This window comes from Mangifera indica, chromosome 12, assembly GCF_011075055.1.
Source record: "Mangifera indica cultivar Alphonso chromosome 12, CATAS_Mindica_2.1, whole genome shotgun sequence".
Taxonomy (NCBI): Eukaryota; Viridiplantae; Streptophyta; class Magnoliopsida; order Sapindales; family Anacardiaceae; genus Mangifera; species Mangifera indica.
Genome location: NC_058148.1, coordinates 740,616 through 812,704, shown reverse-complemented (window position 1 = coordinate 812,704; position 72,089 = coordinate 740,616). Strand labels below are relative to the sequence as shown.

General features: G+C 32.2%; 3 protein-coding genes and 1 non-coding gene across 6 annotated transcripts; 2 read left to right on the top strand and 2 right to left on the bottom strand.

Moving 5' to 3' along the window:
• The first annotated feature begins 15,922 nt into the window (after positions 1-15,922).
• Positions 15,923-24,153, top strand: LOC123193279 (non-lysosomal glucosylceramidase-like). Of its 2 annotated transcripts, XM_044606155.1 has the most exons (20): positions 15,923-16,073; positions 17,391-17,470; positions 17,638-17,742; positions 17,954-18,010; positions 18,131-18,201; positions 19,138-19,237; positions 19,656-19,726; positions 19,893-19,996; positions 20,080-20,183; positions 20,267-20,320; positions 20,483-20,538; positions 20,641-20,679; positions 20,756-20,900; positions 21,060-21,241; positions 21,317-21,384; positions 21,574-21,646; positions 21,721-21,782; positions 21,856-22,783; positions 23,006-23,296; positions 23,629-24,153. In XM_044606155.1, exons 2-20 carry the CDS (start codon positions 17,396-17,398, stop codon positions 23,903-23,905), a joined length of 2,862 nt encoding a protein of 953 aa, XP_044462090.1. In that variant the 5' UTR covers positions 15,923-16,073; positions 17,391-17,395; the 3' UTR covers positions 23,906-24,153. The 2 variants fall into 2 exon arrangements, with proteins under 2 accessions (XP_044462090.1, XP_044462091.1); XM_044606156.1 differs by lacking the exons at positions 15,923-16,073; positions 17,391-17,470; positions 17,638-17,742; positions 17,954-18,010; positions 19,138-19,237 and having other exon boundaries at positions 18,160-18,201.
• Positions 24,154-25,190: 1,037 nt separating this feature from the next.
• LOC123192384 lies at positions 25,191-29,399 on the top strand. Of its 2 annotated transcripts, XM_044604918.1 has the most exons (6): positions 25,191-25,365; positions 25,817-25,860; positions 26,176-26,271; positions 26,508-26,580; positions 26,969-27,046; positions 29,078-29,399. In XM_044604918.1, exons 3-6 carry the CDS (start codon positions 26,187-26,189, stop codon positions 29,088-29,090), a joined length of 249 nt encoding a protein of 82 aa, XP_044460853.1. In that variant the 5' UTR covers positions 25,191-25,365; positions 25,817-25,860; positions 26,176-26,186; the 3' UTR covers positions 29,091-29,399. The 2 variants fall into 2 exon arrangements, with proteins under 2 accessions (XP_044460853.1, XP_044460852.1); XM_044604917.1 differs by lacking the exon at positions 25,817-25,860 and having other exon boundaries at positions 25,193-25,365.
• An 8,382-nt stretch (positions 29,400-37,781) lies between these two features.
• Positions 37,782-38,681, bottom strand: LOC123193092 (pentatricopeptide repeat-containing protein At1g62914, mitochondrial-like). The gene has a single exon (XM_044605877.1). The coding sequence runs from the start codon at positions 38,679-38,681 to the stop codon at positions 37,782-37,784; it is 900 nt and encodes a 299-aa protein (XP_044461812.1).
• Positions 38,682-47,053: 8,372 nt separating this feature from the next.
• On the bottom strand, positions 47,054-47,160 carry LOC123193773. The gene has a single exon (XR_006497135.1). It is a non-coding gene; the product is annotated as a small nucleolar RNA R71 (small nucleolar RNA).
• Positions 47,161-72,089: the final 24,929 nt, after the last annotated feature.

Below are 72,089 nucleotides of genomic sequence, written 5' to 3'. Positions count from 1 at the left end.
TTTCATCATCACTAATGGTAAAAAATCTTATCATCACTCTTGTCACACCCTCCATTATTTGTTCATCTTCTACACCATCGTCATTAATAACATTATCTATAAAATTTATAGTTGAATATTTTATTTTCTTTTATCATAAAAATCAATTATTTATGCAATTGTATAAATATCTATGCAAGTGCCAAAAGAATGTTTTTACTTGGGAAATTATGTGACATATCATAATTTGATAGATTATTATTAATGGGAATAGATCCCTCTTCATAAAACATTTGATTAAATTCATCTGTATTAAGTTCACTAAACTCCTCTTCCTCGTCTATTATCCAAAAGTCGACTTCATCGATATTTTCATAATCATTTAGATCAAAATTTAATTTTTTGTAACACAACCTAAATAGCCAAAATGATAAGAAGTAAAAAATAAAAGATTAAAGAGCAATATACCAATAGCCATTAAGTAGGGTACAATCATATGTGAAGTTGTAAATAATCAATAAACATGATAAAATAGTCTCAATAAACATATTCATAAATGTAATTATGCATAATTGACATTTGTGTTAATAATCTTGCACCCATAAGTTATAATAAATAAAAACAAGATCATTTATACGTTGATGTTCCAATCTATTTCTTATCTTAGTATGTGTTATTCAAAAACACTTCAATTATACTCACAACCTGAAGATGTTGAAGTTTGACTAAGAATTTTAATTGCAAACTTTTGTAAATTAGGAGTATTGTATCCATACATTCTCCAATATATTTCTTATCTTAGTATGTGTTATTCAAAAACACTTCAATTACGCTCACAACCTGAAGATGTTGAAGTTTGACTAAGAATTTTAATTGCAAACTTCTGTAAATAGGGAGTATTGTATCCATACACTCTCCATAATTCATCTAATACAAAATAACACGTAAATAATGATGTAATAAACTTTCATAAATTTATACCAGGTCACGTGGTTTTGTATGCTTCAATAGCAAGCTGATGTAAGAAACTCCTCTCACAATCATGAAACATTTTACTTTCTTCCACTAACGTTGTCTTACTAATATTAAACATATATGTTTTACTCTCAACAACATCTAGGAAACCTTGCAATACCTTTGGTTTTGTATAGAAAAATTCATGATCATATTGAAAGAGAGGATTCAAGTAATACGTAGCTGTATGAATACACGACGCAATGTCTTATCCCACCTTTACTTGATTATTTGAGTATAAGGTTTATAAAATTTCTTTTTATTCTTGAACAATCTATTTATCCCCAACCTAGTTCTATACATTCCATCATAGATATATCCCAATAAAGGTCTCTCATTTGAGTCCATAATATGAAGCAAACATATCAATAATCCCACAACTTTTACAATTATAACCATTTCGTTTTAAAAACCATTATTCAGAATTATGGTCACAACATCCTTGTCCTCATTACTTTTTGCATTTCTAGAATCAATAAAAACCATCGCTTGTAAGTCATGCCTATGTTAAAAAAGGCTTTGTAATTCAATAAAAGTTGTAGCAAACTGGGTTGTACCAAGTTGTATAATTTCTCCCTTTCCTTCTCTCTTCCTCAACTAAGCTAATCAGTAATGTATGATTATAAATAAACTTTGTTACAAGAGATGACCATTTGAAAATTTTGATAATGTGATCCATTTCACCAATATCTATCAAAATCAAATTAATACAATGTGCTACACAAGGTGACCAAGTAATATTTTGATAATTTTCTAGTTGCTTTATAATTAACTTTATTATCAATCACAAAATGGACAATGCTCTTAGGCCCAACCTGTAATACTATTTTCTCAAACAATCCAAATAATGTGTCTGCCCCTTTTACAACATCAAATGCATCCACTGATTTGATAAAACAAATCCCTTTGGACAATACACTAGAAAATTTATCAATGTCATATTAGAAATGTTTGTCCAACCATTAGCCATAAGTGTACAACTAACATCTCTCCAATTTTTTTTGTAACTATCAACAAGTAATTGAACTTCATTCTTTAAATCGTTTAACAAATTCACCTGTGTTTCATAATATGTCAGCTGTTTCTATTGAGACCCAATTGCAGTTATGACATCTAACATAAGTTGAAAATAAGTAGAATTTAATGCATTAAGACAGATGTAAGCATTATATAAGAACCTCGCAACAGTCATGTCAACTCTTTATTCGACTTCTTTTTAAGCCAAAACACTCTTTATTGAAGCTTGAGACCCATTAGTAGTCCTTGGAGCAAAAAAATCACCAACACCAATTGGTCTTGTTCTTTTTTAATCATTCGTCAATTTATTTTCTTTTCTAGAAAACCTAGTATTACCTTCATTTATGTTCATTGGAGGAGACAACCCTTTAAATTCTTCACTTGCAATATCACCCTCAAATGGAGGTACACTAGCACCAAAAAGAGTTGCATGCCTACAAAAATCTTATCTTTCTTTATTTTTTGCAACAACCTAATCTAATGCATTTATCATTTGATATCTAACATTATGAGGAACTTAAGTGCATGGACCTACATTGCCTTTTTTTTTAAGCCAAATGTTGTTTCATTTTATATATACTATTTCCTCTTATTGTCTTACTACAATATATACAATTCAAGATCTTCCTTCCATTCTTATCAATATTTTCATAAACATGTGCCTAAACAAAATCACCTTTCACTCGACATGGTGTCGAAGAAGCCTCAACCCCTGATGATGACGTACTTCTATTTTATCTATCTGTTGGACACAATAACAAACCACTTGGGTCCACACATGATGGGTCAACTCGATTCAATTTGCTTAACTATCAAAGGGTAGTTGATATGGTGACAGTTGAACTCTTATTTAAATATTCAGACTACCTCCCCAACATAAGAATTTTGTGCTTTATTTTTCTACAGAAAAAAATTCTCTTCTTTTTCTCCCTAGAAACTAAAAATATAAAGAGATCATGTCTTCTAAAAAAGAATACAGAATGTGGGCAAATGGGTTGGTGGAAATGATAATGTATTTGAATTATCTAAAAACTAGAATAGAGAGGCGAGTACGCCAATTTATGTTTATAGTATTTATAAAATTGAATTTGGCATGAAATTAAATGTTTCTAACATTGGTATTAGAGTCTAGGTTGTGCATATGTAATATTTTCTATGAATTAAATCATGTATTTTGATTTTTGATTGATCAAATTTGGATTTTGGGCATGAATTAAATTCAACCATTGTTGCATGAAGTTGATGATTGGAAACGTGTTAGATAGTTGCTTGGAATTGTATTATATGTTTTGGATTAAAAAAAGGTGTCAAAAATAGTCCAAAATCAATGAAAACTAAGACCTAAGCTGCGTTGTCGTATCATCGAATTCTAATGATGTTGGAAGCTGCATGGGTCCGAGAAGAATGACCGACCAAGGAGCTTTAAAAGCCTTATGGTCTTGTCACCAGACGATGATCGAAAATGGCAAATTTGACAACGAAAAATTTAGGGTTCTTTATGTTACGATTCAAATCACAATTAGGTTAGGAAAAGACTTGTTTGGCCAATGGGTTACCCAAACCCATTGGTCAATAGGTCAACCAGGTTTAACTCGAACAAGTCAACACCTATCCGAGTTAGTTGCTTGGTCAACTTTCAACAACAATCAATCAACTATAGTCAATAGTTAAACAACGATCCTTTAGCGTGTGTAAGTGCATGAGAGATCTTTCCCGACGCATGAGAGACTTCTCACAGCTCTTGGCAGTGCTTGTGGCTCACTCTTGATGTGTGAATGCACATGCATGCACTACTTCAATGCATAGAGGAGCATGTGACTTTGACTTGACATGTGAAGGCATGTAAGACTGTATTTTGGCAAGTGAAAACACATGAATAACTCTTTTCGATGTTTGAAGCCTATTTTTTGACATGTGGTAGTTGTGTAATGCTCATATCTACATGTGGAATGTGTTCTTTGGGTCCTACGACGTGTAACAACCTGTAATACCTTATTTTGACTTTTGAAAATGCATATCAATGTTTCAAAAACATATGTTTCTAATTCATGCAAATTTGTAGACTAGGGAGCATCACATTAAGTAAGTGAAGTGATCATTTGATGATGTAATGGTGCATACTAAGATTATATATACTTTCTTAATTGGAAAAAAGATAGTACATAATCTAATTGTATCCATGCATGACTATTAGCTCTGTAATTAATGATCTTATACAAGACAAAAATTCGAAAACTTTTGGAATTGAGTTGATACATTATAGCTTGCTAAAGAGCGACGTATAGTAATGTATGTGGGAAAATCCACTACTTTGACATTATTATCAAATTAATGAAATGCGAGGTATTTGACTTAGCAAATTTCATAGAGACTTTATCATGGATAAAATGATTTTGAGAATGATATAGGTTAATGAAATGGTCCTAATCATTAGAAATGATGCATTTATTGTATCATATATTTTATATATGTTAAATATGAGAATTATGAGATTGGTAGAACTTAGTAAAATTTTCATCCAGAATTAATATTGATACAATTAGATTAAATTTTAAAATATCAAACATTTGAGTCATGAAAGATGATTGGGAACATAGTAAATTTTCGATTATGTACATTATATGAGATATTTTAAATTTTCATACATAATTGTGATAATTGATGTATATTTGACGACATTGACTGAGTTGTGTTTGATATATGTCTCTGTGATATAGTTAACCATAACATCCTTAAACATAAATGGTTGATTTGAATGAGAATGACAATGAATAAGGATATTTCAACTGGTGACATTTGAAATGCATAATATCTTAGATGAGCAAAAGACTTTGGAGGCTGTAAATTAGGTTATTGTAGAGTTGCAGTTGACTAAGGGATAGAAACTTGAATGGTGCCTTACACAAATGTGATGTGGTTGCATATCATGCTTGTAAAAAGCAAAACTTACTTCGTGTGATATCTTGACCAGTTTCGTGAATAATGATATAGTATAAGAGTGACATATACTTAGGTATATGCGTTTCTTATAAATGTAAAATTTAATAAGGTCTCTCATATTTCATTACTTGTGTTGATGATTATACTCAATTCGATTTTATCTACTTAATCTCCTATGAGTCAAAAGTAATAGAATGCTTTAAACACTACATATAATTAAGGTTGAGAATCAATTAGACAAAAATGGATAAGAGTTTTAAGAAATGATTGAAGTTTTGAGTATTTATTTGAAAAGTTTGAGGAATTGAGTAATGAAAAAGTAATAATATGATCAGTAATAATTCCAAGAACTTCGCAACAAAATAGTGTAGCAAAGAAGAGAAATTAAATTCTGTTAAAAATGGTTAAGTTAATGATGACGTAAGCAAAACATTAGCACCATTCTATGATGATATAACATTAATTGTTGCCTATGTACATAGTCGAATACCCACTAAATTAGTTGTTTTCACTCCTTATGAGTTATAGTTAAGTAGAAAACTTAAGTTAATTGATTGCAACCTTAGTGGTTAGCAGTGTTTATTTATAAATTTTCCCATGAGTTTGAAAAACTAGGACTACGAAGAAAAAAATATATCTTTATTAGATACGCTGGACATTCCAAAGGATATGTGTTCATTAGAGAGGATTCTGTTGAAAGATTAACTGAAAATGTATCAAGAGATGATGTTGATAAATGTTTCATATGTATAAGATGAGAAAAAAATGAAGATAGGTACATCTCAACGATCATTAATTGAGTCCTAAGAGATAATACCTATACTTATTCCAAACAATGAGAACAAATGCAATTAAGCTCCAACCTATTTTGGATGGAGACAACAATAATTCTCAATTGCTTGTTTTATCCATTTTAACTTGATAGAAACATTGAGATTAAACTTCAATCTATTTCAGATAGTAAAGGTAATGATTCTCAACCACGTTAGAGTGGACATTTGAAAGTACTTTTGTGATGTTTTGAATTGAAAACAAAATTTTTATATCCACTTCTCAAGATAATAAAGAACCTAAAATCATAAAAAAAAAATGTTTTGAATTAAGCTCCAACATATTTTGGATAATGGGAGCAATGATTCTCAATTGCTTGCTTCATCCATCTTAACCTAGTGAGAGTATCGAGATTAAACTTCAATCTATTTTGGATTGTGTAAGCAATGACCTTAATTGCATAGAAGCAGATTTCTAAAAGTACTCTAGTGACGTTTTGAATTGAAAATAAGATTTTCATATCCATTCCTTAAGATGATGAAAAATCTGAAATCATAAAAAACGTTGTCTGATCCCCTGATAAGGAAAATTGGTAAGATGTATTAGAATAAGAGATAAATTACATAGAAACAAACCAATTTTAGGTTTTGGTTGACTTATCGTTGGTTTGGAAATCTATTGGGAATAAATAGATTCCTTGAATTAATCATACGATGGATGACTTAATAAATAAATATAATTTCATTTTATAGCAAATAACTATACCCAATAAGTAGGTATAGAATGTGAAGAAGAACGTTTTTGCCATTTATAAGATTTACTTCAATATGTTTGATTCTAACTGAGTAACATATTTGAATTTAAAATTGCATTAGATGAATATCAAGACAACTTTTTTTAGTGGATAACTTGACAAAAAAATCTGTATGAAATGAGATATAGATCTCGTTGTTATAAGTTTGAAGCGTAAAGTGTGTAAGCTTTAATAATGTTATATGATCTAAAACTATCATCCAGACACTGGTACTTAAAATTTTATAAAAATTAATACCTTATGACTTTAAAATGAGTAATCAAGACCATTATGTTTATGTGACAAAGTCTGATGATAAATTTGCAATTATATCTATGTGTATGATAATGTTTAGATCACTACAAATGATTTGAAGTAAGTGATGATTATCAAAGGATGTGGGTAAGTAGATTATATATTGGGGATTAAAATATAGAGGGATTGTTCAAAAAAACTTTTGACTCTGTTATAACAGCATAATATTCAAAAGATTATAAAATAATCTAATATGATAAACTGTGAACTTATTGATACTCTTGTGTCAAATGATGAATTATTAAGCTAATAGATTTGTCCCAAAATTTAATATGGAAGTAAAGAAATGTCAATAGTTACCTATTCACATGTCATTAGATGTATTATGTATGTTACGGTGTGTACATGCCCAGACTTTTGTTTTTGTTGTCAGGTTAGTTAGTCAATATTAAAAAGAGCATTGAAAGACTGTTTATTGAATATTGATATACTTTTAAAAGGCTCTATGAATTATTGTTTACATGATTAAAGATCAAATTTGCATTTGATTAATTATTTAAATTCCAATTGGGAAAGTTACTTAGACTAATGCAATCAAATTTTGGTTTTCTTACTCCAAAAGGGTTATATCTTAGAGCGATAAGAAATAAATATGTGTAGCCCTATCCATAACGGAGGTCAAATATATACCCTGTTCAGTAATTATGTAAGAAACTGTTTCAATTAAAAAGATTTTTCGTATATCTGGGTAAATAGGACTATATTATCAGAGCAATAGTTGTCTGTTGAAATAAATGATCTTGAGTATTATAGGATAACCAAACATGTCAACATTGGACAAAATGTTCTAAGAGACATCATTTCCAAGAGAGAAATGAGCTATAATATAATTCTACGCATTGTATGATCATTAATCCTCTGACCAAGATTGTTCTAAGAAAAGTATATTTTACACATATTAAATTTCTTGGATTGTGTAGATTATGTTTGATAAGTTATTGAGCTTACATGACAAATCCCTAATGGCCAATTAATCCTACGAGGAGGGTGAATAGGATTAATAAAAAATTAAACACAAAATTTTCCAAACTTGATTTCTTGACTCAAGATTCCATAACAATAACAAATAAACAATCAAAACATAAAGTAAAGAGGTAAGAGTTTAGAAAATATTTAGGAATTTAGAGTGGTTCGAAGTTTTTTGTCCCAAGCCTCCTATGTCTACTTCTTCAAGCAACTAGCTTGAAGTATCCACTCAAATCACTTCTGGATTATACTAGTTTACTCGGGATTTTATCCTTTTATAGTAGTGATATGAGATTTCACCCAAGTGTAATTAGAAAGAAGATTTATAGGTAGAATGTCTCTAATAGGTTGATTTTAATAATATGTACAAATGTTTCTCTCAAAGATATGAATTTTGGTTTCTAGAGAGAGATTAAGAGCTTAGAGATTGAGATAAGAATTCTTGAATGCTTTAGATATGTTCTTTAACCTTTTTGACTTTGGTCCAACTTGCTTATATAGCCTTGAGACTTAAAAGATCCATTAGAATGATTTTACTAGTTGATGACTTGTGAAAAGAATGTTTTAACATTGAAAAAACATGATAAGATAAGCGCCTCTTATGAGAGATGAACATCTTCTTACACATCCTTACTTTGACAGCTATGAAATAGTTGTCTAATGGTCAAATTCTTAAAATATGCCACTCAAGGGACAAACGCCCCTTTTTTTGGGATAGGCACCCTACCTTGCTCCTTAAAATTCTAGAAAACATCAATCATGAGAGGATGGACAAGGGATGGGCATCCCAATGTGCTGAATTTGTTAAACATCCCAATTATGCTTGTTAATGCATTAGATAGGGAAAGAACATTCCATGGTCATCATTCAATAAAGGATAAACGTGTCTTGATTTAGGAAATACGTCATTTATATTTAGAAAACATTCCTAAGAGCTCTAGACTATTGATAACAGGCATGGGATTGGCGTCTTAATTGGGTGGGCATCCTACATATGGGGACGACCAACGTCCTTAACCTAAAAAATTATACAATTGCATTTCGCCCACCTTTTGGTCATTGGAACTTTATGCTATGGACTTTGTTAGTTCAATAATTATTAAATATCAATATTAAATTTAGTTTTGACATAATCAAAACAATTAGGAGTCCTATATTATATATTGTATTTGTGACATAACATCGAAAACCATGAATTCAAGTTTATTTTGTTTTGAACTTGTATCTCAAAATTATTGGGTTTTCACTGCACACACATCGTTTTTAGATCAACGAAATTACAATCTCACACAAGTTAGATATTGGCTCACTCACATAAGCAATCATTTTGGCGTTGAGAGAGTGAGCAAAGGTGAGACATTATTTTTAGGAAAAGTGGCATTAAAGGAACGTGTCAATATGAGACAAATTTCTCGAGAAAAGATTTATCGAAATTAACATGTCGACTTGATGATCGATGAAGATTAGATTATAGATAGATACATTTGAAAATGACCGATTTAGATTCCCCACGTCTAAGTAACTTGTGAACACTAGATGTAAGTTCTTAATATGGATAAATACTTGCAAGTATGAAGATGATTAAAAACTTAGGTTAGACATAGGGTGTAGTGATTAAACTAAGATTTGTACAGTGTTGAGAATGATATTTGAAAAAATACATACTGTAGTACATAATTCATACTATGTGTGCATAAGAAAGACTACTAGTTGAAGTAGTGAAATGATGAATCCATGTTCTTTTACCATGTGTGACTTTATAAGGATTATTTTATGTTGGTATCCTTTGACTCTTTACTATTGTTTGATTTTTACTATGAAATATGACTAAAAAAACAAATAAATTTAAATTGAGAATTTCGAATAGAAGAGGAAGACTTATATATTACATGTGTCTATTGGCTGACTGATCATGTCACCCATTTAAGAGAATGGACTTGATTATGGATACATAAAAAAATAACACAATGATAAATGAAGGATTAATAAGAGCTAGTGTTATCGAGTAAGTCTGAGGTATTGTGAGCCTAATGCTTTATTATTACATTTTTCATTTGGGTTGAAACGATTATGTTATTTCTAACAGATGTATAGTATTTAGCTTTTAAGTGCAAGTTGCTCATGAGGTCACTTGACATATTTACGAGTATAAAATGTACTATTGTATATGATTTATGTGGATAAGTTTTTGGTTTGGATCTTCCATCATATGTGAGTGGGAGATATTGGGTTCGAGTCTACCTACGATAGGTTGACTCAACCTGGTTTGTTTAACTGCCAAATGACAGTTGGTGTGGTGGCAATTGAACTTTTATTTAAATGTCCAAATTACCTTCCCAATATAAGAATTACACATTTTATTTTTCCAAAGAAAAAATTCTCTTCTTCTTCTCCTTAGGAACCAAAAATACAGAGAGATCATGTCTCCTAAAAAGGAATGTAACAGTGTGCAAACAGAGTTGTGGAAACGACACAAGTCAATGCCTTACAACGTATTTGAATTATCCAGAAAGCAAAATGCAGAGTCAGGTATGCCAATTTATGTTTACAGTATTTTACATAATTGAATTTGACATGACGTTAAATGTTTCCAACATTTACACATAACACACACACACACACACACACACATATTACTAAGCATTAGGAATAGAAAATTTTTATAATTTGTATCTGTTATGTTTGAAACACGAAATAGAATTTCTATGTATATGAACAATAAAGTAAACAATAAATACTACTTATGCAAATAAATGTGTATATCTTTATCATAATAATATAATTAGGTTTTTAAAGTATCACTTTTAATTTTTAAATTTAATAACAATAATATTCATAATGTGAAAGTTAGAGACTAAAAAACTCATTATCAAGTTTATTATTCAAACATACATAACTCCATACATTTGTAATAAACAACAATATTCGTAATTTGATTGATTACTACTCTGGCTTGCAAGAAAAAGATTGTCATATATTGGTTTGTTTTATATATATATATATATATATATATATATAAAATAAACCAAAATATATATATAAAGGGTGTCACAAAATATTGATATTCAACTTCCAAATTCTTGGAAATCAACCACATTATGAATGAAGTATATCCAAACATCTAATACAGATACATAATAAAATTACAAATTCATACCATAAAATTATAAATTAACAATAACAAATTGACCTATTATTAAGAACCAAAAGTCATAACACAAATTGACCTATTATTAAACACTAAGAGCCAAAACATATTAAGTTGCGAAAACAAATAAAGATGATGTTACTAACTTGTTGTGCACCAATTAATCAAAAGAAAATAAATATAAAAAACCTACTGTTACACTTATTGGCCAAAAGAAAACAAATATAAAAAGCCAATGTTACTGTATCAGGATTCATATTTTAGACTATCAGTAAATGTGTTCAAACAAAAAAAAATTAAATCAAGGTTAAAAAGCCTTACAAAGACCAACCTTTCATCGTTATCGTTGAAGTACAATCATCAGTCATAGCAGCAATGAGAATTCATCACTGTTAGTCGCTCTCTTAGCTTATAAATTCGTCGACAACAACAACAAATATAGTCGTTAATATCTGTTATCGTGTGAGCCTACGATTGAAACCAATACCTGTCGATTTTGTTGTTATCATCAATTGTAGTCATCATCGACATGTCTTCCAACCATTGTCATGAAGTTAGAAAAAGTTGTTAGCAACCAAAACATTTGCACAACATGGAAGAACAAAAAAAAAAAAAAAGAAAACTTTTAACTTTTATATAAAAAAACTAAATAGCGAATTGCCTAAATCGGGTTAGACCCCAAACCAGGTTTGAATCGACAATTCACTTGCGGTTTAACCTATTTTTTATTCTTAAACGGTTTTGCACTTCACACCAACTATCTACAGTATCAGTTCACGATCTAACTGATCCAATTTGATTTTTCAATTCTTGATTATTGTTATTTAGGTAGCCTTTGGTTGATTGGGAGGGAAAAAACATCTCTATTTTCCTTTGGAAGTAGTTGACACATTTTTTTGCCAATATTATTTCTTCCTATATTAATAACATTTTAGTTAGGTTTCTATCAAAGTGGTAAATAAAAACATTGATCTGCAGATTTTAGAAAAGGTGATGAATAAGTTGGACACCATAATTGCTCATTTGAATACATTGGACTAAAATAGTGCATGAAGGAATTGAAGGAGTTGTTACCATCGTCGTCGTCTATGAAAGAAATCATGGAAAGGGAGGTGATCAAGAAAGAAGACAATAAGATCGAAGTTAAGCCACCATTGTTGCTATCTAAGGAGGAAGAAAAGGAAGTCACAAAAAAACCTGTGCTTGACAACAAAGACAACAAGATCAAGGTTAGAGTAGGAGTTTTGTAGTGGATGTTATTGAATTTTGCGAGAAAAAAGTTCCAAGGTTGTGATTTGACATATATGCGATGAACAATGTCAGAATAGTGTTTTTGGCAATAACGCACATAAAGTTAACTTTTTCAACCACTGGCTATAATTGAATTGGTAAAATGGGAAAGATTTTTTTAAACTGGCTAGGAAGAGATTAAAAAAAAAAAAGACTCAAAATTATCACACCTTGAGGACAAGGTGGTTTTTTAGGGGTAGGTAATGTTAGAACTTAATTATAATAAATAATAATGATTTGATTAACATAAGATATTCAATATTACGATAAGATTAGGATAATATTCAATGAGTTATATAAAAAGAGGAGTGAGTATTGAAAGAGAGGAGGAGATTATTGTTATTTGGGTTATTTAGGCAACATTTGGCTTATTGGAAGGGTAAAAACATTTCTATTTGCCTTTGGGAGGAATTGACACCTTTTGTTACCAACTATTTCTTTCTATATTAACAATTTTGAGTTGGGTTCCTATCAATGAGAATAAAATAGAGTCGAGCTTGAAGAATTTCCCTCAAACCAGTTCGAGTTTAGTTTGACTTGAGAGAGTTAAACTCAAGTTCAACTTGGTATTGTAACTGAGCCAAAATTGACAAAAATAATAATTTTTTGATGAGTATTGGTCAAAATGATATCATTTTAGTGTATTCAAATCGAACTTTTCCAAACTCATAAGTTTGGCTAGCCGAACACTTCTTAAGCTTGAGTTTGAGTTTGAGCTAAAAAATATAAAACCTTTTGGCTCAAGTTCAGCTTAAACAAGTTCGTTTTAGGCTTGTTCGAGTTAAGTTGGCAAACAAACTCAAGCTAACTAAGTTTGAATCCAATCCTAATTTCAATTGTACAGATTTCAATTTGAAGGAATGAGATAGTGTATGTGAATCAATGAAATAAACAAACACACACAAATAGTAAAGAGAAAGAATGCAAATGATTTATTCAAATTCATCCTAGATTTAATATTATTTCAAATTCTTACCTCTTTAGTTACGATAATTGTATTTTCTAATAAATTGTTACATTATTCATACAAAATAATTATGTTTTTATGTATTAATATTTTATCCAAAGAAAAACTTTGCAAAGATTTCTATTCATAAGAGAAATAATAAATCGTTTCTAGGTCACAGTCTAACCATATGTCAAAATGATAGTAAAACAAAATTAGGCTTACAAAACCTAACTTGAAATAGTTTTAAATCCAAAAGAATCAATTTGAAATCATTGAGCTGAAACTCAAACTTGACTTAAAAATAATTTTACTTTGAATTTGATTAGAGTCGATTCAAACTCACACAAATGTTTAGATTAACTTGAATTGACTTGTTTTATGAAATGACCCAATCCTTAGTTGAAACTCATTTTGTTTTATCCAAGCTCAGAAGAAATCAAACCCCAATTAAAAACATGTGGACATATGATTCATTGTTTTAAAAATATATTTCACAATCTCTGAACAGTTACCTAATTTTATTTGAATCAAAGCCACAGAGATAATGTAACAACTGCAGGTATGTTTAGGGGTATACTTGTCTTTTGGCTTTGTATGTGTGCCTTTATGTTTGAGTTATTAATATGTAGGAAATAGGTGACACACGACTATGTGGGGCGGCTACACACCCTTGTGTGATGTAGGGAAGGGCAAAATCATCTTTTCTTGTTAATTGATTGAGATTTGGCTAAGTTTGGTTGATCTACACACCTGTGTATGATGGTTTCTGCGTCCCCAACCTTTTGAAAAATTTTAGTTTCACCCCTTTTTAGCTTCAACTTTTAGATCACTATTGACGTCCTTCTCCTTCTGTTTTCAACAACCGAGACTAAGGCATTGTAACATCTCCTTTGCCTTCTTCCTATTTATATCCCATTAAGCACAAAATTTTAGCCAAAATCAAGCAAGAGATCTCGTTCGATTTCGGCCATCAACACTTTGATTCAACAATATCTTTCTTCAATTTGACGAATTAGAGGAAGGAGATATTGCGCCATCATCGATAACTGAAGGAGTGGTTGACGATGACACAAATTTGCTAACGAAGCCAAAGCCCTAAGTATATTTCGCACTAATTCAGTCAACATTGGCTCATGTTTGGCTTTTGTTGTTTATCCGCTGATTCAAGAGTTTATGGTGCATCAATGGAACGAAGAATGACGCTAGAAAGTGAGGCCTAACCAAGGAAAAGAAAGGGAAGTGAAGGTTTAAAAGTATGGGTGGCGGTCATAAGAATAAAAAATATATTGTAAGGTTTCAAAAATATAAATATGAAACCTTAAAAATGGGGGACAAATGTGAATTTTGTAAACCTGGAAAAATAACTTTTAAAACTAAAGTAAGAGAGAATTGTTAGTTTTCAAAATTAAGGTAGAAAAAAGGAGATAATTTTTATATCTTTTAGATAAATTCTCTAAATAACAAATTTACCCTTGATAGAAACAATTGAAATTAAAAGATGAGTGGGTATTTGGATTTTTAAAAGTTAGGGGGTATGAGTTTACTAATGGGGTTTTATAGATTAGTTGCTTCTGCCAAAGTACTCATCTTCCATCTCACCACCTTCTTCAAGTTCTGCTCAAATCGTTCTTTCATGCTTTACTAATGCTTTCCCAAATATTTTAGTTCAAATTGAATTAAACCGTATTTATTTTATGTTATAAATAACTATAATTAAATTATTATTTATTAAGTATGAAATATTTAAAATTGAATGATTTTTAATATATTTAAATTGTACTCTATATCAAATAAAATTATATTTTTTTCAGTTTGGTTTAAAATCTTAAATAGTTTGGTTTGATTTGAAAATGTTCTGAACAATTTTTTTTTTTTAGTTTGGTTTGAAAACTTTTAAACTGTATCAAATCAGACTATACACACTCCTAATCAATTTCTTACATTCAAAGATCTTTGCAAACTCAAGCCAAACTAATTTAGTTCGAATTGATGTTTAATTCAATTTGAGCTAAAGTTTCAGTTCAACAACTCTATTAAATTCGACTCAAATCCTCCTCTGATGATTTTGTTTATCATGTAGTAATACTATTTATTGTACCAATAAATCTATTAATCTAATTGATGACATTTCTTATTAACTCAAATTTAATTCGAATTTATTATAAAAAACTCAAATTGAACTCAAGCAAACCATGTTCGGAGACTATTCAACTTGAATACAACCCTTGCAAGTTCTTCATCTTTGTCCTTAAGTCAGCTGGAAGATGAGGCGTACACTTCATCTTAAATTGCATTAAAGTTGATAAGCGCTTTCCAACAACACTTGATAAAAATAGATTCCAAATAATAATTTTAAAATAGAATTTTTTTTTTTTGGGTCGATTTGGTCTTGCTTTTGGATTCAGTTTTGTGCCTAACGTTATAAATAGGAAACCATATCTTCAAAGTAAGTAATAGAAAAATTAATTTTATAAAGGCAAAAAAAATATTAAAATAAAATAAAGACATGCATTATTAAAGATTATACCACTAATAAAACTTTTTCTGCAAACATTTCAACGTATAACAATCTCTCCTCACATTTTTTTGAAAACAATAAAATTGTATATATTTAAATTTAAATATTTAATTAATATATTATATAATTAAATAATTTTAAATTAAAATTTAATTATATGATAATATCTATAAATCTTCCAATCAAGCATAGAGTTGTAATATTGTTATTATCTCATTATAATTTATTTTATTTTTAAATGCTGGGTCGTTATTATAAATTTTATGAAGATCTGCAACTGAAATGTTGCAGACAGAGCGTAAGTTCTCTCTTCAGACTGTCCACCGTTTTCGCTTTCAATCATAACTGTAAATCTTCCCGTTCTTCTTCTCAGGTTTGTAGTTCTACCGTTCCTCCATTTTCTTTCTGTTTATTATGCTTTTAACAGATTTTGATTGCTTCAATTTCCTTTTTTATTAATTTTTGGTCAATGTATTGAAACCCCATGCGAATGCATTGAGTTAAGTTCCATTTTTTTTTTTTTTAAAGATTTTCTCATGAATTCCTCAAAGGGGTCGAAAATGAATCCGGGTTTGAGGCTCTTAATGGTTTTTACGTTGTTCATGTATGTTGCGTTTTTTCTATGTCTGTGTGCTTGGTGTTCATGCATGAATTGATGTGAGATTTGTTGATGAGAATTGAGTGAGATTATTGATATGAATTCGTGAATGTGGAAATTTTTAGATTTTTCTTTATGGTCCTGAAGTGGTGGTGGTAGCGTTGGGTTCAGTTTTGTTGAGAAATTGTATTGAAATTCACCCATTTCATGTATTTGTGATTAGTTGATTAGCAACGAGTGAGTTTTGTGATATCAATGCTATGAAAGTGTGGAATTTCAATATTTTTGTTTAATTTTTTTATTTGAAGTGTTGATGATTTGCATAGAGTTTTTGAGTTCATTTTTTATCAATTGCATTGGAGTTAAATCATTAGAATGTAATCAAGGATGGTTAAGTTGATTTTCATTGTATTCAGAATAGGGGGAGGTTTTGATCTTATTACTTTTCTTCCTTTTCATTTAGTAGAAAATTCGGAATTGAAAATTTGAACTTCTATAGGATTTGAGAGTTAATGTTCTTGTGATAGGAACACCCCACTACAGAAGATTAGATCTTAGAAATTCTTAAATTTTGGCGGTATTGAAGTGGTGATGATTTTTTGTTTTTGTTGAGTTCAGTATTGCAATCAACCCAATTTCATGTATGTGTGTTTGGTTGACAAGATGTGAATGAGTTTTGCAATATTAGTGCTATGAAAGTGTGGAATTTTTATTTTTGTTTAATGTTTTCTGGGTTTGCAGAGGTGATAATGTGTAATGTTTTGTTTCATTTTAGTTTTATTGAAAAATTGTGTCGGAGGTGACCCCATATAATGTAATTAGGATTTTTAAGTTTTTTTTCATGGAACTCAGGGGTTTTGAGGGAAGAGAAGGGTTTGATCTTAGTAGATTTTATTGTATGTTTTAGTGGGAGCTTTGAAATCGAAATTTTGAATGTGTTTAGGATGTAGGTGAATGTTTTTCTTATTGGACTAGTCTGCTGTGGAAGGTTAGATATTTGTCTTAAGTGTTGGCTTTTTTGTTTGCGAAGTCAGGATTCAGTTAGGTGTATTCTGTTTTTGTTACTTTGATTTATCTTTATTTCATCAACAGGAAAGATGTTTCAGGAAAAGATTGTGGAGAATGGCTTTTTTGGAGGAGAGAAAGTGCACTCAGATTCATCGTTTGATAAGGTAATGACTATAGATTAGAAAACCCATATTTCTTTTCTTTCGGTTGCTCTTGAGTAGAGATAACATCTTCTGATTCATTCCCTTTAAAGGACATTGGTGACAACATCACTTCAATTGCTTCAGAAGTATGCTTTATATCTAATTTCCTGTTCTTTGTTTGTATCTAGGTCAACCCAATGAAACCTCCATCCCTTACTTGGAAGAGAAAACTAAATGGTGATGAGATCGCCCTTTCGTTGTTTTCATTGACTTGGAAGGAGATAATTCACATGGTATGTTATATAAATAGATATCAAATGCTTTAACGATGGAGCTTATAGCATGTATTGCTTAAGTAGAACTCATGATCCACATGCTTTATTTTCGCTCTTTGCACAATGCAAAAGTGAATTAGTCAAAAGCTGAATTTTCAATTGATAATATGGGACAATTGGGAACTAAATTGTGCTGTTAAGATGTTGATAGTTACTTTTGTTTGGATAGGCTCCCATTGGTGTTCGAATGTTGCAGCATGTCCGAGAAGAGACTGCTAAAGGAAAGGTAACTATCTTGTACCTTTTTGAAGTCTACTTTTATGTGTATCACAACTTTGAACAATCTTATCTTATCATAATTTCTAATCTTTTTATGGCATTGGCTTCCTCGTGATTTCATTTGCAGCAAGTTTTTATCAATCCATTTGTGAAGCGCGCGGTAACATCTTCTCAAGGCATTCCCCTTGGTGGAATTGGGTAAATTTTTCTCCTTAAATCCCCCTCAATTTACAGTTTTCCCAAGGGCATTTCATAGCATAAGCAATCAACTATCTATGTTAGTTTATTAATTGGATGGTTATAATGAATAGCCTTTCTACATCTTTATGTCATATCTTTTACCACATCACATAACATAATATTAGAGTTCTTTCTTTCTTTCTTTCTTCTCTTTTGTTAGCTTCGTTCTTTTGTTTGAGGTAGTTACATTAGATGTGTATTTGGGAAGTTGAATAAATTCTAGCATATTTAATGTATACTTAATAATATATATTTAGAGCTATAAAATTACCAATCAAATGGTATCGATTTTTATTTGTAATACTTCAGAGCTATAACTCATTTGTTTTTGTTATGTGTTATTGGGTCTATCTTACCCTAAAAGCTAGTTCAAGGGGTGAGGTTTTCTTTCACACTTATATACTAACACTTAGCCCTTTTTTCAACTAATGTAAAACAACTCAACAACCTTCCCTCTACACACCGAGCTATTGGTTTGACACTTCTCACAACCAACCATCTTAAGAGAACAACGGGTCACATCAATGTGGGATAATCCATTAACCTCTTCCTTACACATTGCACCATCAGTTCAATACTTCTCACAATCAGTCATCCAGAGAAAGCAATAGACTATTGGTTAGACCTTCATGTCAACCTCTCACCCTAGATGATTGATTGAAGTTGTTTCAACCAGACTTTGATAGTGTTATCAGACCTCTCTCACCTCAAAGGCTAATTCAAGGGGTGACACTTTCCCTCACACTTATACACTAATACCTAGCTGCTTTCCCAACCAATGTGGGGAAAATCCAACAGTTTTGTATCAATTGTTGAACTAATCTTGTTTATTTTGTTCTTCCTCTAATATTCCTTTTCTTTCTTCTGTTTTGCAAAATGAAAATCAATTTCCAGTGGAGGAAGCATTGGAACTAGTTACAAAGGTGGATTTCAGCGCTTTCAACTATTCCCTCGAATTTGTGAAGATAAACAGATTCCAGCAAATCAATTTTCTGTAAGCCCATAGCAAGAGAAAGAAGTTGAAAACTTAGTCATTTGCATATAAAATTTGTTTTCAAAATTTTACTTTCTTTGTGAGGGCTAGGCACCAATAAAGTTCTCTCATGACTCTATGTGGCCTTAACTGGATCCTGGGAGTTTCTTTTCGCTTCCTCCTTATTGTATCTATCTTTTAATGGCCTATATTCTGACTTACAACTTTGTCACCTTATTGTTTCATTTTCTGAAAGTTACTGAATTTGAGTGGACCCTTGATTTCTAGACAAAATTCTGTTGAAATATTGTTAATGCTCTTTTGTTGATTGGTTGTTGCTGAAAGTTACTGAATTTGAGTGGACCCTTGATTTCTAGACAAAATTCTGTTGAAATATTGTTAATGCTCTTTTGTTGATTGCTTGTTGCAAAACTTGAAGGTTTTTGTTTCACGCTCAAATGGTGAAAAACATTCTACTGTACTCTGCAAAAGGACATCAGAGGTGCTTAAGTAAGCTAGCGTTTCATGGCCTAGATAATTTTTTGTTCACAAAAAATGCTTTCTTTAATAATTCAGGAGAGAATTTTATCTCCATGCACGAATCTGATAGTGAAAAGCTATATGAAAAAAATAAATAAATAAAAGAAGACTGAGCTCATAGCATGCACATGAACAGGCATACAACAATGGCTTCGGGGATTGGATCTTGGGACTGGAATCTGAAGGGCAATAATTCGACATATCATGCTTTGTATCCAAGGGCTTGGACTGTATATGAAGGTAATCTAACATTGAGAAATAGATATTTCTGAATTGTTAATGCCATCATGACATTGAAACCATTCTACTATGCATAAATGCAGGTGAACCTGATCCTGAACTTAGAATTGTATCTCGCCAAATTTCTCCTATTATACCCCACAACTACAAAGAGAGCAGCTTCCCTGTATCAGTTTTTACCTTCACGGTAGGAAGTAATCAGTTGAAATTAGTTTGTTGGACATGTGATACATATTTCCGTTGTAACCAGTTGATTTTGCATTTCTTCAGCTACATAATTCTGGAAAGACTTGTGCAGACATCACTTTGCTGTTCACATGGACGGTAAGCCTTTTTTTTTTTTTTGGTGTATTCAACCCTTGATCATTTTTTTGTTGCATGTCTATTGTTTGATCGATGCATATTTATGAGATTCGTCCATGCATGTGCAAGTGAGCTCATATTATGTGGAGTTTTGGCAAGAGTTTGACTTGTATTGGTATGCAGAATTCTGTCGGAGGAGCTTCAGAATTTACTGGTCAACACTACAACTCAAAAATAAAGTATGAATCCTTAAGTTCATTTCTCTGAGATTTTCAATATATATATGTATATGTATCATGCTTATGATTTATATGAACTAACATGATCATTGATCCTGATAGGATGGAGGATGGTGTATGTGGAGTGGTTTTACATCACATGTAAGTTCCTTTTCCTGATATAAAGAGAAAAAAAGTCTTAAATCCTATAAATAACATCTGTTATCTACAAATACAGGAGTGCAAATGGCCAATCCCCAGTGACTTTTGCAATTGCGGCACAAGAGACTGATGATGTCCATGTCTCTGAGTGTCCTTGTTTTGTGATATCTGGAAACTCTGAGGGTTTAACAGCAAAAGATATGTGGCATGAAATAAAAGAGGTGGGAGACATTCCTATAGTATACAAGTGCATCTTAGTGGAAGAAATTTCCTGAATCCTTATCTTGGATTTGATGGGGTTGTTCCTTTGGAAATTGATGTTATGGTTTATTTATTATCATTTACAACAAAAAATAATATCCATTCTTCTATTGTAATAGCATGGATCCTTTGATCGCCTTAATTCTACTGAAACATCAAAGCCTTCAGAAGGGGGATCATCTATTGGGGCAGCTATTGCAGCTTCTGTGAAAGTCCCACCAGGTGCAGTGCGCAGCGTTACATTTTCATTGGCATGGGATTGCCCAGAAGTCAAATTTTGGAGTGGAAAGACATATTATAGGTAAGTTGGTGGATAGTTCTTGAAAAATATCAGGAATTTATATTAACCATCTCCTGAAAAAGTCTTTATCTACAGGCGTTACACGAAATTCTATGGTACTCATGGAGATGCAGCTGCAAGTATAGCCCATGATGCTATTCTTGGTAACGTTTCAAGTTTTATTCTCCTAACGTGTAGTTTCTTTTTACTTTGAAGTACTTAAATTTGGAAGCAAGATTGCATATGTAACATAGGTTTTAAATTTGGTTGTCATGTCCCATTTAGTACTTAATAGGCACAGAAACACATTTTCAATTGTTAAGGGCCTTTAACTAGTCTTTTCTTAAACATAGAGCATGGCAATTGGGAATCACAGATAGAAGCATGGCAGAGGCCGGTTCTTGAAGACAAGAGGCTTCCTGAATGGTATGCTAGGATTTGTTATTTGCAGTTTCTCATACTGTAGGATTCTAAATTTTTTTTCCAAATGTTCTTTGTAGGTACCCCATCACTCTCTTTAATGAGCTCTATTACCTAAATTCCGGGGGCACTATTTGGACTGGTATGTGGAATCTACTGTTTTGAATGTTGGCTCATCTGAATGAATATGTACTCACTGTACATTCTTTTGGCAGATGGCTCGCCTCCTGTTCATAGTTTAGTGCACATTGGTGGTATGAAGTTTTCCCTAGATAGGTCACCATCAGATTTGAAGAAAATTGTTGATTTACCCAATCATAATGATACTGCTGTAAACATTCTTGAGAGGATGACTTCAGTTTTTCAGCAATTGCACACTCCAGTTGCACTAAACTCCGCTTTAGGAACAAATTTACTTGAAGAAGGTGAAGAAAACATTGGCCAATTTCTTTATCTTGAAGGAATTGAATATCCCATGTGGAACACCTATGATGTTCATTTCTACTCATCTTTTGCACTAGTCATGTTATTTCCAAAACTTCAACTCAGTATTCAGAGAGACTTTGCAGCAGCAGTAATGATGCATGATCCCAGTAAGATGAAAGTTATATATGATGGACAGTGGGTCCTCAGAAAGGTTCTTGGAGCTGTTCCTCATGATATAGGGACTGATGACCCTTGGTTTGAAGTAAATGGCTACTGTCTTTTTGATACATGTCGATGGAAAGACTTAAATCCAAAATTTGTTCTCCAAGTTTACCGGGATGTGGTTGCCACAGGAGACAAGAAGTTTGCAAAAGCTGTTTGGCCCTCAGTTTATGTTGCGATGGCATATATGGACCAATTTGATAGGGACGGCGATGGGATGATTGAGAATGACGGCTTCCCAGATCAGACATATGATACATGGTCTGTTTCTGGTGTGAGTGCATACAGTGGTGGGCTGTGGGTGGCAGCATTGCAGGCTGCATCAGCATTGGCACATGAAGTTGGTGACAAGGGTTCTGAGGATTATTTTTGGTGCAAATTTCAGAAAGCAAAAGCTGTATATGAGAAATTGTGGAATGGTTCATACTTCAACTATGACAATAGTGGGAGCTGCACAAGTTCATCTATTCAAGCTGATCAATTGGCTGGACAATGGTGTGTTGCAACTGATATGACTTTACATTCATTTATATCAAGTGTCAAATACTCGCAAACCTTATTAAAATCTTTTAACTTCAATATAAACAGTAATTGATATGATAGCATTTTCACCAGATATGTATGAGCATTGCCCCATAATTACTTACAGTTATGCTATGTAGATAAAATTGTTCAAATGTCTAGGGACTTGGACCGACAAGTGTGTGTCTGTTGTAGGTATGCCCGAGCATGTGGTCTTTCACCTATTGTCGATGAAGACAAAGCAAGAAGTGCATTAGATATGGTTTTTAACTATAATGTCTTGAAGAACTTTGACGGAAAACGGGGGGCGGTAAATGGGATGCTACCTGATGGAACAGTTGACATGACAACATTGCAGTCGAGAGAAATATGGTCTGGTGTCACATATGCTGTTGCTGCAACTATGATCCATGAAGATTTGGTTGATATGGGATTTCAAACTGCCAGTGGAATCTATGAATCAACATGGTCTGAAAAAGGACTTGGGTATGATCCCTTTTATGCCTAATTAATTGTCTATCAACTAAGCTATATGATTCTGTATATAGATTTCATTTCCCCGTCAGCTTTTGGTTGTTTAAATTTTATCACTTACCTAAGTCAGTGGATGTGCCGTTGTACCATTCAGTTGATCAAATGTCAACAAAACTTAGTAGTTTCAACAATCTAATGGATTATATATTTAGGTCACTGCCTTTAGGATGATCTTCTGTTGATTCTGATAGGAGCTCTACACTTCTACATAATTTACAAAGATATTTGTCTCCTCCAGTGCTATCTATTCCTGATTCACTAATACATTATTGTTTTGTCCGTAGCTATTCCTTCCAAACTCCGGAAGCTTGGACTATTGATGGCAGATTCAGATCAATATGTTACATGCGTCCCCTGGCCATTTGGGCAATGCAATGGGCTCTGACGAGGCCAAAATCATCTAACAAAGAGATGAATCCAGAAGTAAATGAAGAATCTCTGCATAGATATCATGTTGGATTCTGCAAAGTTGCTCGCTTCCTTAAGGTACCGGATGAGAAAGGGCAGACAAGTCTTTTACAGTCACTGTTTGATTACACTTGCAAGAGGGTGTTTCAATAATGTTCCTATAACTGATTGCATTCATCCATTTTTGTCTACAGTATGAAATTCATCAGTAAAAGAAAAGAAATATTGGGGCATTCTTTATTGCATTGTTTTGTATAAGTAAACTATGTGAAATGTTCATGTCAATTGTATTGTTCTATTATTAGTTTTCCAATTCTTGTAAATGTTTTCAAAATTCACCTTTGATAGATATCATTGTTGCCTTTGTGACTATCATAATAGAAATTCCTTCATATGATAAAGTGTATGTGCATCTGTCAAATCTAACATAGGTTGATCATACATAGGGTTGGACTCTGACTAAGTTGGCTATGTCTCGAAAGCCAACTCAACTTAATTCAACTTAATTCGGTTCAACTCAAATGTGTTTAGGTTGAATTAGAGCTAAGTTCAAATTAGAAAAGTTAACTCGTTTTTTAAACCAAGTTAAATTGAATTATAAAAGAGTTTGGTTTGCTCATATTTGTGAGCTAAGTGGATGATTAGTTTGGTTTAAGTTAGACTCACGATTTGATTCAGATTATGTCAATGAGTCGTAAACTCGAATTAGTAATTTAAATTATAAATTCGAATCGAGTTTCAAACTTTGAACTTAGAAGTCAAATCGAACTTAGGTTATCTTTAACTTTGGCACAATAAATTTGAATCGAATTATTTTTTATTTAAACCAAACTTAAGTTAGAGAGTGTTCGAAAACAAATGTATTCGTATTATTGTAAATTGCATGTGTCGGACCCTTAAAGATTCTTTCAAAAACATATATTTTTAATAAAATAATATGTTTTAATATGATTGAATGATCTAATTATTAAATTATTTTTAATTTAAAATTACATACGTATTTTAATATATATAAATGTATTAATAAAAAAAAAAAGTTAGTAAATTAAGTATTATTACAAAATCTCAAGTCCCAAAAAAAAAATTTATTGGAAACTGTGAGACAATATGGTTTAGAAACTTTTTAAACTCAATCGGAGCTTTGAACTGGTAATAAACTTTGATCGAATTGGCTAAAACTCACCGGCTTATGTTTTACCCCTCTATGTTGTATCAACATAAAATTTAGCAATTTTTTTTTTTCCAATGACTGACGACACCATGTCAATTGACATAATATAAACTGAATAGTCAAAATTATTTTGAATATTAATTTTAATTTTTATTTAAACAATTCATTTGTCGGACTATCCATACCGGCCTCTTCATCGGATTCGGGTCAAAGCATGTTCATTATTTGAATCTTTTTCTCTTAATGGCACCTCATCTAGTTCGAACATGGAGTTAAGATTATTATTCTAACTATAGGGACTTTATTGTAATTAACAATCTTCCAATAAATCTCTACATGTTCAGCCCTTCCAAACAAATAAACAAATCGAAATCGGCCACCATAATTTTTTCAATCAAATTGTCTGGGTAACAAAGAAAGGGGAAAACTTTCTGCAGAATAGGTCAGTTTCGCTTCTGGGTTCGAGCTTCTTTTTAAAAATATTTCATTCTTGCTCTTTGAACGTGTCTCTGTTGGTTTTAGTAGTTTTAGCTGACTGGAATTTGGAAATTAATCTTAATGTGATAGATCTGCCTGATTTCTGTGAAGATTTTAGGGTTTTTATGCCCATTGAGTTGTACAAATTTTGTTACGTTTTGGAGACATTTTACTGTGATTTATTACATCATCAGACATCAAAGTTGAAATTTTTAATTCGTTTATTTATCATTTTCTGCGCGAAAATTAGTATTTTGACCACAGTTGGGTAGATTTATGAGATATTTAAATCAATGTTTTTATTTTTTACCATTTAAACTTGGTGCACATAAATTTAATTTGTATTGCCATTTTGTTTGCTAAATGGGTTTTCTGTTTCTCTTATATTATTGGCTCTTGTGGGGCATGGCATGCAGGGTCAAGCTTAAGCTCACTGAGCTGGTTCAGGGAGATTTTCTTGGTAATTCTTAAAATTAAAAATAATTTGGTGCTAGATTTGTTATCATATCTGGCAATGATGCCATATGTTCATTAATTTTTTCAGAGAAAAAGCCTTATTTCAGATTGTTATCATTTGTCTTTGTGATTGCTGAACAGTATCTGTAATCAAGATAAAATTTCTTATGAGCCTTCCGCAATTCTCAGTCAACAAATGTTGGTTTTTTATTTATCTTATAGTTCTAGTATCTGGGTTCTGTCAATTTAGCCGAATTCATCCCTATCTTAGCTTTATTTCTATTGTGGATTCACATATACCATTTTTTTTTTTTTGTAGGTAAGAGAGCAATGAACTGGATTCAACGCAAGATCTATCTCTATAATGTCACATTTGGACTTTACATGTTGGATTGGTGGGAGCGTTATCTTTTCAGTATCCTCTTATTTGATTCTTCTCTAAATGATATAATATGCTTATTCCCCTGCCTAATTTTAGCCCAATCTATACTTAAGTCTCATAAATTTATTAATATGCACGTTGCTTTTGTTTTTATCATCCAGTTTGCTCAAAATAAAAGAAATTTAGTTGAGATTTGTGAGCGCTTTTTAAAAGTTTTTGCTAATGTTGCTCTTTTGATATTGCATCTTTGAGTTCCTAAACTTTTATAGATATTTTGGTGATTGTGCTGATGTGGTTCATCTTTTACAATAGTTCACGATATGTGACTGAATATTTCAAAGGGTAACTTAATAATGTTGTCTCTGCTTATATTGTGTTGAAAAGTTGGCCATTTTCTGCTCATTTTACTTTCCTCAATCTAGTTAATGTGGTGTGAAAGTTGTGAGAATCAAGTTAGTTTTTTGAATAGTTGTGATATGCACAATTCCTTATATATATTGTTCAGATTTCGTTAAATCAATGCCATGATTACAGTAGAAACGTGATAGAAACCAAACTTATGTGTGCTTCTCTGCAAGACTAGAAACTAAGATACTTTGCTTTCTAATATTGCAACAATCTAGGCATTACATATTCTAATTTGTGAATTAGTTGACAATCTCAAAGTTTACTGGAATCAGGTAGGAAAGTATCCATTGTTTACTAATGTCTGTGCTACTATTCTGTGTAGCTATGATACAATTGGACTGCACTCAAATATGTTCTCCAGAGCCTCTGATAGCACAACCGAGACAGTGACAAATTCTCTGTAATGTTCTGTGTAAATATTTTATCTTCCATGGTTTATCATACGAACATGTGTCCGGGTATTTTTGAGATTTGAGTTGGGTTCAAATTTTAGGATGATCCTGCATGATGAAAGTAATCAAAATTTGTTTTATAGTTTGCTGTTTTTAGAAGGAAAATTCGCAATGCAATTGAGGAAAGAAAATTATGTACATATATATACCCACACACATACAAATACGCACACTATGTTATTCAAAACTGGACTAGACGTCAATTTGGTGAGGGGGCAGTCTGGTCCAACTAATGGTGGTAAACTGTTTAAATAAATATTATAAATAATATTCAAACAATTTTATATAATTGAACATTATTGTATAATTTGAATTGCTTTAATACAAAAATAAATTTGGCCTTATAGAATGCACACACTATAATGATAGATAAGGTTCTAGATTTAAGTATATGGAATTAATTTTTTTATTTATAAAATACAAAAGGTAGGTTAAGAAAAAACAATAAACCAAACTTCCATGTGTGTTGATGGCTTTTCCCACCTTATGCAAGGACTAAGACTCAAGTTTGAGTCCCAAATTTGAAAAAAAGAATAAAAACAAAAATTCAGTTTTCAACACCCAGGTTTGATTGGGGTCAAACTGTGAACCGGGAAGGATATAGCGGTTGGATTGCAGTCCTCTCTGATCAAACTGCTAATCCCGTTTTGGGGCCAGCTATGAGGGTCCCAATTGGACTGGCCCAATCGATCGGCTTGGTCTAAGTATTAAAACCATGATATACACACACCTTTTAAGGAGTATCATGCAAAAAACCAGGTTCTCTGTTTAGTTTGCACTTCTCAATCAACCTTTAATTTGAGCCTTGGTTCTTCACCATAATATGGATACCGGGCGGAAGAGGTTATCACCTTTCTAATTTTTTCGCCATGGAATTTCACTAACTGTTCAAAGCGTTCACAGTGCATGATTTCTGTTTCATTCTATCTTTTTCTTCTTGTGCTATGTTCTTTTATTATTATTGCCCTTTTTGGTCCAGATAAAATTTAGGATGAATTAATGGACTGCTATTGTGCTGCTTGGGATGGTGCATATGTACACTTTTCAAGAATGTTTTGACTAGGGGTGTAATCTAATCGAATCGAATAATGCTTGACTTGAACTCAATTTAATAACATTAAAGCAAAGCTCAAGCTCAAGCTCAATTCAGAATAATTGACTTGAGTTTGACTAAAAAAATTACATTTGAACCCCTAAACTTGTATATTTATTAATTATCTCTCATATTAATGGTTAGATAATAAGATTTTATCAATTACCTCTTAAGCCAAGTTATGAGCTCGAAATCTTAAGTTGACTAACCGTAAACTTAAACTCAAGTTTAGCTCAATTACACGCCAAGTTCTGACTGTACTTGAAGAAGGCGAAGACCAGAAGTTGCAGACTGCAATCTGATTTGATCTTGTAGGATTTGAGTTTTATGACCATGTTGGACCTCTGTTTTGCTTAGTCACCTATACCCCATATATAAAGAAATTATAACAAATAAATGTTGGCCTTGGAGCTGTCTTTTCTGCATTGTTTTATTCTAAACCCATATAAAAACTTTGCAAGATTTTTCAGTCTGTTTATTGCTGGTAATGTTCATATTGCTGATGCACTGTTTATTTCTTAGCGATTATTAGGGTTAGATTCAAACTAAGCCAAAACTTCAAACATAGGTTGACTCGACCTCGGTTCGAATCCTAAATGATAAGTACAAGTGTAATCTCATTCAAGTTAGTTAGAGATGTTATTGAAAGTTATTAAAGGGATGAGTAATATCACTGATTAGATAAATAGTGTCAAGATAAACAATATCTTCACAAGGTGATTCGAGTTGAGCAACCAAATTGAAGCTTTAACTGGAATTTGGCTTGATTCTAGTCAAACTCAAAAGCGAGTAAAACTGATTCAGTTCGAATGCAACTAAAAACTATAATTATGGATGTCCCAATAACTTACTATGTATCTCATGCATTCTTTTCATTTTACTTCAGGTGTTTAACTTGAGTCTCAGAGGTTGCATCAGCTAGAAACTGTGCCAATGGATATGTGAGCTCGAAAATTCTGAATATGCTGCGGCGGTGCCATGGATTTGGATTGAAATTATCAACTTCTGTTATTGTAAAAGAAATCGTGCATGTTGTGTATTTATTTGATTTTATGTCTGGCCATAAAGATTTTGTTATGATTTATCCACTCCGAATTTTGCAACCCCTGTTTTTATTTTTGTTAATACAATTATTATAAGAATTCTGAATTTGTTTTGTAATTGTTCAGAAAGTTTTTAGTTTCTCATGGACTGTTGATGCTCTTCCATTACCAGAAGGTTAATACTCAATGCTAAGGAGAATCGGTTGAATTTTTCTTAGCACTACTTTAAAATCTGTGACTGGCCGGTGCGATCAAGAACTAGTGGCAAATTCAAAGAGGTTAAAACCCATATTAACCATTAAACTAGACCGATTGGAGTTAAATCGGGTGAATAGTATAAAGATAGAGAATTTAGCTAAAACCAAAAATATTTTTGGGCTGTTAAAATTATGTATTAGTCTTTACTTTAAGTAATTTAGGGATCTATACCACGTTATAATTTTTTTTTGGGAAATTTTAAAAACTAGGCAAAATTAAAGGGGTCTAAGCGAAATTGCCCAAAAAATTCAGGTTAAAGCAAAAATGCCCATATTTTGTGAAATGACGAAACTGCCCCCATATATAAACACATCAAATTTTCACTGTGCAATTCAAAGAAAATTCGAATTTTTTCCACATCCCACGGCAATCCCACGGTGAACGTCATTTCCGCCGATTTTAAGCGAAATTGCCCAAAAAATTCAGGTTAAAGCAAAAATGCCCATATTTTGTGAAATGACGAAACTGCCCCCATATATAAACACATCAAATTTTCACTGTGCAATTCAAAGAAAATTCGAATTTTTTCCACATCCCACGGCAATCCCACGGTGAACGTCATTTCCGCCGATTTTCTTACTTTTCGGCAACCGAAAATGGAAAATAATGTTATCACATCTCCCGTAATCTTGTTTGGATCAAGTTATTGCTCATATTATTGAGATTTGATTGAGATTTTTGGGTTTGAAATTTTAGGGTTTACGGTTTGAATAATGCTTAAAATGTTTAAATTTTTGTTTTTTTTTGTTGAATTGATTGAGGGGTTTTATGTTATACAATGTGTAGATTTGATTTATGAAAAAATCGGAGGTCGAAACGACCAAAAATTGGCCGAAATTGGCTGCCGAATGGATCGGCAGTCTGCCGTGGGAACGGAGTTTCCCACGGCAAGACAAATTCTCCCACGGCAGTTGAATGGACAATGGGTTTGGGGGGGGGGGGGGGGGGTAAACTGGCTTTTTTAACACATTGGGGTGTCGGGGAAATTCTTAGCCCACGTCGGGTTTATTTGAAATTTCGCAGGTTGTCGTGGGAAAAGCCAAATTACGAAACTGCCCCCTTTATAAACACACCAAAATTTCACGAAAATCCCACAGCAAGTTCTGTTTTTACTGTGCATTTCCACAAAAATTCCACAAGTTTTCCTCCTCCCACGTCAATCCCACGACAAAGGTCATTTCCGTCGATTTTGAAGCTTTCCGACAACCGTAAATGGCAAAGAAGGTTAGTATATCTCCCGTAATTTTGTTTGGATCAATTTATTGCTGATATAATTGAGATTTGATTGAGAATTTTGGGTTTGAAAGTTTAGGGTTTACGCTTTGAATATTGGTTAAAATGTTTGGATTTTTGGTTGTTTTTATTGAATTGATTGAGGGGTTTTATGTAATACAATGTGTAGAGTTGATTTATGTAAAAATCGGAGGTCGAAACGACCAAAAATGAAGCGAAATTGGCTGCCGAATGGATTGGCAGTCTGCCGTGGGAACGAAATTTCCCACGGCAGGACGAATTTTCCCACGGCAGCGTCCTTTGCAAGTCTAGTTGGGGGGTAAAGTGGGTTTTTTAAAACCTTGGGGAGTCGGAAGACTCATTACAAAAGAGGGGGTTTTATGGATATTGTTCTGTTTCCAGACACCCACATTAATTGCATGCCAGTTTCCTGACAAAACAAATACTTTTTGACTTTTTTTTTTTTTCTCTTTTTCAGCAGCTCAACTTTTAAGCACATAAATTTACTTATATATCATTTTTTCTAACAGATTCTGTTAATACATCAAACTTTGGGAGGGAATAAGTCTTTTAGCCTTATTGATAAATAAAATAATTATGTGTACAAAATCTTTATTTAAGTCCGATTAGGACCTAATAAATCATTAAAGAATTTTTACGAGGGGTTAAATTGCGAATTTTCTTATCCACGGTTTTCGATCGTGTAGTTTTCGAATTTTATATCCGTTTTCGAATTTTGGTGCTTTTTGACACAATTTACGATGTAACGACGTTATTTCAACTTAATATTTCGATATTTTCATTTATAGGATATATCAAATCGATTTTTTCAATTTTTCAAATGATTTTTCGGTTAGCGACATTCATAAGTATTTCAATTGATAGAGTTCGAATTTTAGCTCTGTTTTTCCGAATTTTACCATTTCAGGATATATCGAATCGTATTTTTATGATCTCCGAACGATTTTTCAATTATCGTCATTTTAAGGTATTTCAGCGTATAGAATTCGAATTTCAGTTCCATTTTTTGAATTTCACCATTTTAGGATATATCGATTCGTATTTTGACGATTTCCGAATGATTTTCCGAGTATGGTCACTTTAAGGTATTTCAACGTATAAAATTCGAATTTCAGTTCCGTTTTTCTGAATTTCACCATCTTAGGATATATGAATTCGTACTTTCATGAGTTTCGAACGATTTTTTGATTATCGTAACTTTAAGGTATTTCAACGTATAGAATTCGAATTTCAACTCTATTTTTTCGAATTTCACCATTTCAGGATATATCGAATCGTATTTTCATGATCTCCGAACGATTTTTCAATTATTGTCACTTTAAGGTATTTCAGCGTATAGAATTCGAATTTCAGTTACGTTTTTTCGAATTTCACCATTTTAGGATATATCGATTCGTATTTTCACGATATCCGGACGATTTTCTGATTATCATCACTTTAAGGTATTTCAACGTATAGAATTCGAATTTCAGTTCCGTTTTTTCTAATTTCACCATTTTATGATATATCAATTCGTATTTTCAAGATTTCCAAACCATTTTTCGGTTATCGTCACTTTAAGGTATTTCAACGTATAGAATTCGAATTTCAGTTTCGTTTTTTCGAATTGAACCATTTTACAATATATCGATTCGTATTTTCAATATTCCCGAACCATTTTCTGATTATCGTCACATTCAGGTATTTCAACGTATAGAATTCGAATTTCAGTTTCGTTTTTTTGAATTTAACCATTTTAGGATATATCAATTCGTATTTTCAATATTCCCGAACCATTTTTTGATTATCATTACTTTCTGGTATTTCAAGGTATAGAATTTGAATTTCAGTTTCTTTTTTTCGAATTTAACCATTTTAGGATATATCGATTTATATTTTCAATATTCCCAAACCATTTTCTGATTATCATTACTTTCAGGTATTTCAACGTATAGAATTCGAATTTCAGTTCCGTTTTTTCGAATTTAACCATTTTAAGATATATTGATTCGTATTTTCAAAATTTTCGAACAATTTTCTGATTATCGTCACTTCAAGGTATTTCAACCTACACAATTTGAATTTCAGTTTCGTTTTTTCTATTTTTCGTCATTTCATGATAACTTTTTAGATTGTTAACATTCTACGGCAGTTGAACGTATAGAACTCGAATTTCAGTTCTTATTTGTTAAGTTTTGTCATTTCCTTTTTAATTATTTGGTATTTCTCATCTTTTTATGTTTTTTTCACTAATACATTTGTTTACATATTTATGTTTATGAATGTCTAACAAATTTTATGTGATTGTTACAGGATATTTCTCGCAAAAGAAGACGGGTTGACACAGAGCTGCGCATTCTCGACGAGTCCAGACACTTCCGGGCAGATGCGATATCTCGTGCACAGCGTACTGCATTATCCCGGGTTTCTTCTACATTGACCCCTCGACAGCTGCGACTATTTGAGAGGACATGTTTCGGGACCTTCCTTCATTTACCCGAAACCAAATTCTGCGGGATATTGGTTCATGCATTTTTTCTCCGACAGTTACATCCACCCTTTGCCAGAGACGAGTTTTGGTTTAGGGTTAACGAGGTTGATGTGAGGTTTAGCCCGTTCAAGTTTGCGTTGGTGACAGGACTTTCATTTAGCCGTCGGACCGATGTTTCTTCATATATTCCTCTCTCCTCCGGACATAGGATCAGATCTACGTACTTTTGTGGTTGTCCGAAGGTGCAGTATCACGACATCGAGCGTGTTTTCTTGTCAAGGCCATAGGGGGATGATGATATTGATGTATATATTTAGCGTTATTCCTATGTTTAGATGTATATATTTATTGTATGTGCATATGTGTATGATATACTTTATTTGTGGTTATATATGAATGTGTATCGTATTTGATTTCATTTTTTAAATAATCTTATCATGAAAAAACAATAAAAACGTATGATTACTCAAACATTTACACAATTGAAACAATTAGAGAAAATAAAGTAATACTGAAATAAAGTAACACTAAATTTATTTCATCAAATGACAATACAATTACACATTTAAAACAATAATAAAAATACATCGGTTACATAAACCTGAAGTACAACAATGAAGAATCATATAAAAAACAAAATTGAGTATAAATATGTCAAGATCTCGTTCCTTTGCCTTTTGTATGTGAACACTGGGGGGCAGAGCTCGGGACCGGTGCTGGGGATTTACATTGGGTTCGTGTATGCCCCGGTTCATGGCAACGACTGCAAATCCTCGGTGTAACAATTTCTCCTTGCGATGGACGTCGATTTCTATTGGATGGATGACCTGGACGACGACTATCGAGGACGGGGGGCAATATAACTCTGTCTTCCGGTAAGTGTAACCAATCACATTGATTTCCAAGAGGATTGATCGGTTCCTGATATATTGCACGGTAAATGTCAGTGCGGAAGAATGGATGAACCCATGCGTGCACATTCGTCAGTCTCATATGTCGTGCAACGGCAATGGCATGCTTGCACGAAATACGTGAAAGCTGAAACTTTCTACACGTGCAAGACATGTCACCAAAGTCCACAATACCCATGAATCCACCAAATCTAACAACCTGATACCAAATCCAATAATCCTTCAGAAATCTGAAAAATACAAGTTCATATCTCGTAAAACGATAAAATTCAAAAAAATAAAATTGAAATTCGAATTGTAAAAGTTGAAAAACCCTAGAATGGCAACAATAAAAAAATCCTTCAGAAATCTGAAAAATATGAGTCGATATATCGTAAAACGGTGAAATTCAAAAAAATGAAACTGAAATTCGAATTCTAAAAGTTGAAAAACCCTAGAATGGCAACAATCAAAAAATCCTTCAGAAATCTGAAAAATACGGGTCGATATCTCGTAAAACGGTGAAATCTGAAAAAACGGAACTGAAATTCAAATTCTAAAAGTTGAAAAACCCTAGAATGGCAACAAACGAAAAATCCTTCAGAAATCTGAAAAATACGAGTCGATATCTCGTCAAACGGTGAAATTCGAAAAAACTGAATTAAAATTCGAATTCTAAAAGTTGAAAAACCCTAGAATGGCAACAATCGAAAAACCCTTCAGAAATCTGAAAAATACGAGTCGATATCTCGTAAAACAGTGAAATCTGAAAAAACGGAACTGAAATTCAAATTCTAAAAGTTGAAAAACCCTATAATGGCAACAAACAGAAAATCCTTCAGAAATCTGAAAAATACGAGTCGATATCTCATCAAACGGTGAAATTCGAAAAAACTGAACTAAAATTCGAATTCTAAAAGTTGAAAAACCCTAGAATGGCAACAATCGAAAAATCCTTCAGAAATCTGAAAAATACGAGTCGATATCTCGTAAAACGGTGAAATCTGAAAAAACGAAACTAAAATTCGAATTCTAAAAGTTGAAAAACCCTAGAATGGCAACAAACGAAAAATCCTTCGGAAATCTGAAAAATATGAATCGATATCTCGTAAAACGATGAAATCCGAAAAAACGGAACTGAAATTCGAATTGTAAAAGTTGAAAAACCCTAGAGTGGCAACAAATGGAAAATCCTTCAGAAATCTGAAAAATATGAATCGATATATCGTAAAATGGTGAAATTCGAAAAAACGGAACTGAAATTAAAAATTCTAAAAGTTGAAAAATGAAAATGCCTTTATAATGTAAAATATCCAAAAACCCCTTATGTTTATCTAAAATTATTTTAACCCCCATCATGAGTGAGGGGAGTTATATAAATGAAGGGAAGGGTAATTTTGATATTTTAGAAAAAGTTTGAAATAAATAAATAAATATTAAAATGCATTTATAATGTAAAATATCCAAAAACCTCTCATATTTATCTAAAATTACATTAAAACCCCATAGTAAGTGGGAGAGTTATATAAATATGAGGGGAAGGGTAGTTTTGGTATTAAAAAAAGTCATAGGTATTTTTTTTTGGAACAGTGATTTTGGGCATTTTAGCTTGAAAATAGTGATTCTGGGTATTTTTGTTTAATGGGAGGGCATTTTGGCCATTTTTTAAAATTTCCCTTTTTTTTTTTAAACCAAAGTCCTGGGTTTCACTAAGCAGCTTCTTTTAAATGAATTTTTGTCTTACTATCTGTCACACCTCGAACTATTGAGACCTGAAGATGAGACCAAATGTGCGAAAGGCTAGTGCAAGGTGACAAGACGTTGTGTGAGCAGGCACATGCACAGAGGTGTAAACACGCGCCCGGGTGCGACACAAGTGCATGGAGCAGCACACAACTTGAGGCACGGAGGCGTGTGGAGGGTGAGAAGCAAGCATGCGAAACTCAAGCAGAAGCAGAAGCAGAAGCAGAAGCATTGGAGAGACATATATGGGCATGTTGGGACAATGTGCGAGATTTTGGCATTACGGGTTTGTAGATGGGTCAAGTGTCGTGAAGAAATGCTTGAAATATTATTTGAGCTATAGTGTCGTTGAGGTGTGGAACAGTGTGCGCGTAAACAGTGAAGTTGCGGGAGAGTGATCAAAGTTGCATGGTTGTGAAAGTAAACTGGATTGCTGGAACTTTGATAAGCATAAAATGATAAGAAATTACACTGGGAAGTTGCATAAGCAGTTGGGATAGGCGGTTGAGAGCGGTTATGTAAGAAAACCACTTGCTTGAATTCAAATCTCGGATGGCTGTAACTGCTGCGTTTTTGCAACTATGGAGTGGGCTGGAGACGTCCTTGACTGAGGATGCATAAGTGAAGGCATAAAGGCACAAGTGGGGGAACATGTGTCATGAGGGTGCATCAAGGTGCATGTGGCAAGGGCATGCATTTGAGTGGGCTGCATGAGGGACGTGCATACATGTGTAAGGGACAACATATAGAAATGGGAAATGTGTGTGCTTGAGTGTTAACGTGAGATGCATGCAAGAATATTGCGTTGTGTGTGCATTAGTGACGGGAAATGTATGCAAGAATGGGAAAGGTGGTGTGCATGAGTGACTAATGTAAGGGCAAGGGTGTGTGCATGTGAGTAGTCCGTGAGTGAGAGACATGGGCTGGATGTTTGTAAATTATATTATGTATGGGAATAATGCATGAATATGTTGAGTGTATACCAAAGTGATACAAGTGGATCATGTTGAACAAGATTAAGTGTTTAAGTGATAATGTACAGGAGTGTGTGCTGAATGTATTATCATTTGTCATTTCCTTCGTTGTTACAAATAAAGGTTGAAATTATTTTCTTGTAAACCGTATGCTGAATGTACCTTTGTATCACTTAAAATTGGTTGGTTTGTTGAATTCAATAAATAAAAGTATTGAAATGTTGCGATGACATAATGTGGTATTCAAGTAAAACTGACTCTGTCAAGTGAAGTGCTTGACTACATACATCATAGGGAAAGATAGGGGCTGTTTTGTGTGACTTTTGCTTGAGAAAAAGCTATGCTACCCTGTGACACTATCCATATTAACTAACAATTATATTAATTATTTATCCCAAAAGACAAAAATGAAATATTAAATTTTCAATGGTCTAAATATAGTTCTACCTAAGGATGTGCGAAATTAAATTCAAACCATAAAATCAGATTAAATTTTTTAAAAATTATAATTTAATTTATAAAACAATTTGGTTTAAGTTAATAAAATTAAAAAAAAATTGATTTATGGTTTGAGTTACAATTTAGGCAATTTCTAGTTAAATCAAATTATAAATTGTATTTTTTCAAATACATATATATAAAATTATATTTGACAAAACTTTTTAATAAACAATTAAGTGTACCACTTGTTTATATATATATATATATATATTTCAAATTCATTTTACATGTTTATTTCAAATCTTTGATAACTATAATTCAATTATTATTTATTAAATATAAAATATTTGTAATTAAATAATTTTATTTAACCCATAATCCAAATTGAATTAAATCATATTTTTTAGTTTGGTTTGGTTTAATGCAAAGCATAAAATTATTTGATTTGATTTAAATTCTTCTAAGCCCCTACTTTCAGTTCAGTTGAAAATGTTTTAAAACCACATTAATGTTGATCTTAGACACCCCTAGTGCAAAGTGCAGACTTGTTAGTTACTAGAGAATTAAACATTTCCACTGCTTCTAAAACATATCCATTCTTGCAAAGTCCATCAATGAAAATGCTATATGTCCAAGAATCAGGTAAAACACCATTAAGTTGCATCTCATCAAGTAATTTCCGTGCCTGTTTTACCTCAGCTTTAAGAAAAAGGCCACGCAACAGGCTGCTATAAGTAATCATATTAGGCCTAATTCCTTTTGAAATCATCTCTTGATGAAGAGTAAGAGCTTTGTTGACTTTTTTATTCTTGCAATACCAATTGATGAAAATACTGTAGCAAACAACATCAGGTCTATACCCCTTTCTAGTTATAGAATCAAACAACTCCCTTGCATCACCAATTCTACCAGCCATGCAATAACCATTCATTAAAATGTTGTAAGTACAAATGCTGGGATTCACACCTCTTTGAATCATCAGTTCCAACAACCTATTTGCTTCATCCAATTTCCCCTGCTTGCAAAGTTCATCTATTATCACATTATAAGTCACCGCGGAAGGCTGCACACCTTGATCCATCATTGCAATAAATAAACTTTTACCATTCTCCCAATCACACACAGAAAACAAACAATGAATTAGAGTGGTATAAGTCACTTCATTTGGACTAATTCCTGAACCCTTCATTTCCAAATAAAATTCTCTTGCCTTCTTAACTAATCCAGCCTTACATAGACCATCAATTATAGTAGTATAAGTAACAACGTTTGGCTTACAAAAAACACCAGATTCTTCATTCCCCTGAGCCACTTCTTCGTGCAACTTAATGGCAACATTTATCTTTCCTGTTTTACACAATCCATCAATCAAAATGTTGCAAGTGATAACATCAGGCCTACAACCAACAGTGACCATTTTCTTAAACAATTCCATCGACTCCATAATCTTTCTCTCTACACACAGACCTTTAATCAAACAATTAAAAGTCACCACTTTGGGGCTAAAACCCCGCTTCCAAATTATCCCAAAACCCCAAAACCATCAGACACCCTTTTAATATTACACAAGCAATTTATCAAAATGTTCAAAGATATTAAATCTGGAGACAACCCAGTTGAATTCAACCTCTTATAAAGCAAAATCACTTCATAATAATGCTTCTTCTTAGCAAGGGCACTAAACAATACCAAGAATGATGACAATGGAGAAATGGGTTGCGAGTTAACCATGTAATCAAAACAGAAAAGAGCTTCATTCAGAGTAAATTTACCTGATCGACAAGCTTCTTTAAGGAACTTAGCAAGTGGGGTTTGTTCATGGGTTTTTTTGGAAGGATAAAGAAGTTCACTGTTGGTGCTTGAAGTCGTGAGGTTCTGCAAAAGAGTCAATACAGATGAAAAATTACCTTTCAGAGAAGGGCATGGAGAAATGGAGACGTTAGAAACAGGGTTTTGAAAGCCATGAACTGTAGAAGGTTTTTGTGGGCTTTGTCGAGGTTTCTGTAAGGTGAGGAGGACACGAGAATGTAAAATGCAATCGCAAATTTGCAGAGATTTAAAATAGACAAATGCTTCGATAAATTCTACAAACCCGTAAGGCCTGCAAAAGTTTTCGTTCACCAGTGCCTACTGTCTGGCTCTGTTTCAGCTTTAGAAATTTGCTAACCGGATCGGATTTGATTTATGGTTTGGTAAATCAATATTTTCATATTTTCGTATATTTGATTTTAAAATATAATTTTCCATTAATTAAAAAATTGTTTCCATTTAAAGTAATATCGAGCAACTTGTTTAACAAGTTTTGAAAATTCATATTTACGCCAAAATAATATTTCCTCTCAAAATTTGATAAAATGGCTTCTCCAATTTTAAATTTAAAAATTTTATTTTTATATCCACCTAGAAAAGTCATATGTTAATTTTAATTTGAAAAACATGTCAAACGTTTTAAGGAAATTAATTAAATTACCCAAAATATAGGGGCAAAACAAAATTGCCTAACTTTTTGAATTTTAAACGAAAATGTTCTATTTCATTATAAAGATGAAAATGCTCTTCGTTTCAAAAATGAAGAAAATGATGCGTCATCGTTCCCAAGCACATGAAAACAAACTCTCCACCACACATTCTCGCGTACTCTATCTGATTGGTTTTCTTAGGTGATTTTTACGACGTTTTTTATGACGAAAATGAATAAAAAAAGGTTAGTAAAACAATTCTCGTCATGTCTTTATGCATTTTTATTCAAGATTTAATCGATTTGATGTGAAATTTGGGTGTTTAGAGTTAGGGTTCTGATTTGAAAGATTTGATGAAATTAATTGATTTGTTGGTGATTTTGATAAATTTCCTTAGGGCTTTTGTGTTAGATTAGTTGTAGAGTTGATTATTGTTAAAATAGCGTTTGAAAAATGAAGTTTGGGAGGTGAAATCTACCACACGAATTCGGCAGTGACCACGCGAATATCACACTGACCACACAAATTCTTGTGGTGAGATTTTACAAAGACAGGGAGGTTTTGTGTATTTTTTAAACTTTTTGGACAACACAAATTTGTGTGGTTGAGGCAAAATGTGAGTTTTTAAACAGTAAATCATGTGGTGGGGCAGAATTACAAATTTGAAAAATTAGTTGACACGCAAATTCGCATGGTGGGGGGCAAAATGCATTTTTTTGAAGTTATCTGTCATATAAATTCGCGTGGCTGGTTTTAGTAGGGTAGAATGCTTTTTATGCAAAATTATGAGTTTTTTTTTTATATTTTTCATATAAGGGGTAAATTGAAATTTTTGCATTTAAAGGCTTTTTGACGTGTAGAATTTAAATTTGAGGTCCGTTTTTTTGAATAATGTATTTATGTTCATAATTAAATAATTTATAATATAAAATTGATATAAAATTAATATGATCGCAATTTAATTTTGTTATAGGGAGCTTGATAAAAGAGAAAAATGGATGAGGGCAAAGATGAAATGAGATTTCTTATAGAAAAACACTTCAAGGCTCAAGTTACTACACGTGGATATAAAGATATGAGAGTCGTGATTAAGAAAATATTAACAGAGCGGCAATTGTAAATTTTTCGACATAACTATTTTGGACACTTTCTAGACTTCAAGGATAGTCAATTTAGTGGGGTTTTAATACACTCCTTCATCCTCAAAGTGGTAAATAAAATGACCTCGAGAAAGAAGTTATGGTTTCGAGTTAATGAGGTTGATGTGAGGTTCAGTCCGTATGAGTTTGCCATTATGACAGACCTTCGATTCAGTTATATGTTAGATATTGATATGTATATTCCATCAAAGGCCACAGATCGGATCCACCAGACATATTTTCATAGTGTAAGTCCTTTACATATGCTGATCTGAGTCGTGTTTACTAGCAAAGGCCATGGAGGGAGGATGACACTGATGTAGTAAAGTTGGCACTATTGTTTTATCTTCACATGGAGTTATTAGAGAGTGATTTGAGGAAAACAATCCCCCAGAAGATATTATAATTGACTGATCATCCTGATGGGTTCAATGCATACCCATGGGGAGTACGGGTGTGGCAGATGACATATCACTCAATTTGTGATAACATCTTCCGAATTTCTATGGATTTTGACCTACTAAAGAAGAAAGAAAACTAGTTGAAATAATATGGTATCATGAGATTTCCACTAGCGTTCCAAGTAATTATGACATTTATTAATTTTAATAAAATTGCAATTAAAATAAAATTGATTTAATACGATTGGTGGATATCTTGCTAGTTTTAGGAGCTACCCGAATGTTGAGATGACACACAAAAAACATTCTGAGATGAGATTTTATCTCAACTATCTTCACCGAATATGTAGTAAATAATAATTTGTTATTGATTAACATATGTATAAGGTATAATAATAAAGTTCACTTAAATAAAAATTTACAGGATAATGTTAATTTTCTATTAGTTTTATCTCCGATGGAGAAAGTTGTAGATTGATATGACGATATTGTTCGATATACAGGGATATCAGATAGTCGATCTTTTTTGTCCACATCACCCTCATCCTTGTTAGGAGATGTATCATCAGGGTATCCTAACGTTACTTCTCTGATCATTGCCCCGTCTCATATTGAGGCTCCTGTCCAGCTTCCTGCCACTAAGCCTTGTCGTATCGATGACCCTATTATAACCCCTGTCAAAAAGTGCATATCATTGGAGCCCTTTATTATACCCTTAACCACTGAATGCACGTCAGACGATCCTCTCGTTAGTGGACAAGATTTCTTCATTCATTACTTTGATGCTATATTAGCTCAATGGAAAAATCTTATCTTAGATTGGTTCATTGGTATAGAGGATAGGATGAGTCATATCGAGGACATGATGACTTATACGGAAGAGACATGATCTCATCACCCACATAGATATTGTCCGATAGGTTAAAAAAGTTAATAATTTACCAGACATTCCAATTATTTACATATATAAACATATAAACCCTATAATAATTATATATGTTGTTAAAGTCTTCTTGTGATGAACTATCAAGAAGGGGTCCGACAATCCCATCTTCACCTACTATTGATGTAAGTGTTAAACATTGTGAGTATATTGGAAATGATAATTCAAAAATACTTGTAGTTTTCTATTAAGTCGTGATTGTTGATATTATTACAACATTAGTTTTTGATGAGGGACCATCTAAAGAGGATTCTATATTGATTTTTGATGTGGGCGATGACAAATCATCGCATAAAGTTTCCTCATTGACATTTTCTATGATAGTTCAAGTAATTATAACGTCGTTTGTAAATGTTATATCTAAATTCAACATCTATTGATTGATTCCCTGTTAACTTATTACCATCAATATTGTGACAGTGGCTTGGCGTTTCTGAGGTTGCACCAAAGGGGAATCCCATGATAACATCGGCTCTGACAGTAGATGTACTATAATATCTAATGTAAACCTTCTAATCTTTGTGACGTAACTCTTTAATTAACTAATATAAAATGTTAATATTGTTACAGAATATTGGCGATAATAGATCATCCTACACGGTTTCCCTATTGAGACCTTTTGTGATGATTCCGATAAGTATAACGTTGTTTGTTAATATTATATCTCATTTACACATTTGATTATCGATTCTCTATCAACCTGTTACTATCAACATTATGACAATGTCCTAGTGTTGAAGAGGCCACATCGAGGGGGAATCCAATGATGACATTTGTTTCGACATTAGAGATATGTATATTGTTAACTATATACTTTGTAATTTTTGTTAAACAATTTGATTAACCAATATGAAATGCTAATTTTGTCACAGGATGTTACCAATGACGATGGATCACCTTATGAGGATTTCTCATTATCACCTTTTATGGTGGTTGAGGTAACATGTTAGATTAACCAATATAAATTGTTACTTTTATTAATATTAATTGTCATTTACTTTTTATTTGTTGTTATAATAGGATATCCGTTTGGTCTATCTTAGTACACTAAGCAAAGGGAAACAAGTGATCGATGTTACTTATTAGGATGACAAAGTCACTGACGATGTGGTTTAACTCCCGACAAAGGAGGACATAGTTTAGGTAGGGAAATTTCATAAATGTTTTCATTATAACTTTAATAAGTACAATTGAAAAGTATATTATTTATTTACTGATTTCATGTATTTAACTTTAGTCGATCTTGAAATTTGATATAGTCAACCTGACCTCACTTACGGATTCCCCTGCTATAACGCTTGCCTTACAAAAGATATTGAAATAAATTTAAAAATCTCACGAGTTAATATAATTTTAAATGACATATTATTTGTTTTGATATAGTATTTCTGTACACTTTGTGGTCAACTTTTGAAGAAATGACCACTCATTCGTAGCCCATACATAAATCTATTGAAACCACGGATCTAATGGGCCATACCGATTATTCAATTACTGAGTACTGAGTGTGAGAAAATTTTTAAGAAATGGTATGCAGAACCATATATTTTCGAAAAATGTGAGGTGTACGACATAAGGATGAAGACCAAAATTGCCTTCTAGGGTATAGTCATGGACACATCCGGATGGTTGTTTGACGAGGTGAGTTCACTTGATCAATTAATTTTGTTTTTTAGTATAGAATATCGTTCAGATGCATGATAATGTTATATTTTCTGTTTTTATAGCATGGACAACGTAATGATACTACAAAGGTCCGTCAAAACTATACGATAGTTTTGGCTTGTTTTATTGCACACATCCTTCATGAGTATGTCGTGTAGGTGAAAAATTAGTATAACTACCAGTTTCCTCCATTCTTCACACGACTTGTGGATGTGGATTATCTCCTTGACTTTTATTTGCAACCTTGGGGTGTGGTCGATGAAATCAGTATTCGAATCTAAATTATTTTTAAGGATTATTGAATTAAGGTCTAATATATCTATTTTATCAATATGTACAAGTTTTTATCCTAATAAACTTCGATAATGCATATTGGGTAGCAGAGGTTTTAGATTTGAAAGAGTAGAAGATTACAGTTTACGACTTGTTACAGAGTGATACTATTGACCAGAAGCTATTTAGTTGAACGATGTTAGGGTATATGTTGATGATATCATATTTGCTAGTTACGACATCATTTTGGTCTCACACGGGCCGAACTCCACGGGACGATCCTTTGTATTACATAGGGTGATGGATATACTACAGTAGGAGCCCTTATCAAGTGATTGTGGTGTGTTTATGTTATGATATATTGAGTGCTTGGCACTTGACTGATCGTTATGTTTTGAAAGGGAGAACTCATTACGCCTACACACGCATTTAGACACACAACTATTTTTTCAGGGTATTAATTGACCATTATATTATATCTTATTTGTATATCTATATATGTTTATTTATTCATATGTTTTATGCATTAGTATGTTTATATGTTGGTTCAATTACATGCGTTTGTCCTTTATATAATTACTATAAGTGATAGATATAGTGAACAAAAAATGACTAAAAATAGATATGAAATCAACATTGACATATATAACGATTACAAACCAAAATCTTATAGATATATTAACAAGTACAATCACACATTTTAAAGATAATAGATTACAATTACAAACTTTATATATGAAGTAACAACTAAAATCACAACTTTTATATCAAAATCTATTACAATTACAAATTTTATATTTAAAGTAACAAGTACAGTCATAACTTTATATCAAAATGAACAAGTACAATTACAAGTGTAGTTATCTTCCATCTTTCTTTTTACTTCTTGAACTTGGTGGTGCGGAACTAGGTATCAGAACATGACTCTTGCAATTTTGTCTCATATGTTTAGGTTTGTAATATCGACTATAAATAAGTTGTTCAACAATCTCTCCTTGTGAAGGACATTTGTTTTAATTTGCTGGATGTCCCGAGCGACGACGATGGATGAAAGGTGGATGGATAACAATTGCATCCTTTGGATGGATCTAATTTGATTGATCTCCTAATTGATTGATGACCTCCATGTAGATTGTACAGTAAAAAGCGGTGCTGTAGTATAGATGCATCTATTGAATGCAAGTGATTAGCTTCATATATTTAGCAATAGTAGTGACATACATGCAAGGAATCTGTGATAGTTAAATTTTTCTACATGTTCATGTCCACTTCGTAAGGTTGACCAGAACATTATATTAACCACTACCAAGAACCTGGTATTGTTCAAATGTAATAGGACACACCTATAAGTTTGAAGGCTTTTGCGCATGTTTGACAATCTTTTACTTTGTCGAATGTGTTATCAAGTTGGTGCAAGTATTTACAAATTATATAAATACAAAAAGATATAGTGAGTAATTAAGTATAAGTTTGCATACACATATTTATAACATGTTATAATATCTAATATATACTTACTTGCATGATTTTTCTTTTCATAAAACCATCGTTGTAATGTACCTCTGATGAACTCGATAAGCATAATTATAGACAAACCTCTAGAGTGTCTAACAAGTGCATTAAATGACTCAGCGATATTAATAGTCATTATATTATACCTATGCCTAGGGAAATATGTCATTACCCACTGATTGAAACCCATCTCATATAGGTATGTTGTTGTGTCATGGTGTATACGAGACAATGACTTCATTATCTCTCAAAATTCATACTCCGTGTATGCCTTAGCTGTTTTCCAATACATCCACGCGACTTTTGCATTCTTCTTGTACTTGAATCGCATGTTACAGTGAAGGTGATGACAACAATACCTATGATGCACACCAGGGAATACTTCAGCCATTGTAGAGAATATACTGACATGTCAGTATGAAATCATGGCTAAATGAGGTACCTCACCAAGACAATCCTTCAAATTTATTAAAAACTAACATGATGTGTCTTTACTTTTATTTCGTTATAAACAAACCCCCTCTTTTTAATCTTACTCACGTTAGCATAGAAATTAGATTAGACACTCTTCATGGGACGATCCTTTACTTGCACTATCATATTATATTTTTAGAAGTATAGGTTTTAATTTTTGGTTGCCTACGACAGCACACCAAATTTTTGGCGCTGTTGCTGGGAGTGATCTAGTTAATTTTTTTTTTTGTCTTTTGTGATCTTTTATTATTATTATTATTATTTTGTAATTTAATAAAATAATAATAAAATAAAAAAATTGCTAATTTCAATTTCAGCATAGAATTTTTTTTTTTAATTTTTGGCATAGAATTTTAATTTTTTTTCTGATTTTTTTTTTTTGTGGTTTATTAGAATTTCCTTGATTGTGTATAGTTGTAACTCGATCTTCTAATTAAGGTAACTTAGAGTTTGATCCAGAAATAGAAAGGACTGTGGGTTGATTAAGGAGGGAAGCACAAAAAAATTTGGAAAAGAACAACCTAACTCTATTTGCTAGCAATTCAGAAGAGGAAGTCATGGCCAAAACATTGAAAGAGCTTGCTGCCCCTAACTTAAACCAACAGCCCCTATGCATTCAATTTCCTACATTAGATGCTACTACTACTTTTGAATTAAAATCAGGACTAATTCATTTGTTGCCCACTTTCCATGGTCTTGCAGGTGAGGATCCTCATAAGCATTTAAAGGAGTTTCATGTAGTGTGCACAAGTATGAAACCCACAGGGGTGACAAAAGAGCAAATTAAATTGAGAGCCTTTCCATTCTTTTTAAAAGACATAGCTAAGGATTGGCTTTACTATTTGCCATTTGGAAGTATTACCACATGGAACGAGTTGCAAAAATTATTTTTAGAGAAATATTTTCCAGCTTCAAGGGCAGTTAACATTGGAAAAGAAATTTGTGGTGTGAGGCAACACAATAGGGAATCCTTGTATGAGTATTGGGAACGTTTCAAGAAACCGTGTACTAGTTGTCCTCATCACTAAATTAGTGAGCAACTCTTAGTTCAATATTTCTATAAAGGTCTTTGTCCCACTTAAAGGAGCATGATTGACGCTGCAAGTGGGGGAGCTTTGGTGGATAAAACTCCTGAAGATGCAAGAAATTTGATTGCAAACATGGCTGCCAACTCTCAACAATTCGACACTAGGCTTGATCCACCTTCTAGACATGTTAACGAGGTAAATATTTCTTCCCTTGAACAATAAATTGCTAGTCTAACCTCTCTTGTTTGTCAAATGGCTGTAGGTAACATGCAAATAGTGAAAGCTTGTGGAATTTGTTCAGTAGCAGGGTATCCAACTGATATGTACCCAACCCTTCAAGAAGAGCCTATAGAACAAATGAATATGGCGGGTGGATTTCCTGGACAACCACAAAGGAAGTACGATCCTTATTCAAACACATATAGCCCAGGATTGAGGGATCATCCTAATTTTAGCTATGGAAACTCACAAGTAAATCAGCAATATAAACAATCATATCCTTCGAGACAACCACCACCCCAAATCTCTAATTTTGGTATGTCTTTAGAAGATATTGTTAAGTCTCTTGCTACTAACACTATGCAATTTCAATAGGAGACAAAACAATTTCAACAAGAGGCAAAAGCTAGTATTCAAAGTTTGGAGAACTAGATGTATCAGATGGCAATTACAATTAGTCGATTAGAGGCATAAAGTTTAGGAAAGTTACGTTTTCAAACAATTGTAAATCTAAGAGAAAATGCAAGTGCAATTATTTTGAGAAATGGTAAAGAGGTTGAGATTCCAGTAAAAACCACCCCTACACCTTCAGACCAAGAAAAGGAGAAAAGTGTCACTTCTGATAGTTCTATTCCCATCGATAAAAAGGATGTTCCTAATGGTAACAACGTACCTAAATGTAAGTTTCCTCTTCTTTCTAATTATAAACCGGTACCTCATTTTCCTTAAGCTTTAGTAGAATCTTGAAAAGATGAGCAAAATAGAGAATTATATGAGACTTTTCGTAGATGTGAGGTAAATATTCCACTTTTAGATGCTATTAAACAAGTACCTCGTTATGCTAAATTTTTGAAAGAATTATGTATAATTAAGAGGAAACAAAAACTCAAAGGATGTGAAAAGGTAAGAATGGGGGAGAATGTCTCTGCAGTTATTAAGAGAAAGCTTCATGCAAAGTGTAAGGATCCAGGTACATTTACTATTCTTTGTATGATAAGGAACACTAGATTTGAGAAGGCTATGTTAGATTTATGAGCATATATCAATGTCATGCCATACTCTGTATATGCTTCTTTAAAACTTAGACCTCTGAATGAAACAGGTGTTGTGATTCAATTAGCTGATAGATCAAATGCTCATCCTAAGGGTGTTGTTGAGGATGTGCTTGTGCAAATTAATAATTTAGTTTTTCCTGTTGATTTCTATGTGCTTGATATGGAGAATAATGATCAAATAACTCTTATTTTGTTGGGAAGACCATTATTAAAAACATCTATGACTAAAATAGATATCCATAGTGGCACACTTACCATGAAATTTTATGGTGAAATTTAATATTTATGATGCCATGAAATACCCTGCTGATGATAATCCTGTATATTCTATTGATGTTATTAATTCTTTAGCACATGAGATTTTTGAATTGGATGGAAAGGATGAATTAGAAGTTGCCCTTAGTAAACATCTTAAGAAAGAGAATGAGGAGTTGGCTTTGAGTATTGATTTGCAGGAAATAGTAATTGCATTAAATGAATCCTTGGAGTTATGACAACAAGGTAATGTTCATTATATCGCGTTACCAGTCTCTGACGTAAAACCTTTACCTTCTATTTTACAGGCTCCCATTCCAGAATTAAAGCCTTTACCTAGTCATTTTAAGTACGTGTTCCTTAGAAATGGGGGAACGTTACCCATTATCATCTCAAACAAACTCACTGCAATACAAGAAGAAAAACTTGTGCAGGTTCTTAAGGAGCATAAAATGGCTATTGGGTGGACGATTGCAGATATCAAAGGTTAGTCCATCTACATGTATGCATCGTATCTTGCTAGAAGAAGGAGCAAAGCCATCTTGTCAACCACAAAGGAGATTAAACTTGCCTATGATGGATGTAGTGAAGAAAGAAATTCTTAAGCTTCTCGAAGTTGGTATGATTTATCCTATTTCAGATAGCAATTGGGTTAGCCCAGTTCAAGTGGTTCATAATAAAACTAGAATGACTATGGTGAAAAACCAAAATGATGAGTTAGTACCCACCCGTGTTCAGAATGGGTGACGGGTTTGTATAGATTATAGAAAATTAAATGCTATAACCCACAAAGACCACTTCCCTTTACCTTTTATTGACCAAATGCTTGAGAGGTTAACTGGTTGTTCTTATTATTGTTTTCTTGATGGTTATTCAGGTTATTTTCAGATTGCTAGTACACCAAAAGATTAAGAAAATATGACTTTTACATGCTCGTTTGGGACATTTGCATATCGTCACATACTTTTTGGGCTTTGTAATGCCCTATCTACTTTCCAAAGATTTATGGTTAGCATATTTTTTAAATATATTGAGCAAATCATAGAGGTCTTTATAGATGATTTTATAGTTTATGGAGATTCCTTTGATGATTGTTTGCATAACCTTACACTTGTTCTTAAACGATGCATAAAAACTCACCTTGTATTAAATTCTGAAAAATGTCATTTTTTGGTTGAACAAGGTATTGTTTGGGGTCATATTGTTTTCTTTAGGGGAATTGAGGTTGACAAAGCTAAAATTGATATTATCCAGTCTTTACCTTACCCCATTAGTGTATAAGAAGTTCGTTATTTTCTTGGACATGCAGGTTTCTATCGAAGATTCATCAAGGACTTCTCCAAAATAGCATCACCCCTATACAAGTTGTTACAAAAGGAAGTAGTCATTGAGTTTGATAAGGAATGTAAACAAGCATTTGATAAGCTAAAGAGACTTCTCATTTCTGCCCTAGTTCTCCAGCCCTTTGACTGGAACATTCCTTTTGAGATAATGTGTGACACAAATGACTATGCACTAGACGTTGTTTTGGGTCAAAAAATTGGAAAAACGACTCATGCCATTTATTATGCTTCATGGATATTGAATGATGCCCAAAGAAATTATTCTATTACAAAAAAAGAGCTCTTAGCTATTGTTTTTGTTTTAGAAAAATTTCGATCTTATTTGCTTGGTACTAAAGTTATTGTTTATTCTGATCATGTAACTCTTCGCTACTTGATAACAAAGAAAGAGTCAAAACCAAGATTAATAAGATGGATACTTCTCTTAAGTGAATCTGATCTGGAGATTAAAGACAAAAGAGGAACATAAAATCGTGTTACTGATCACTTAAGTCGTTTGGTTCATGGGAAAGATGAAATGCCTCTGCAAGAAACGTTCCTTGACGAATAGTTATTTTGCACAAGTACGACATTATTTGGCATGCACACATTGTGAATTATTTGGTTACTAACATAATTCCTTATGGTTTGTCTAAAGCTCAAAGAGATAAGATCAAGAGTGATGCCAAGCACTATGTGTGGGATGATCCATACCTATGGAAGCATTGTGCAAATCAAGTGATAAGAAGGCGTGTTCCTGATAATGAAATTATTTCCATTTTAACCTTTTGTCATTTTTATACTTGTGGAGGTCACTTCGGAGCAATAAGAACAACGAGAAAAGTGCTTGAGTATGGTTTCTATTGGCTGAATTTATTTTCAGATTCATATTCTTTTTGTAAGTCATGTGATCAATGCCAAAGGACAGGTAATATCTCTCAAAAGACTAAGATGCCACAAACCCCCATACTATTTTGTGAAAATTTTGATGTGTGGGCATCGATTTCATAAGGCCATTCCTTATGTCTTACGGTTTTATCTATATTTTGCTTGCTATTGATTATGTATGGAAATAGGTGGAAGCTAAAGCCATCCGAACTGATGATTCTAAAGTTGTTATAGATTTTATAAAGTTTAACATATTTTCCAAATTTGGAATTCCAAAAGCTCTAATAAGTGATCGAGGCACCCATTTTTGTAATAGAAACATGGAGGCATTGCTAAGGAAGTATTGTGTAACCCACAAGATATCAACTGCATATCATCCGCAGACTAGTGGATAAGTGGAAGTATCAAATCAAGAAATCAAGTCTATCCTTGAAAAGAGAGTTAACCCAAGTAGGAAGGAATGAAGTTTGCGATTAGATAATGCTTTGTAGGCATATAAGATTGCATATAAGACACCTATTGGTATGTCACCTTATCGGATAGTGTTTGGGAAATCATGCCACCTTTCAGTTGAGTTAGAACATAAGGCTTATTGGGCTATCAAGAGTTTAAACATAAAGATGGATGAAAGTGGAGAACATAGGAAGTTGCAGCTACAAGAGTTAGAGGAAATTCGCAATGATGCCTATGAAAATGCAAGAATTTACAAAGAGAAAACGAAGGCTTTTCATGACAAGATGATTTATACGAAAGAGTTCAAAATTGGTCAAAAAGTCCTTCTATACCAATCACGACTTCGTCTATTTCCTGGTAAGTTGCGTTCTCATTGGATTGGACCTTTTATTGTTACTAATGTTTTTCCTCATGGTGCAATTGAAATTCAAAGCTTAGCAACTTCCAAGATATTCAAGGTGAATGACCATAGACTTAAGCCTTTTTATGAAGGTTTCCAAGTAGAGAATATGGCAGAAGTGAACCTCCAGGATCCATTTTATTCCGATTGAAGAAGGAAGTATTAAGTCGAGCCAAAGACAATAAACAAATGCGTTGCTTGGGAGGCAACCCAAAGGGAGTTCGTTCCATTTTCTTTTTATTTTTGCATTTTTGTTTTGGTTATTATTTGCCTTTTCTTTGCATTTAACCTTATGTTGGGGACAACGCCAGTTTTAAGTGTAGGGGAAAGGATTTAGGTTATGTTTTTTCATTTATTCTGGAATATTGTTTTTGATTTTTTTAAACTAATTTAAAAATAAAGTGTGTTTTGTGTTTTTTTTTTTTCAAAATGAAAAAAAAATAAAAAATTAAGTTTTTGCTTTTGTTTTTGCATGTGTCAATAGTTTATGGTTATGGATATCATGAGCAAGGTTCAATTGAGCTTGAAAGATTTATAACATGATTAAACAAGTAGTCTTGCAATTTGTGATTAATTGGTATAGTTTGTTTCTTTGAGAATGGTAATGACTAAATTTGGTAGGCATTGAATTGTGAGATTTTTGAGCCATAGACTGACACATCTATATTAGTCTTTTTTTTTTCTTTTCATGAGTGATATTATTCCATGGATTTGTTTCTCCAGAACTTGCCTTGATTCTCCTCGAGGCTACATTGACCTATGCATTGGACATGAATGTGATTAAGACCCTCTTTGACATTGAACTACATTAGCCAAATAGCCTGCCTTGTGATTAATTTTCCCTTTGTTGAACCCTTTTGAGCTTTATTGGCCATTTTTTGTTTGTTATAAACCCACATTACAAGCCTTTAACCTGAAACACAATGTTTATACCTAGCTTGAGGACTAGTGGAGCATTGTTCATCATTGTTATTGAATGGTTGTACAAAAAGAAAAAAAAATAAGTGTGGGGGTGTTCGTATTTTTGGTATGGCTATGACTAGTGAAATGGAGCATGTTTTCATTTTCATTATGTGATCTCCATGGTTGATGAAGTCGTCATTATTCAAAAAAAAAAAAAAAAGAAGGGAAAGTGTTGGAGGAAAATGTTTTCAATGAATTCAAAATTATTAATCCTTCCTAAATTTTCAAGAAAAATGGTTATTCATATATAATATATAGAAAGGTAGAAGCTACTGATGGAGATTTTTGGTCTTACATATCTTTTATGGCCAAACTTGACATTGAATAAGTGTTTGCTTTACTAGATTCGATGGCTTTTGAGCTACATTCCCAAATTGTTTCCTGCCTTGAAACCTAACCCTATTACAACTTGTGGAAAGTCCTTATGATTTGTATCAGGCATGTGATCCTAGTGGTGGAGAATGAGAAGATATGCAAGCCTATGGTAGATCATTTCCGTTGGAAAGAATTTGAGTGAAACATATACCCTTCAAACACATGAGAGTGAATGTTATTTCCGTGAGGGTCTGCCTGTTTAGTTTGCTCCATCTTCAAGTGAAATTGCTTATCAATAATTGTAAGTTGTTTAAGAATTTTGTTCATGATGTGTTGTGAGTTTTGAAAAGGTTGGTTGTTTACTGTTGGTAATGTTGCAACTTTGTTTTTTTTTTTATTGACTTATTAGTTTTAGAGTTTTGCCCGACGACGAGCAAAAACTAAGTGTGGGGGAATTTGATAAGATTGCATAATGTTATATTTTTACTCCTTAATACTTAGTCTTTATGTTTATTTTTTGCCAAATTATACTTATTAACTTTACATTTTGATTTAGGTAGCATTTGGAGGCATTTGAAAAAAAACGAAATTAATTTCACAATTTCTGGACAGTCTTGACGTGTATCTGTATTTTGGGCATAATTTTCTCATATGAGCTCCAAATGAGATGATTCAGATGCTATAGAAAGCCAAGAATATAGAAAAGTGATTAGCCTAAAATGGATTTTTAGAACCAAGATGAATTTAATGGTTCTATAAACAACCTAAAGGCTAGGCTAGTTGCGAAAGGTTACTCACAACAAGCAGATATTAATTTTTCAGATACATTTGCTCCAGTAGCAAGCTATGATAATATTATACTTCTCTTTCCACCTACAACTCAAAATTCTTTGTAGGTATTCCAACTAGATGTAAAGTTAGCTTTTCTCAATGGTTATTTAATTGGAGAAATTTATGTTAAGCAACTTGAAAGGTTCATTATGAAAGGCCAAAAGGATAAAATCCATTTGCTCATAAAGGCCTGGTATGACCTAAAACAAGCTGCAAAAGCATAGTACAACATAATTGATGAGTACTTTAGCAACTTGAATTTTGAAAGAAGCAAAAGTAAGCATACTTTTTATGTTGATGATATTTTGATAGTGTCACTTTATATTGATACCCTGTTGGTGATTGGAAGTAGTGTCAAGTTAGTAAATGAGTTCAAGGCACAAATGATAAAGAATTTGAAATGACAAATTTAAGAGACATGTCATATTTTCTTAGCACAAAATTTCACAAATTGGTCAAGGAATTTTATATGCTAGGAAATTTATGCTTAACAAATCTTAGAAAAGTTCGAGATAGAGAACAATAAGAGTGTTAGTACTTCATTGGCACTAAATGAAAATTTGAGTAAGAATGATGGTGCTGAAAAAGCAAATGAAAGAGTTTTCAGAAGCTTGGTTGGTTATTTATTGTATTTAACTACCTCAAAGTTTGATTTTATGTTTAAAGCAAACCTTCTTTCAAGATTTATGGTGAGTCCAAGTGAATTGCATTATAAAGTTGCTAAAAAGGTGTTGAGGTATGTTAAAGGCACTAAAGATGTGGAAATCTGGTTCAAAAAGGCTTAAGGGTCTAAGTTAATTGGATACAGTTATAGTGATACACATCTAGTTATTTATTCACAATTGGCTTAGGTGTGTTCGATTGGAATTCAAGAAAGTAGGATATTGTTGCTCAATCAATTGCAAAGGTTGAATATGTTGCAGCTGCTAGAATAGTCAATCAAGCCATTTGCTTAAGAAAGATCATGAATGATCTATCTCAGATGTTGGATAGTCCTACTGAAATTTTGTATGACAACCAATTAGCCATTGCTATTATGAAGAATCCTTTTTTTCATGGCAAAACAAAACACATGAAGATCAAATATTATTATGTGAGAGATAAAGAAAAAGAAGATGTCAAGTTGATTTATTATTCATATGAAAATCAACTTGCATACATTCTAACCAACATTTTGCCCACGACAAAGTTTGAAACATTGAGAAAGTGACTTGGTGTTTCCAGCAAAAGTGTCAATAAGGAGTGTTAAAGTTGTGACACTTTGCTTGTCACAATAGCAAGTTTATTTTGTTCACGTAATTTTAATAAAAATGTAACTAATGGTAAATTTTAAGTTTAGTTTATAATCAAGTAACTCATATGTTATAATAGTTGTAAGAATCATGGATTGAGTATTTAATTTATACAATACTCATATGTCATAATGCTCATGGATTGAGAAACTAGCTCACATGTCATAATATTTAATTTTAGTGATAATGGTCATAATGTAGTGGGTTTAATGGTTGTAAAAGTTATGCTTTTAGAAGTTAATTCATGCATAAATGATTATGAGACTTACTTATATTTGTTACTTATATATTCTTGTTTGAGGAATAAAAAGGTATGTATTTTGCCTCACTACTTTTCTTAAAAAATCTATATAAGCTAACACCGATCCCAATCTTTGCACGAAAAATAAAAGGCCAAAAGACTTGTTCCCACCTAAGATATAGTAAAATTCCAAAGTTCCACCCTTCAATTTTAAAAAACCTAAACATCTATCTATGAATTAATTTCTGTTAAAATTTTTAATTAGAGTTAGAGATAAAACCGTTATTTATTAAAATTTTTTTTAAAAATATAAGTTTTATCACATTTTTCTCTCTAGTTTTAAAAATCTTATAATTTCAAAAGTGATCACTCCCTCACCCTTCCCCTCCCCCCAAAACCTAAAATCTTCTAGTTTCCTTTCTTCCTTTTCAGGTGACAATGATAACTTGAAGAAGAGATGACGATATCTCCGACATCATTGCTGTCTCTTCCTAGATAGAGTTTTCTTGACAAAGAGATAATGAAACATTGGCCTAAAATTGGAAATGCAAAAATAAAAACGTTAAAATGTATTTTCTCAAAAATATAGGAAACGAAAACATGGGTACACATATAAATATGAAAAATGCAAGGATTTTTTTATAAATACCAAATTTTTATAAAAAAGAATACAATAACATGTATTTCTTTAAAAAAAGTATAGGTAGTTTCTAATGTCAAACAAATGTGCAAAGCAAAAAGAACATGAACAATACCATCTTGTTTTAGGTGGAAAATTTATATACTTAACAAAGGACAGAAACAACATGCTTTAAGAAATAGAATTTTATGAAGCAACAACACATAAATATATCTACAAAGCTTCAACTCTTGCTCGAGAAACTACAGATTTCATAACAAACAGTGAACTTGTACATTGTTCATAGCTAAATGCACAGGGCCAAAATAGTATTAAGCTTCTAATTTTAGCAATTTAAAGTAAATTTTGAATGATATTTCAGTAAAATTCAAACCTATTACTAATTAGTTATCTCGCATAAAAAAAAATTATAATAAAAAGACAACAACAGAGTAACGTTGTATGTGAATATGCCCCATTAAAGATTTTCTCTTTTTTCTTGTTTTTATCTTTCCCACTTTTTCCATTTCTTCTCTAAGTGAAAGAACAACACTTCCTAGACTTCTATATGTCATTTATAGAGTTTTCCTCTATAGGGATAACATGGAAGAGTTCTCACAGCAAAATTTCTAATAGCTAGTAAGGAATACCAAATTATTTTTAGGGTTTATAATTAGATATAGGCATAGCTTTTGCAGGTTTTGATTTAAATGCTATAAAAAATGGCCTCCTAATAAGGATTCTGCTTTGAAAAAGTGCATTATTCATTATCTAGAAACTTCAAAATGGCTTTTGGACTGGAAATTGTGGAATCTGGTTCAAATATTCATGATAATTTTTGTCCTTCAATCGTGAACGAATGACTAAAGACATTGTAAATTCTGTCGATGTCAAATTTTGTCTACCATCTTATGAAGGAGCTAAAAAACTTTTGGTATCTTATTATATTTAAGGAAACTAGAAATGAGCATATTATATGAGAATGCATTTGAAGCACAACCTTTTTCCTCCATATATAACAACTTATTTACTTTTTCTAGTAATCCACTTTTATGAAGACCATTGATCAAAATAGTATATGTTACAACATTTGGCATAAGGATTTCATGTTTTGAAAATTTCTGAAATAGCTCCCAAGCAGTTTCGATTCTGTTTGCTTTACACAATCCGTCGATGAGGGAATTCATGCTTTTAAGGCTAAGTGCAAGCTTGTTAGTTACTAGAGAATTAAACATTTCCACTACTTCCAAAACATATCCATTCTTGCAAAGTCCATTAACGAAAATGCTACATGTCCAAGAATTAGGCAAAGCACCTATTGGATTTGGGTCTACTTATGACAGGTTGACTCAATTAGATTTTCTTAACTATCAAAGGGTAGTTATTAGGGATTAATAATGGCAGTTGGACTCTTATTTAAAGTCCAAATTGCCTCTCCAAAAAGATATAACGTTTTTTTTACCAAAGGAAACTTCTCCCCTCTTTTCCTACAAAAGCAGTGCACATATTCTATCTCCCAAATAAAATCAGTACGTAAGATGACATCGTGGAAATAGACTAACGTCAATACCTTACGCCATTTTCAAAGAAGCTTCATCGAAAATTAATCCAGGTACGCAAATCCTTATTTACAAAATTCATAAAATTTGATCCTGACATGTTTGATTATTCCCAACATTGGTATCAAAGCCTAAGATACGTATTTGCTATGTTTTATGTGAATCGTATTATGTATGTTGTGCAAATTAGAATCTGTATATTGAATTTTGATTTAAAAATTTGTTTTTGGGCACTTATTTAATTTGGCCAAAATTGCATGAAATTGATGTTGGGAAATATCTTGGATGAATGATTGGAATGGTGTTACATGTTTTAAATTAAAAATGACTTGAATTAATGTCGGAATCAATGGAAATCGACCCAAAACTAAGAATAAAAGGTGTGTTTTTCCTCCTCACCGTTTCGATGGATTTTGGTGCCATTGGTGCCGAAACTTGGAACGATAAGGCTCACCATTGACTAGGCAACAAAAGCCTTATGACGCCGTTGCAAGAAAGTCACCAAAAATTGATCAATTGAATAGATAGAAAACTAAGGTTCATCACGTAGAATCGAGTCAAAATCGGGTTAGGAAAACTCGATTACTAAACCCGTTGGTCAATGGATTAGTCAAGATCCATCAATTAATAGTTAAAAGGTTGACCGTACCATTAATTGATGTGTGTGAGCACGTGGAAGCATGTGATAGCCTTATTCGGGAACATGACGATGCGTTTGATTCATTCCTAACCGTGAAGGCGCATGCAAACTCTTTTACAACACGTAAAGGCACATGCATCATCGATTCAATGTGTGAAGGATGTATAACCTTATTTTGGCATGTGATAACGCATGAATACTCCTTTCCAGCTTGTTTTAGCAAGTGAATCTATTTTTTAATCCTTTGAAGCTGTGTAGTGCTCGAATCTATATATGAGATGTGTTCCATGGGTCTTATAGTGTATAAAGACATGTAATATCTCATTTTGACTCCCGAAAACACATATTGGTGTTTTGAAATACATGTTTCTACTTTATATAATTTTGTTAACTAGGGACCATCACATTGCATATTAAGACTATTAATAATCTATTGAGCTCTCTTAATTGGAAAAGAGATAGTATATAGTCTAATAATATCCATGCATGAATATGAGCCTCGTAATAAATGATCTTGTTGGGGACAAGAATTTGAAATCTTTAGGATAGGTGGATTTATTACAGCTTGCTATGGAGCAATGCTTAGTAATGTACGAAGGGATATCCACTACCTTGATGTTATTCCCAAAATTAACGAAATGCGAGGTATTTAACCAATCGCAAATTTCATAAAGACTTTATCAGGGATAAAGTGACTCAGAGATCCATACAGGTAGATGAAATAGTCCTAGTCAAAATAAATGATGCATTCGTTGTATTATATATTTGTTAAATGTGAAAATTCCGAGATTGACAAAATTTAATGAAATTCTCATTTAGAATTAATATTGATGCAATTAGATTAAAGTTTAAAATATCAAACATTTGTGTCGTAGAAGATAATTGGGAACGTAGTGAACTTTCGATTCTATGTCTTATGTGAGATATTTTAAATTTTAATACGTATTGTGACAATTGATATGTATTTGATTGTGTTAATAGTGTTATGTCTAATATATATGTCTTTGTGATCTAGTTAACCATAACATCCCAAGAAATAATGGCTAATTTGAATGAGAATGATATTGAATAGAGATAATTACAACGTGTGGCATTGAGAATGCATAATATCCTAGTTGAGCAAAAGGCTTTGGAGACTATAGATCAGGTTGAGATAGAGTGACGACTGACTAAGGGATAGAAACACAAATTAGTGCCTTACACAAACATGATGTGGATGCATATCACACATGTAAGAAGCAAGACTTATTTCGTGTGATATCTTGATCGGTTTTATGAACAACAATCTAGTATATAAGTACTAGTAATGTTCAACTGCATATGCCATAAGTATGATTTCAGATTGAAACGTTTGGAGGAACTACAGTCCCCGAATAAAGACAGTTGATTGTTGCATTTGATTGATGTCAAATTTGATAATGGAATTGAAGTCAGTTAGGCATAACCTGACACATGGATAGTAGGTTCATTTAGAAAAGTAATCTCTTCCTGATAGTGGGAGCATATGAAGATGCATATGACCCCACAATGAGGAAAGAAAGACTTTTGTTAATTGTTCTTGCCACACAGAATTAGAAGACAAGTGCTCTTGAGGCAATTGAACTTGGTCTCTGTGCTTATGTTACAGAATCAAGTTTTTAAAAGTGAGTGGCTCAAGTCTTAATACGGGAAAGAGATCGTATAATGCTCAAAGAATAAGAACAATAAATTGAAATGGGAGAGTGGCAAAAGCACTGGAAAAAGATATGAAAACAAGATGAATAGTTGTAATAAAGCAATAAGGATTATATCGTCTGTGAATGAATGAAGCTGAAAATGATAGTCTTGTTCAACATAAAGTGATGAAACTTTATTTTCTAGTACTATGACATTAACTAAGTATTTGTCCAACATGGATTATGGTCTCAAAAGCCATTGACCAAGTAACTTATGATAGAAGATCTTTAATAAATTTCTATCGAATTTTGAATAAAGTGAATTGGATGTATGTTGACAATAACACAAGAGTTATAGTAAGAGGAATAAACATGAGGAAATGAGTTTTGCGGGATAGTCAAATCCCATAACTACACGAAATCTAATATGCTCTAAATATTCAACGAATCTTGGTCAAAGTACTTATCCTTCTTAAACTAGGATCTAATTTGAATTTCTTTGGTTGCTTTATTGAAATGCGATAAAACTGACTTTTATATATTTGGCTTGTTGGTTGAATGGTTGTATTGTGTTTGTCACCTTACATTTTAACAATGTTAAGTTTTTCATTATTTGTTTCCCCTATATGTATGAATATAAATGCAAATATATGACATGTCAAATTAGGGCACGTTCGCCAAGATGAGTTGAATAAATTGGCTTATAAAAGTTTATTAGAAACTTTCACATAAGTACAATTGTCCAAATGTAAGCATTGCTTAGTTGAAAAAACTTCTAGAAAACCATTCGACAAAGCTATAAGAGTTTGGCTTCCTTTGCAATCTATATACTTAGGTATATGTTTTCCTATAAATTTAAAGTTTGAGAATGTATCTTATATTTCATTATTAGTGATGATAACAATGTTTGATTTAGTCTTGTCTACTTAATCCCCTATAAGTTAGAAGCAGTAGACTGCTTTAGACACTATATATAATTAAGGTTGAAAATGAATTAGATAAAATAGATAAAAGTTTTATGAACTCAACGAGATCTTGAATATTTGTTCAAAAAGTTCAAGAAACTGAGTAATGAAAAAGGAATAGTATAACAAATAGTAATTCCAAAATTTTGCAACAAACTAGTGTAGCGAAGAAGAGTAATTGAACTCTATTAGAAATGATTAAGTCAATAAAGGCGCAAGCAAAACGTCAAGTCACTTTGTGATTATATGATATTTATTACTACTTGTGTACTTAACCGATTGCCTACTAATCCAATTGTTTCCACTCCCTATGAGTTATGGTCAGATAGAAAAACTGAGTTAATTAATTGTAATCTTAGTGGTTAGCAATGCCAATCTATAACTTTTCCCATAGTTTGAACAATTAGGGCTAAGAAGAAATGAATGTATCTTTGTCAGATACATTGAGCACTCCAAAAGATATTTGTTCATTATGGAGGATTCTGTTGGAAGATTAACTAAACTTGTGTTAGAGATACTACATTCATAGAGAATATTTTTCTTAATAGAGACGATGTTACTGAATGAGATGAGAAAAAAATAAGGATGAGTATATCTTAACGACCATTAGTTGAGTTCTAAGATATAAAACCTATACTTGCTCTAAATAATGGAAGCAAATGCAATTGAACTCCAACATATTTCGAATAGTGGGAGTAATGATCCTCAATTACTTGTTTCATCCATCTCAACCTAGTGGGAGCATTGAGATTAAACTTTAATCTATTTCGAATAGTGAGAGCATTAATTCTTAATTGCATTGGAGTGGAAGGCCAAAAATATTCAAGTGACGTTTTGAAATGAAAACGATATTTTCATAACCATTCCCCAAGATGATGAAAAACATAAAATAATTGTCTCATCCCTTGATAGGAAAATTTTGAAATGCATTGGAAGAAAAAATGGAATACAAAGAAAACAAATCAATTCTAGGTGTTGGTTGACTTACCGCTGGATCAAAAATTCATTGAGAATGAATTAGTTTCTTGAATCAGTCGTAAGATAGATGACTCAATAAATAGATACAATTTTGCTTTATAACAAAAACTTATACCCAATGAGTATGTATAGATTATGTAGGACATTTTCATCATTTATAAGATTTACTTCTATATGTTTGATTCTAGCTATAATAACACATTTGAATTTAGAATTACACCAGAAGAATATCAAGACAATTTTCCTCAGTAGAAAACTTAACAAAAAAATCTGCATGAAATGAGATATAACTCTCATTGTTATAGGTCTAAAGCGCAGAGTGTGCAAGTTTTAAAAACGTTGATTACCTAAAATTGTCATCTAGATACTGGTATTTGAAATTTGAAATGATTTCATAAGTGTTAATAACTTATGACCTTGAAGTGATTAATCAAGACTATCATGTCTATGTAACAAAGTCTGATGACAAATTTGTAATTCTATTAATGTGTATAATAATATATAGATAGCTAGAAATGATTTGAAGTAAGTGATAATCATCAAAGGATGGTCGTCCATATTTTTTACTTATAGGATGTGGGAAAACAGATTATATATTATGAATTTAAATTTAGAGAAATTGTTCAAAAAAACTTTTGATTCTGTCATAAGAGTATAATATTCAAAAAAATTCTAAACAATCCAATATGGTATACTATTTGTTGATATTCTTATGTTAAATGACGAATTATTACGCCGAAAAAGATATGTCCCAAAACTTAAGATAGAAGCAGAGAAATGTTAAAGGTTACCTATTCAGATGTCATCAGATGTATTATGTATGCTATGGTGCATACATACCCATAGTTTTATTTTTATTATTGGGCTGGTTAATCGATATAAGTAAATGTTCAAAAGAGCACTGAAAGGCTATATGTAGAAATTTTTTTGATATTTTTAAAAGGCTCTATGGATGACTGATTATGTGATTAAAGATTAAATTTGTGTTTGATTGACTATTGAGATACCAATTGGAGAAAGAATTTAGACCAATGCAAATTAAATTACCACTATGTTTTCTTACTTCAAAAGGGCTTATATGTTGGAGCAATAAGAAACAGAGATGCATAGCCATATCCACATCAGAAGCCTAGTATATAGCCTATTCAATAAATGTGCAAGAAACTGTTTGAATAAGAAGATTCTTCGTGAATTTGAGTAAACAAGATGATATTGCCAAAACAATAGTTGTTTGTTGAAATAAAAGACTTTGAATTTTTTCTAAGATAACTAAATGTATCGACACTAGACACAACGTAATAAGAGACTCTATTTCCAAGTGGGAAATAAATGTACAATATAATTCTACACATTGTATGGTCACTAATCCTTTGATCGAGATTCTTCCAAGAAAAGTATTTCTTGCACATATTAAATTTCTTGGATTGCGTAGACTATGATTGATATATGTTGAGCTTATATATATATTGTACTGGTGACACAATATCGTAAACCATGAATTCAAGCTCATTTTATGTTTTGAACTTACGCTATGAAATTCTTGGGTTTTCATTGCATACACATCGTTTTTAGCTCAACAAGATCGTAATGTCATATAAGTTAGAGATTAGCTCACTCACACGAGCAATCGCCTTTGGCGCTAAGAGAGAGAGCAAAGATGAGACATTATTCTTGAGAAATATGATGCTGAAAGAGCATACCAATAGGAGACAAATTTCTCAAGAAAAGATTTATTAAAATAAAAATGTCGCTTGATGATTGATCATGATGAATTCATGAATAGATACATTTGAAAATGACCGATTTGGATTTTTCACGTTCAAATAACTTGTGAATACCAGATATGAGTTCTTAATATAGATAAACACCTGCAAGTGTGAAGAAGATTAAGAACTTAGGTTAGGTGCTGGGTGTAGAGACTGAACTAAGATCTATACAGTGTTGTGAATGACATTTGAGAAAATATACACTGTAGCATATGATTCATACCATGTGTGCATAAGTAAGACAACCAGTTAAAGTAGCGAGAGGATGAATCCCTATTCCCTCACTGTGTGAGACTCTATGAGGATTACCTCATGTTGGTACCCTTTGACTTTTTACTGTTGTTCGATATTTACTCTTAGTGTTGCTATCTTAGCTTGGAACCTATAGCCACGCATAATTCAGTCTATAGAACATGACTAGAAAAACAACTAAATTTAAATTGAGAATTTCGAGTAGAAAAGGAAGACTTACATGTTATATGTGTCCATTGGTCGGTCGATCATGTCACTTATATTGAGATTGGACTTGATCATGGATACATAGGAAAATAACACAATGATAAATGAGAGATTAAAGGGAGCTAGTGTTATCGAGTAAGTATAGGGTGCTGCGAGCTTAACGCTTTATTTTTGTTTTATTCAGGTTGAAGCGACTATGCTATTCCTAACAAAGGCATAGTATTTAGCTCTCAAGTGTAAGTTGCTCGCGAGATCGTACCACACATTTGCAAGTATGACGCGTACTGTTATATGGGATTTCTATGGCTAAATATTTAGTTTGGGTCTTCCGTTATATGTGAGTGGAAGATATTAGATACGGGTTCACTTATGACGGGTCAACCTTACCTGGCTTTCTTAATTGCCAAAGGATAGTTATTGGAGGTTAATGATTGGTAGTCAGACTCTTATTTAAAGTCCTAACTGCCTCCCCAAAAGGAATTACGCCATTTTTTTAAAGGGAAGAATTCTCCACCCAACATATAAATTGGCACAGATCCTGTCTTCCAAAACAGAAATCAATACGTAGGCAAATGGCATCGTGGAAATAGACTAACGTCGATACCTTATGCTGTATACGAAGAAACGCCATCAAAAATTACTTCAGGTATGCAAATCCTTATTTACAGAATTCATAGAATTTTATCTTGACATGTTTAATTATTCCCAATAAGAAGGTATCTCATATTTCATTACTAGTGTTGATAACATTGTCTGATTCAATCTTGTCTACTTGATCTCTCATAAGTTAGAAGCAGTAGACTGCTTTAGACACAATATATAATTGAGTTTTAAAATCAATTAGACAAAGTAGATAAGAGTTTTAAGAAGTCATAAAGGGCTTAAGCATTTGTCTAAAAAGTTCAAGGAACTGAATAATGAAAAAAAAAATAATATGACAAATAGTAATTCCAAAAAACTTCGTAACAAACCAGTGTAGTAAAGAAGAGTAATTGAACTCTATTGGAAATGGTTAAGTCAATAAAGGCACAAGCAAAATGTCAAGTCACTTCGTCAAGTCACTTTGTGATGATATGATGTTTATTACTACTTGTATACTTAACCAATTGCTTACTAAACCATTTGCTTTCACTTTTTATGAGTTATGGTAAAGTAAAAAAAACGTAAGTTAATTGATTGCAACCTTAGTAGTTAGCAATGTCTATTCATAACTTTTCTTATAAGTTTAAACAATTAGGATTGAGAAGAAATGAATGTATCTTTATCAAATACGTTGAACACTCCAAAGGGTATGTGTTTATTAGGGAGAATTTCATTGGAAGATTAACTGAAATTGTATTACGAGATACTAGATTCATAGATGATATTTTTCTTAATAGAAATAATATTGATAAAAGGTTTCATCTGAATGAGATGAACAAAGAATGAGGATAGGTATATCTTAACGACCATTAGTTGAGTTTTAAGAAATAAGACCTATACTTGTTATAGATAGTGGGAGCAAATGCAATTGAGCTCCAACCTATTTCAGATAGTGGGAGTAATGATCCTCAATTGTTTACTTCATTCATCTCTACCTAATGGGAGCACTGAGATTAAACTTTAATCTATTTCAGATAATGAGAGCATTAATCCTTGATTGTATAGGAATGGATGTCCAAAAATATTCAAGTGACGTTTTGAAGTGAAAACGAAGTTTTTATAATCACTCCTCAAGATGATGAAAAACCTGAAATAATAAAAAAAAATTGTCTCATTCTTTGATAAGAAAATTTGAAATGCATTAGAAGAAGAGATGAAATACATAGAAAACAAACTAATTATAAGTTTTTGGTTGATTTACCACCTGATTGAAAATTCATTGGGAATGAATAGGTTTCCTGTATTAGTCGTAAGATGGATTACTCAATAAATAGATATAATTTTGCTTTATACTAAAAACTTATACCTAATGAAAAGGTATAGATTGTGTAGAAAGGTATTTTTGTTATTTATAAAATTTACTTTAATATAATTAATTCTAGTTATAGCAACACATTTAAATTTAAAATTACACCAGATGAATGTAAAGACAATTTTCCTTAGTGAGAAACTTGACAAAGAAATCTGTGTGAAATGAGATATAACTCTCGTTGTTATAGGTCTGAAGCGTAGAGTGTGCTAGCTTTAAAGACGTTGAATGACCTAAAATTGTCATCTAGATACTGGTACTTAAAATTTCATAAGTTTTAATACGTTATGACTTTGAAATTATTAATCAAGACCATCATGTCTATGTGACAAAGTCTGATGATAAATTTGTAATTTTATCAATATGTGTGATGAAGTAAAGATAACTAGAAATGATTTGAAGTGATAATTATCAAAGGATGGTTGCCCATAATTTTTTTTTTTTTGATTTGTAAGATATGAGAAAACAAATTACATATCGTGAATTTAAATATAGAGGAATTGTTCAAAGAAACTTTTGACTCTGTCATAAGAGTATAATATTCAAAAGATTCTAGAACAATCCAATATGGTATACTGTAAACCCGTTGATATTCCTATATCAAATGATGAATTATTGAGCCAAAAGAGATATGTCCCAAAACTTAAAATAGAAGTAGAGAAATGTCAATGGTTACCTATTCAAATACCATTGGATGTATTATGTATGCTATGATGCGTGCATGCCCGAATATTTATTTTTATTGTTGGGTTGGTGGTCGATATATGTAAATGTTGAAAAAAGTGCTGAAAGGCTGTATGTAGAATTTTGATATTTTAAAAGGCTCTGTGGATTATTTTTATGTGATTAAGAATCGAATTTGCGTTTGATTGACTATTGAGATACGAGTTTGTGAAGTATTTAAACCAACACAAATTAAATTAAGGTTATGTTTTTCTTACACCAAAAGGGCCTATATATTGGAGCAATAAGAAATAAAGATGTGTAGTCGTATCCACCTCGACAACCTAGTATATAGCCTGTTTAATAAATATGCAAGAAACTGTTTGATTAAGAAGATTTTTCGTGAACCTGAGTAAATAGGATGATATTATCGGAACAATAATTATCTTTTGAAATAAAAGATCCTGAACTTTTATAAGATAACCAAATATATCAACACTAGACACAATGTAATAAGAGACTGCATTTTTAATAGGGAAATGAACGCACAATATAATTTTACGTATTGTATGGTCACTGATCCTTTAACTGACATTATTCTAAGAAAAGTATATCTTGTACATGTTAAATCTCTTAGATTACATAAACTATGATTGATAAGTGTTAAACTTATATATTGTATTAGTAACACAACGTTGAAAACCATAAATTCAAGTTTATTTTATGTTTTAAACTTGTATCTAGAAATTCTCGGGTTTTAATTGCATACACATGTTTTTTTTGGCTCAATAAGATTGTAATATCACACAAGTTATAAATTAGCTCACTCATATGAGCAATCACCTTTGACGTTGGGAGAGCAAGCAAAGATGAGACATTATTCTTGAGAAATGTGATGTTGAGAAAACATACCATTGGGAGACAAATTTCTCAAGAAAAGGTTTATTGAAGTTAAAAATGTTGCCTTGATAATTGATCAAGATGAGGTTATGAATAGATACATTTGAAAATGACCGATTTGAATTTCCCACATCCAAATAACTTGTGAATGTTAGATGTGAGTTCTTAATATAGATAAATACCTGCCAGTGTGAAGATGATTAAGAACTCAGGTTAGACGTTGGGTATAGCGACTGAACTAAGATCTGTACAGTGTTGTGAATGACATTTGAAAAGAAAATACATACTACAACATATGGTTCATACCATGTTGCATAAGTAAGATGACCAGTTAAAGTAGTGAGAGGATGAATTCCTGCTCCTTCACTGTGTGAGACTTTATGAGAATTACCTCATATTGGTCCCCTTTGACTCTTTATTGTTATTTGATATTTACTCTTAATATTGTTATCTTAGCTTGGAACCTATGGTCATGCATGATTCGGTCTATGAAACATGACTAGAAAAACACTAAGTTTAAATTGAGAATTTCGAATAGAAGAGGAAGACTTACATGTTATGTTTGTTTATTAGTTGACCGATCATGTCACTTATATGGGAGATTAGATTTGATCATGGATACATAAGAAAATAACACAATAATAAATAAAGGATTGAAGGGAGCTAGTGTTATCAAATAAGTCTAGGGTGCTGCGAGCCTAATGATTTTTTTTGTTTTATTCGGATTGAAATGGCTATACTATTCCTAATAGATGCATAGTATTTAGCTCTCAAGTATAGGTTGCTCGCGAGGTCGTACGATACATTTTCAAGTATGAAACGTATTGATATATGAGATTTCTGTGGCTAAGTATTTGGTTTGGGGGTCTTTCGTCATGTGTTAGTGGGAGATATTGGATCCAGATCCACTTCTCCCCTCTTCTTCTGCAAAAGCAATGCATAGATTCTGTCTCCCAAATAGAAATTAGTACGTAGACGAATGGCATCATGGAAATAGACTAACGTCAATATCTTACGCCGTTTTCGAAGAAGCTTCATTGAAAATTAATTCGGGTATGCAAATCCTTATTTATATAATTCATAGAATTTGATCCTCGCATGTTTGATTATTCCCAATAACACCGTTAAGTTGTATCTCATCAAGTGATTTTCGTGCATTTTCACCTCAGCTCTAAGAAAAAAGCCATCTAGCAGGCTGCTATAAGTAATCACATTAGGCCTAATTCCTTTTGAAATCATCTCTTGATACAGACTAAAATCTTATAACATCAGGTCTACCAATTGCCTTCCATTACCAATTCTACCAACTAAGCAATAACCATTAACTAAAATGTTGCAAGTATAAACACTAGGATCCACATTCTTCGAATAATCAATTCCAATAACCTATTTGCTTCATCTAATTTCCCTTTCTTGCTAAGTTCATCTATTATCACATTAAAAGTCACCATGAAAGGCTGCACTCCTTGATCCATTATAACAAACAATGAACTAGAGTGGTATAAGTGACTTCGTTTGGACTAATTATTGATCCTTTTATTTCCAAATAAAACTTTCTCGCCTTTTTAAATAACCCAACCTTACATAGACCATCAATTATAGTAGTATAAGTAACAACATTTGGCCTACAAATGACAACAGATTTTTCATTCCCCTGAGCCATTTCTTCATGCAACTTAATTGCAACTCTTCCCCGTTTTACACATGCCATCAATCAAAGTGCTGAAAGTGTAAAAATTAGGCCCACCAACAACCAATTTCCAAAACAATTCCATCGACTCCATAATCTTTCCCTCTACATATAGACCTTTAATCAAACAAGTATAAGTCACCACATTTGGGCCAAACCCTGCTTCAAAATTTTCCACAAAATAGCATAACCTTCAGAAACCCTTTTAATATTACATAAGCAATTCATCAAAATGCTCGAAAACATAAAATCTAGAGAAAATGCAGTTGAATTCAACCTATTATATAGCGAAATAACCTCATTATAATGCTTCTTCTTGCCAAGTGAGCCAAACAAGATGCTGAATGACAAAATCGGAGAAATTGGTTACAAATTAATCATGTAATCAAAATAGTAGAGTGCTTCATGTACAGTAAACTTTCTTGATCAACAATTTTCTTTGAGGAATTTAGCAAGTGAAGTTTGTTTAGGGGAGTTTTTGAAAGAATATAAAAGTTTTGCAAGGGAGTTCAAAAAGATGAAACATTACCTCTTTTCCAAGATGCAAGGGAGTGTTTTTCTCGTTTTCAATTAGGTAAGGACAATGCAAAACGCAATCGCAAAAACGTTACAAAGATGAATATTTTGATAAATTTCACAAAGGGTCCTTAACTTTTGTCGATCACCTTTTGTCTCATTCCAACCTCACAATTGTGTAAATTGTTGTCCACTTGACACCCCTTTAATCATTGGTGTAGAAGTTAAAAACAAAAATGAACAAGGAGGTGGATTTGAGTTAGCTTGAACTCAAGCTTAACTTGACATAAAAGGAAGATTTAAAGAATATGAGCTTAAGCTCAAACTCAATATATTAGGGAATAACCAAGCTCAGCTTGCAGGAGCTCAATATCATAGATACGAACTCAAAGTTTGACAAACTTAGAGCAAAATGATGACTTTTTTACACTAAATTTTTAAGTAAAACGATATCATTTTATACAACTCACATAATGTAATATTAGGGCAAAAGAACACTTTGAATTGGATATAATGATATCATTTCATTTACCTGTCAAACTAAACACACTCTTGGCTCTAACTCAAATAAGTTGAACTGGCAATTAAGCTACAATATTTGGAAACAAATAGTAAAACGGTATAATTATGTGAACATTTCAAATAGATTTGTTATATAATATACTCATAACAATATATCCTATTTTCTATCTGTGATGAGTCTCTAATAGTAGACAAAAATGGATGGCAATAATAAGTTCTAGAGACAACCAACCATGTGGAACTCGACTGATATTTATACATGAACAATGCTATAGATGCAATGTTTTGAATAAATATTTGGATACAGAGATTATGTATTTTTGTGTAATTAGGGATTATTTTATCTTTAATTTAGAATTACTTAATCGCATGATAACACACATTTTGTATATTTAATTGTATATTCAAAACATATACATATAATTTTATTATTATACATGGAACCTTCATTTACTTTTAGTTTTGCCCTGTTGTTAAAAGGTTTCAGCCTTGATAGAGCCTGTCACATTGACCAACGAAATAGCTAGATGTGATATTTAGCATAAAATTATCTAACAGTTGATCAATTAATTTTTCTAGTTATTATGAGGGGTAAAATTGTTATTTAATAAAAATATTTTAAAAAATAAAAAATTTATCGCAATTTTTCCCTAGGTGTAAAAATCTAACATTTCCCCCCCACCACCCAACTGCCCCAACCGAAGGTTTCAAAAGTGATAAATGCCCACCTAGTGTTTCAATCACCTCTTCTTCGATGAACAACATCTTCTAGATCATCGACATTCTTCTTCTCAATCGACTTATCTTCCCCTTCCAATGTCTTTGCCTCCCTCCCTTATTCAAATCACGTTTGATGATTGCCTTCCCTTATTCAAAAAGCAACAAAGACACGTCTAGGATGCATTCAAATTTGGATGAACATCGTTCACTGACCAACGTCTTCGTTTATATGTTTTTGTTAGTCGCGCTTCATTCATCGATTTGGATGAACATCACTCACAAAGACAAAACATTTTTGTTAAAGATAATGACGACAAGAGAGAGCAACATAAGGATTGGGAGGGGGAGATAAGCTAACTGGGAGGGAGAATGTCGACAACCAGGAAGTCGTTGTTTGCTGGAGAGGAGGAGATCGAAAACTTAAGGGGGAATTTATCACTTTTCAAATATTGGGGGTGGGGGGAAATATTGGTTTTTAAACTTACGAGAAATAAAAAAATTTTAGTTTCTTAAAATATTTTTATTAAATAACAATTTTATCCTTAACAAGAATTGAAAAAAATTAATAGATGAGTAAGTGTTTGAGATTTTTAAAGTTAATAAGTGAAAACTTAAAAAAACACTAATCTTTGGATGGGAAAAAGTCCTTTAGCCTTCTTTTAAATGTGAGATGCTACACATATAAAATAATATAATCATCGATTTTCCTGGCTTACTATAATAAAAGTTGAGTAAAATGTAAGTTTCAATCAAACTCAAAAGTTTAGATCGTACGTTAGCGAAATTGACTATGAGTACTCAATTCACTAATTATAAATATGTTTATTTTCTTTTTAATTATAATTTAATTTTTTAATTAGAAAACATAATTTAAAAATTATTTAATAAAAAATATTTTCCTAACAGGTTAACCCCATTACTTGGCAAATGCATGTGGGTTGGCTTATTAAAAGTCTAATATGATACGACTCTATATAAAAAATCATGTAAATAAGTTTAATAATTTTTGCAGACGAGTCCGACAATAGGTCAGGTACAACCTATAGGCCCAGTGGGCTGTGCCAAAACCGGCGCTGATACGGTTCATACGCATA

What these genes read in the sequence shown, in the direction of transcription:
- LOC123193279 (XM_044606155.1), top strand. Translation starts at nt 17,396, where the DNA reads ATGTTTCAGGAAAAGATTGTGGAGAATGGCTTTTTTGGAGGAGAGAAA. An exon ending in GGAGTGGTTTTACATCACAT is followed by an intron (nt 20,680 to 20,755) that starts GTAAGTTCCTTT and finishes CTACAAATACAG; the next exon opens with GAGTGCAAATGGCCAATCCC. An exon ending in AGCCCATGATGCTATTCTTG is followed by an intron (nt 21,385 to 21,573) that starts GTAACGTTTCAA and finishes TCTTAAACATAG; the next exon opens with AGCATGGCAATTGGGAATCA.
- LOC123192384 (XM_044604918.1), top strand. Translation starts at nt 26,187, where the DNA reads ATGAACTGGATTCAACGCAAGATCTATCTCTATAATGTCACATTTGGA. An exon ending in GTGGGAGCGTTATCTTTTCA is followed by an intron (nt 26,272 to 26,507) that starts GTATCCTCTTAT and finishes AAACTTTTATAG; the next exon opens with ATATTTTGGTGATTGTGCTG. An exon ending in GTGACTGAATATTTCAAAGG is followed by an intron (nt 26,581 to 26,968) that starts GTAACTTAATAA and finishes TATTCTGTGTAG; the next exon opens with CTATGATACAATTGGACTGC.
- LOC123193092 (XM_044605877.1), bottom strand. Translation starts at nt 38,681, where the DNA reads ATGGTCACTGTTGGTTGTAGGCCTGATGTTATCACTTGCAACATTTTG.